This window comes from Pseudoliparis swirei, chromosome 7 (genome assembly GCF_029220125.1).
Source record: "Pseudoliparis swirei isolate HS2019 ecotype Mariana Trench chromosome 7, NWPU_hadal_v1, whole genome shotgun sequence".
Classification (NCBI taxonomy): domain Eukaryota; kingdom Metazoa; phylum Chordata; class Actinopteri; order Perciformes; family Liparidae; genus Pseudoliparis; species Pseudoliparis swirei.
The window spans coordinates 4,820,507-4,883,239 of NC_079394.1; the positions used below are offsets into that span (position 1 = coordinate 4,820,507).

Sequence of the window (62,733 nt, forward strand, 5' to 3'; positions counted from 1 at the left end):
TGAAGCATGGCTGTGGCGTGTTGACCACCACAGGGGCCAGAACAAGTGCTCAAATGGATACATGTGCACATGCCTCTAATGTTTAACCCTTGTGTTGCCTTCGGGTCATTTTGACCCGAATCAATATTACACCCTCCTGCCGCCTTCGGGTTAATTTGACCCCATTCAATGTTTAATGTCGGTGTTCTTTCGGTAGTCAACAAACAAACATAAAGTGCCTCACACTTAAACTTGGAAAACAATATTAATTCTAATAATTTTCTGGAGGTTTTAATTGCTGGCGTCAAATTGAACCCAAAGGGTAAAATATGTTAGTAAATATAAAGGTAACAGGAGGGTGAAACATTGAATCGGGTCAAAATGACCCAAAGGCGGGGGGAGGGTTAAATATTTAATCGGGTCAAAATGACCCGAAGGCAACACAAGGGTTAAGTGAGATTTCACCCGACACAAACCTCATGACCAATATCTTTCTTATTTCTCACCTTCTTTTCTGTTTTTCTTCTTCCCTCCACTCACATTTACAGTGACTTGTAAAATATACAATATAGTCCATTTGATGCTTTTGAACCATTTGTGTCACAGCGTTCCTTCACCTTACATTCGGTTGAAGAGCGAAGGCTGCGATACTTTTTACTCTGTGTCTGTGAGGAAAATATGATTTCAATTACCATGGAAATGTATTGTATTATCAATGGGAGGATAAGAACAGATGAAGGAAGCTCTGGGATGCTCCTACAGATGACAATGGTCAGGTTTCTATTCAAGCAGCGGTATTGGAGAAAGTGATCGATTTCCCCCGCTTGACAAAAGCTCCAAAGGAAAGGAGGTTCAACGTGTAACGCCGACAGACCCTGACATGGGAACGCTTCACGTATCGATAGATAGGTCAACTTCACTTATTAAGCAAACGAACAAAGAACATATGCAAACGTCCATGTCCGCATGTTGAAATGGGGCCACACATTTCCACCATGACAATTATGAAAATGAATTAATTAGACCTCAATTAAATCGAGGAAGCTTCAGCACAGAGGCAAAAACAAAGACAGACTTTAATAAAAATACCGCGTGAACCTGTGCCTCCTGATTATTATTCAATATTCACACAGACATTCTTTCCCGTCAGTTCATATACATTGACGGCAAGATTGTTCAAACAGAGATTCATAATCTGCATGGGAAGTGCATCGGCGGCTGTGGATACTTAGACAAACATACAAGATTAAAATTCTATTTATAAGAGCCACAGAAACCTAACATGTATTGGGGAATCGTTGAAAGCTCTGGAGAAGACTCTGTGGCGCTTTGGCACAGTACGAAACTTGTAAAATTACCTTCGCATTGAAAACGCGTAAGGTAATGTTTTGATCGCCGTGTATTTATTTATTTATTTGTATGCGTGTTATTCGCATAAGTAAAAAAGTATTAAACCGAATCGCATGAAATTTGGTGGGATGATTGGTTATTATCCGGGGACCATTTGATTAGATTTTGGGATCGATCGGGTCAAAGGTCAAGGTCATGAAAAAGGTCAACATCTTTTTGAATCGCATGAAATTTGGTGGGATGATTGGTTATTATCCAGGGACCATTTGATTAGATTTTGGGATCGATCGGGTCAAAGGTCATGGTCAAGGTCATGAAAAGGTCAACATCTTCTTTTTACCATAGCGCGGTCAATTTTTATCCAATTGGCATGCAACTAATGCCAAAATGTTCATAATTCAATGCCCGATCTTGTGATATGCGAAGGTATGCGCTCTACCGAGTGCCCGTTCTAGTTTAATAATGTGATCTGTCCAGCAGGGACAAGCTCAAACGTATCACCTTTAAATAATACTGAGCTGTTGTGTGGCATTTCCTTCTTCTTGCCTTGAACAATGTGAGACGTTTAAGTTGTTTTTTCTTCTTTTTAAAGCTTCTTCCTCTGTGAGGAAGATCAGGAAAGACAACGACATTTTCTAATAGATTCTATAATTTATCTTTTAATAAAGATTATTACTGCAGATCCTCTTCAGGACTTTACGGACAGGATTACTGCCCTGCTTATGCTTAAATCAGCGGTAATTTATTCTCTTTTTTTCTTCATTGACACCCTCTTTTCTCTTAGAGCAAAGTAATCTCAAAGTTAAAAGTGATGATTTGAAGTTTATTTAAGACCCAGATGCTGAGCTTAGTGGCATTTTGCCCAAAATGTTTTGTGCTTCTCATTTGTGGTCCGGCGCAGGGTTTAGTTACAGTTGTGTCCCAATCCTCTGATTCACCTTCTTTGGGAACAGCTTCAGGGCTGCTCACCATGCTCAACTCTCCATAATGCCATCCCCTTCATCTCCCCAGTGCTCTTATTGTCTTATCCCTGGATGGAGAAAAAAAAACAGGTTAATACACGTTTGGCAGAGTGAAAGTAAAGTATCTTTTTGAGATGCACACTATTCAAGTTTTTCTTTGGCGAATGCATTTCATCAGATGCCTGTGTCTCCCAACTTGTTTAGTTACCTCGTGGGTCTGTTTTTACAGCTTTTTAAAAGATATATTTCCAGCGCTTCAGTTTGCTTTTGACATAAAAGCTTGTCGCTCGCTAATGGTAGCAGCAATCAGGTCCATTGATGCTTGATTGATCTGAGAACAGGGGATAATAAAACTGCCTTCCTTGTCATTTTCCTGATCCTGTAGTTTGGAAGCAGAGAAAATCAGAGAAAATGTTATGCAAATGATTTGTTAATCCCTTTACATTATTTGTTCCATTTCTCCCTTTCGCTTTCACACTCAATTTCCAGCACAGCAAGCTGACAGGCGGACACCCTCAGATTGCTAATTCTTAAGATAGAGAGAGAGAGAAAAAGTCAGCCATCCATTTTGTATTTAGAGTCTACTTCTAGAATTAATTAATTTGTCTTGTATGATTTACCTGAAACATGCACACAGAGATCCTGAAAACCCTTCAAGTATTTCACTCTAGAGACCTTCAACTTTAACCTCTTTCTCTTCTTCTTTGTGTTGGAGTCTTAAGCCCAGAGAGCAGTGGCACATGAAACTGTGACCAGTGTTTTTTTCTTTCGATAGTTTTGTTGTCCCAAAAGGTTGGTGTTAAAAATATTTCGAAAGAGGTGGGATGGTCTTAGATTCAAGAAGCTTAAAATGCAAAATCTCAAATAAGCCCAATTTCCCCGAGCCAATGGCGTTGCATTTCGGTGGGCTTGTGTTGATCGTCTCAACTGACTCACGCGCCGCCCCTCCCCAAATAAAAACACTGCAGATTTACGTGGCTTTTCAAAAAAATGTATCTCGACATTTATCCAGCTTAATCTTCTTAACATATTAAAGTGATTTGCTTACCCTGAAGTGGCTGAAGCTGCGAGGCTCACCGCCCTTCATGGCATTAAGACCCGAGAGGCATTGTGGACATCTTTCGCTCCTGAATAAGAGAAAGGTGGGCAGAAGTCAACCTGCTTCTCAGCTGTGGAGCTGTGGCTGTCCCCGCTGTGTGTCCATTTACATTCTTATTGTTGTGTTATTAGGCCAACTGTTGCACTCAGTCAGTGTTCTTCGGCACATGCCTGTGCCAGAGCTGCCCACACTGTGGTGTGGAGGTTTGGAGCTCTCAGCTTCTGAGCTGAACTGAAAGAGCTCTCTCACAGAGTAGGTGTTGGCAGGGTGCTTTGTTTCTTTCTGTGAATGTCATAAGAGGTATGGATAATTAGAAAGCTGAAGCACAGCGATGGCATGATTTATCTGGATGCCAACTTTATGCCTGACTGCATTTTCAGATAGAGGATGTGCTTAACCTTTTCTTTCAGACGGGACACGAATCTGAGAATCAGTAGTGACGGTTACAATGTGTTTTCCCTGAAGACAGCACTTCACAGGCTGGACAGCGAAAAGGTCTCGTTCAAACTCAAGCACTGCTAATGTCTTCATTTGGCATAATGCTCTATGGATGTGCTGCAGGGTATTATCTTTGCCAGATTTCATTAGTGGAACTGTAAGGGTAAACTTGGAGATATTCATTGTAGCTGAAGCCTGAAGTCCATTTAATGCCTTCGTGTTATTTGGCTTAATGTCTTACAAACTTAACTCTCACATGACGGGGTCAAATTAAGCGTTGATTAATTTTATTTGGATAAGTGCCTGAAATATCAAGGCATTTACTTAGTTTTAGTTTAGGTTCATGTTATGGATAAATCCGTTTGGTTTAAATTTTGATTTTTGGTCAACTGTTAACCAAATTAAGACAGTGACAAAGTTTATATTCAACAGTAACATTCAATGTTCAGCAGCTTACTCACCACCTACTGCAGCTGTTCATAGCAGGTGTTCTCACTTTTTTCACAAGGTTTTGCTCAATAGTGAGATATGAGTCCACTGTGGCTATATAGTGGCTTTCAAAAGCTGCAGGGTCAACCAGAAGAAGATCAAAAGATAACATGACAGAGCAAAATATTTCAATCATAAAGCTGTGAATTCCGCCAACTCCTCACAATTAAAACACGTACAATGTGTTTACTCTGCATCGCTAAGTTTGCATAACATACAAATCTAGACCAAAAATTAGACCACTCTTAGAGAGAGAGCGTTCAGGTAGATTTTACTCAACTATATAATAATAATAATACATTTCATTTGGAGGCGCCTTTCAAGTCACCCAAGGTCACCTTACAATAAAATAATACAGAATAAAAGATCAAATACATAGTGAATAGTTAATTGCTGCTATATTATTGTTCAGAATTCAAATTAATTAGTAAATGTGTCCACATATTAGCATACCTCATGAAATGAAATGTCGTGTTTTGCACTAACCCTGTTCAAACTGACTGGTACTTGACCTCTTGTGCTTGGACTGAAGGTGTTAAAATCATACACTGAGGCCGTCCGTACAACATATTGTTGAACGCGGCACAGCTCCACACAGACGAGCACTTCAAACAAACTATGAGTGGTTGCTTCTTTTCATATCGCAGAGAATAGGAGAAATTGATTGGAACTGGGAGGCTTAGGACAGGATTTTCCTCAACCATAATATTTTTTCTTTAACAACTGCAGCTTAAATTTAGATATTTTTTTTCTGGCTTTGTTTTTTTATTTCTTTGTCCAAATCCTACCGAGTGGTGCTTCAGGTTTTTCCTTGAGTAAAAAGTTGATATTGTTGTGGGGAGGGAGAAAGGACTTTTTTTTTCATGTGTGCAGGAATGTAGATTTCTTCCCCCCGTGAAATCCTAATTGTGCCTTGGAGGGCTGGTAGGGCATCTCTGCTCGGCTCAGCTCTACAGGATTTGTGTCTGTGTATGTTGGAGTATGTCTCTTAGCTTGAATGCGGATATAACCCTTTCATTGCACAAGCTGCCGATTTTTCAAATTTGCCGATAGGCTGATCCTGTGCATCCCTAGAAAAAATGTAAAGTTTTTGTTTTCCAAAGCTTCCATATTTCATTTTCTTTCCATGAAATATTTGATATCTGTTAAGAATGAATGCAGATAACAAGTGGACCTCTTTTTCGGTGGATCGACTGTATATGAAAATTAAGCTCCTGAGAGCAGGTGTCAATAGTGTATGGTCAGATTAAGAATAAATCTTAGGTCAAACCTACGTCTGTCCCGTGTGCTTCTTGAATTATTGCTGTGGATTTATCTATGCAAATCCAGGATAAGATCCTATCTGCCTGCAGCGACATATCCCCCTGGATTTGGTCTATGTGAGCTCGGCAGGTTCATGGTTGACAGTCAAAAAGGAATTGCAACAACATATATGCGGAGATTATTGCTGTAGTCATTAATTGTTGCTTGAAAAGGGATTAGGATTACCAGTCCTATAGAACACTCTAACACCTGTCCTTCCCCATATCGAACAATGTGACTTAATTTTTCCTTATTTCAGTATCAGTTCAAGTTGGCAAAATAAAAAAGGCTGATTTATTCAAATGAATCATCAACGCTGGAAATGATTCAATATGTGCCACATTCAGATGGGTGATATATTATTCCCTTGGGGAGAGGCAAAGATGGAGCCGTGGAGCTGTTTTATTTGTGCTGTCTTTATCAGTGTGTCAGGCAGAGAGGCTGAGCTTGTTCTCTATGAATGGACGAGCCCTTGAACCATAAACCTGTACCTCCTCTGATAACAGTTTTTGCATTGTGATATAAGTGCCATTCTCTGTGATGTCCTCTCTGACAGCGCTAAATATATCAACATACACAAAATGATCTGTCAGACAAATTATTTTAATCCAACCACTTCTCCAACACTAAGGATTTTCTGCGCCGCGCGCACACTGTGCGTTTTCGAGGACATATTGTGGATTTTGTTATGGATTCAAATCAAAGCTCACGATTGTGGTTGCGTTTCTCCGAGCGTTGCTATTCACACTCTTCATGTTTCGCCTGTAGGTGAACAAAACATTGGTTCTGGCGTACCGTGCTCTGAACGGATCGGGCCCCGTCTACATCCGGGATGTGGTCACACCGTACACCCCGGCACCTTCGCTCCGCTCGGCAACAGCCAACTGACTTGTGACTCCTGCACCTCGAGCTAACCACTCTACATCCAGACTGTTTGCTGTCCTGGCTCCTCAGTGGTGGAATGAGCTCCCCACTGACATCAGGACAGCAGGAAGTCTCTACATCTTCCGCCGGAGACTGAAAACACACCTTTTCCGACTACACTACCGTTCTAAAGTTTGGGGTCATCCAGACAATTTCGTGTCTTCCATGAAAACTCACTTTTATTTATCAAATGAATTGAAAATTGAATAGAAAATATAGTCAAGACATTGACAAGGTTAGAAATAATGATTAATATTTGAAGTATTCATTTTGTTCTTCAAACTTCAAGCTCAAAGGAAGGCCAGTTGTATAGCTTATATCACCAGCATAACTGTTTTCAGCTGTGCTAACATAATTGCACGGGTTTTCTAATCAGACATTAGTCTTCTAAGGCGATTAGCAAACACAATGTACCATGAGAACACTGGAGTGATCGTTGATGGAAATGGGCCTCTATACACCAATGGAGATATTTCATTAGAAACCAGACGTTTCCACCTAGAATAGTCATTTACCACATTAACAATGTATAGTGTGTATTTTTGATTAATGTTCTCTTTATTGAAAAAACAGGGCTTTTCTTTGAAAAATAAAGACATTTCTAAGTGACCCCAAACTTTTGAACGGTAGTGTATATCTGGATTAAAACACAGATTTGCACTTCACTGGCACTTAAATAGCTCTTACTTATGGTACTTTTGTAGTTTGACTATGTTGAGGAAATGTTACTTCCTGTATTCTTGTTGTTCTTAGTTTATACTCTAGGTTGAAATGCACTTATTGTAAGTCGCTTTGGATAAAAGCGTCTGCTAAATGACATGTAATGTCACATCTTAACGGTTCTTTTTCGTCCTCCACGCGGTGTATCGCGTGTTGCCGTTTCCGCTGCTGGGGCCTCAGACTGCTCTGACGTCTGAGATCGCCACATCCTCTAAGGTGATAAGAGTGCTCCCTGAATGACTCAGTGCCCGTGTGATGACATGGCCCTGATTGTCAGACGGGTGGGCTGGTGACACTGGAACACAGACGGTGCTTGTCTGTTTGAAATATTCAGTTTCAAGCTTCCAAGCCCTGGGCTGTCCTCTCTCCCAGTCTCCCAACACCCAGCTTCGCCCACTGAAACGAGACTCTTCCATACTGGAAAATCTGGCCCTGTCAACTGGCAGTCTTGACTAGGTTCAGCCCACATGCCAAGCACCCCCCCACCACCACCACAAAATCCACCCCTGAATAGGCACTAGAGTTTGCCACCCCATGTAGATGCCTTTTGGTCGCCATCCATGAATGGCGTCAATAGCATCTTCCTACACAACAGTGCCTGAACGGAGGGCACATGAAAATGTGGGAATAATTTACACTTTCTCACTGTACTACCATCAGAAACCATAATTAATCATGATAGAAAAAATGTGGAAGCCATCTTGGCTGGTGAGACACACAGTGCCTGTGAACAGGCCTGACACCTTTAACAGCTCTGATGGCCAGATAGGAAGAAGTGTCAAGAGTGCTTACAACTCAGCTCCCCTCATGGCAGCATGTATCCCGTCGTCTTCACAATCGTGTCTGCTACACGATGGTTCCTCGTGAAGTGTAACCGTCGTGAGCCTTTCTATATTATATGATATTGTTTCATATTATAGACGGTCGTTAAAACGATGCCGCGAAGTGTGAAAATAGATCCAACAATAACAATTATCCTCCTATTATAATAAATATGTCTTTCACTCTTATCACTCCAAGTAAAAAAAATGGAGAGTTAAATGGCTGCCAAAATAACACATAAAGACCCCAAAAAACAGTTAATTTGGAGAGCACATGTTAAATGTGAGCTTTAGGTGTGTACAGCTTTCATAATTCATGTCAATTTGCTGTTTTCAGTTTCTGTCTCCTGACCAAAAAATCCACTAATCCCAAAAGAACATTATTTTTGGTACAGCATTATTGTTTTCCTCTTTAACTTATTACTTTTAGACTCAAAATAGTGGATTTGAATTCCCAAATGCGGGTGAAGTAATTAGAATGCGCTCACCATTAACTTTTAGAGGCTGCACTTGGTGGTAAAATAGCAGATCCATGACACTCAGTCTTTGACATGCTTGACGGACTAATTATGGATATGAGTCCAGTGCTGCAATTTGCCCTGTTTGACTGTGTTGTGTTCTGAGCAGCCAAACTACATGACAAAAATGTGTCCCTCTTGCCTCATTTCGCCTGGCTGCATGCGACTTCAGAGCACCTGTTCGTGGTAGTTACTGTGTTTGAGCATGTGCATTTGCAGAAATGCTTTCCTGGCAGTGAGTAGGTGTATGTGTGTAAAGCCACCACTAGAAAGTGTTGAAAGCCTCAGCTCGCAAGATCGCATCCAGGGTGACTAATAAGCTTAACATGAGCACGGCTGTGTTCGCGAGCACGGCGCGGTGAAAGAGGTCTTCGATGTTGAGAGAAATGCAGAAATGCTTCCCTAGGCTGCTACTAATTCCTTCACCCCCCTCAAGCTCCAATCAGACTGTGAACCATCTTACTGTTCGCTATGGCTCCACGAAAGAACAAGGCTTTGCGAAGATGGCGCGGCTGTGTCCAGACGCCGTCGTGGTAGCTCCGCGGAGATTGTGCGCTCTTTTAGTTTTTGTGTTTATTTTTAATATTTTCTTTGCCACAAACACATCGGCACTAACAGCATACGAACGCAGCACACTTTTGGACATAAACTTTTGCGCAAAACAAGGGTTTTTGTCCACTTTTTCCATCGATCCAGCGTGGCCGGCAGAGATCGTACGAGCGAACCACAACAACAACAGTGGAGCCGCTACTACGGGGAGACGACGAAAACATCGAGGGAAACGGAGCGGAATTCGGAACAGACTGAGAGTTCAAGCCCACCGTCCACCTCTGCCCAGCATCCTTCTTGCTAACGTCCAGTCTCTGGAAAATAAGCTGGATGATGTTAGGGCAAGGATCAGATTCCAACGGGACATGAGGGACTGTAACATCTTTGTCTGGCGGAAACATGGCTGACCCGCTGGTGCGGATCGAGTCATATGCCCAACCGAGTCCTTCTCTGTTTTCCGTGCAGACAGAACGGAAGAGTCTGGTAAATCTAAGGGTGGAGGGTTTGCTTCATGACTAACAACAAGTGGTGCAACCCCAAGGACATTAAGACTCTTTCTCGTTCCTGCTCGCCGAACCTGGAACATCTGACGATCTCATGCCGTCCATTCTACCTTCCCCGGGAGTTCAGCTCGGTCATCACCACAGCCGTCTACATACCACCACAAGCGGACACCGACGTAGCACTATCGGACCTACATGATGTGTTATGTCGGCATCAGAACAAGTATCCCGACTCGGCTGTGGTGGTGGCTGGGGACTTTAATAGGGCAAACCTAAAAAAAGCCATGCCGAACTTTCACCAGCACATTACGTGTGCTACCAGAGGGGAAAGAACGTTGGACCACTGCTATACGCCATTCAAGAGAGGCTACAAGGCTGTCTCTCTCCCTCCGTTAGGGAAATCGGACCATGCCGCCATTTTCCTGCTACCGGAGTACCAACAAAGGATAGCACGGGAAGCGGTAGTGACGAGGGACGTAAAGCGGTGGTCTGACCAATCAGAGGCTGAGCTACAGGACGCTCTGCGTGTCGTCGACTGGGACATGATCCAATCCAGTTCCAGTGACGTCAGCGAGTTTGCGGACGTAGCAATGAGCCTCATAGCAACGCTAGCGGACACCATCGTCCCCACGGTAAAAGTTAGGGTCTTTCCTAACCAAAAGCCGTGGGTTGATAGATCCATCCGTGAAGCTGTGAACGCCCGTACTGCTGCCTATAACTCCGGTCTTGTATCCGGCAACATGGACGAGTACAAGGCAGCGGTCTATGGACTGAGGAGGGCGGTGAAGGAGGCCAAGAGGAGGTACCGAGACAGAGTGGAATCACAGATGGAGCAGCGCGACACCAGGCGCCTATGGCAGGGGCTACGGACTATCACAGACTACCAGAGCAGACCACGCGCAATGGTGAGTGCCGACGCATCCCTAGCGGACGACCTGAACTCATTTTATGCACGGTTTGAGGCTAGCAACAACAGCGCTAGCTCGCCGGCTAACAACAACACCGTTAGCGTAGCCGAGGTGAGTTCTACCGCTGGGGATGAACACACACTCTCTGTGACCGAGCACAGTGTGAGGAGGGCTCTGTTGAGGGTGAACACCAGGAAAGCTGCAGGTCCAGATGGCATATCTGGGCGAGTACTGAAGACCTGTGCTAACCAGCTAGCTCCAGTGTTCACCACAATATTCAACCTCTCAACTGGCAGAGTCCGTGGATCCCGCCTGCTTCAAGAGATCCACTATTGTCCCTGTGCCCAAGAATGCTTCTCCAGCATGTATGAATGACTACCGACCGGTGGCCCTCACCTCGGTGGTCATGAAATGCTTTGAGAGGCTGATAAAGGACTACATCTGCGCCTTCCTCCCTTCCTCCATGGACCCGCTGCAGTTTGCTTATCGCCCAAACAGATCCACGGATGATGCTGTCTCCCAGGTACTGCACACCACACTCTCTCATCTGGACAGCCAGAGGGGGCTATGTGAGACTGCTGTTCATTGATTATAGTTCAGCTTTCAACACCATAGTCCCTCCAGACTGGCCGGCAAGCTGATTGAGCTGGGACTGAACACCCCTGTGTGCTTGGATCCTGGACTTCCTGACCGCCAGGCCACAGGTGGTCAGGGTGGGCAGACACACCTCCAACCCCTCACCCTGAACACAGGATCCCCAGGGTTGCGTCCTCAGCCCCTACTGTACTCCCTGTACACACATGACTGTGTGGCCAGGTTCAGCTCAACACCATCATCAAGTTTGCGGATGACACAGTGGTGGTGGGCCTGATCTCCGACAACGACGAGAAGGCCTACCTGGAGGAAGTTGCTGATCTGTCACTCTGGTGCCAGGACAACAGCCTCCTCATGAATGTCACCAAAACTAAGGAGCTGATTGTGGACTTTAGGAGGGTACAACAACAGAGGACGTACTCACCACTGGGGATTAACGGGACTACTGTGGAGAGGGTGAGCGGGTATAAATACCTGGGAGTCCACATCACCGAGGATCTGACATGGTCAACGAACACAGACACTCTGGTGAGAAAGGCAAGGCAGCGCCTCTACCACCTCAGGCAGCTGAGGAAATTTAAAGTTTCCCAGAGGATCCTTCAGTCCTTCTACTCTGGAGCTGTAGAGAGCGTCCTGACAGGAAGCATCACAGCCTGGTTTGGCAACTGCTCCGCTCAGGACAGGAAGGCTCTGCAGAGAGTAGTGCGTTTGGCTGAACGCACTATTGGAACTACACTCCACACCCTGCAGGACTTGTACACCAGGAGGTGCAGAACCAGAGCCGGCAGGATCATGAAGGATCCTCACCACCCCAACAACAGACTGTTTCAGCTGCTGCGGTCAGGCAGGCGCCTCCGTAGTCATGCTGCAAGAACAGAGAGACTGAGACGGAGTTTCTTTCCTCAGGCCATCAGGATTGTGAACTCCGACCTCACCAGGACCCCACATAGACCCACACAACTGCCCTCTTAGGCACACACACACACACACACATCGGATGATGGCGCGGCTGTGTCCAGACGCCGGCGAGGTAGCTCCTCGGAGATTGTGCGCTCTTTTAGTTTATGTGTTTATTTTTAATATTTTCTTTGCCACAAACACATCGGCAATAACAGCATACGACCGCAGCACACTTTTGGACATAAACTTTTGCGCAAAACAAGGGTTTTTGTCCACTTTGTCCATCGATCCAGCGTGGCCGGCAGAGATCGTACGAGCGAACCACAACAACAACAGTGGAGCCGCTACTACGGGGGGACGACGAAAACATCGAGGGAAACGGAGCGGGATTCGGAACAGACTGAGAGTTCAAGCCCACCGTCCACCTCTGCCCAGCATCCTTCTTGCTAACGTCCAGTCTCTGGAAAATAAGATGGATGATGTTAGGGCAAGGATCAGATTCCAACGGGACATGAGGGACTGTAACATCTTTTGTCTGACGGAAACATGGCTGACCCCGCTGGTGCGGATCGAGTCATATGCCCAACCGAGTCCTTCTCTGTTTTCCGTGCAGACAGAACGGAAGAGTCTGGTAAATCTAAGGGTGGAGGGGTTTGCTTCATGACTAACAACAAGTGGTGCAACCCCAAGGACATTAAGACTCTTTCTCGTTCCTGCTCGTCGCACCTGGCACATCTGACGATCTCATGCCGTCCATTCTACCTTCCCGGGAGTTCAGCTCGGTCATCACCACAGCCGTCTACATACCACCACAAGCGGACACCGACGTAGCACTATCGGACCTACATGATGTGTTATGTCGGCATCAGAACAAGTATCCCGACGCGGCTGTGGTGGTGGCTGGGGACTTTAATAGGGCAAACCTAAAAAAAGTCATGCCGAACTTTCACCAGCACATTACGTGTGCTACCAGAGGGGAAAGAACGTTGGACCACTGCTATACGCCATTCAAGAGAGGCTACAAGGCTGTCTCTCTCCCTCCGTTCGGCAAATCAGACCATGCCGCCATTTTCCTGCTACCGGAGTACCGGCAAAAGATCGCGGGAAGCGGTAGTGACAAGGGACGTAAAGCGGTGGTCTGACCAATCAGAGGCTGTGCTACAGGACGCTCTGCGTATCGTCGACTGGGACATGATCCAATCCAGTTCCAGTGACGTCAGCGAGTTTTGAAGTAGCAATGAGCCTCATAGCAACGCTAGCGGACACCATCGTCCCCACGGTAAAAGTTAGGGTCTTTCCTAACCAAAAGCCGTGGGTTGATAGATCCATCCGTGAAGCTGTGAACGCCCGTGCTGCTGCCTATAACTCCGGTCTTGTATCCGGCAACATGGACGAGTACAAGGCAGCGGTCTATGGACTGAGGAGGGCGGTGAAGGAGGCCAAGAGGAGGTACCGAGACAGAGTGGAATCACAGATGGAGCAGCGCGACACCAGGCGCCTATGGCAGGGGCTACGGACTATCACAGACTACCAGAGCAGACCCGCGCAATGGTGAGTGCCGGCGCATCCCTAGCGGACCACCTGATCTCATTTTATGCACCGTTTGAGGCTACCACCAACCGCGCTAGCTCGCCCTAACAACAACACCGTTAAGCGTAGCCGAGGTGAGTTCTACCGCTGGGGATGAACACACACTCTCTGTGACCGAGCACAGTGTGAGGAGGGCTCTGTTGAGGGTGAACACCAGGAAAGCTGCAGGTCCAGATGGCATATCTGGGCGAGTACTGAAGACCTGTGCTAACCAGCTAGCTCCAGTGTTCACCACAATATTCAACCTCTCCTGGCTGAGTCCGTGGTCCCCGCCTGCTTCAAGAGATCCACTATTGTCCCTGTGCCCAAGAATGCTTCTCCAGCATGTATGAATGACTACCGACCGGTGGCCCTCACCTCGGTGGTCATGAAATGCTTTGAGAGGCTGATAAAGGACTACATCTGCGCCTTCCTCCCTTCCTCCATGGACCCGCTGCAGTTTGCTTATCGCCCAAACAGATCCACGGATGATGCTGTCTCCCAGGTACTGCACACCACACTCTCTCATCTGGACAGCCAGAGGGGGCTATGTGAGACTGCTGTTCATTGATTATAGTTCAGCTTTCAACACCATAGTCCCTCCAGACTGGCCGGCAAGCTGATTGAGCTGGGACTGAACACCCCTGTGTGCTTGGATCCTGGACTTCCTGACCGCCAGGCCACAGGTGGTCAGGGTGGGCAGACACACCTCAACCCCTCACCCTGAACACAGGATCCCCCAGGGTTGCGTCCTCAGCCCCTACTGTACTCCCTGTACACACATGACTGTGTGGCCAGGTTCAGCTCAACACCATCATCAAGTTTGCGGATGACACAGTGGTGGTGGGCCTGATCTCCGACAACGACGAGAAGGCCTACCTGGAGGAAGTTGCTGATCTGTCACTCTGGTGCCAGGACAACAGCCTCCTCATGAATGTCACCAAAACTAAGGAGCTGATTGTGGACTTTAGGAGGGTACAACAACAGAGGACGTACTCACCACTGGGGATTAACGGGACTACTGTGGAGAGGGTGAGCGGGTATAAATACCTGGGAGTCCACATCACCGAGGATCTGACATGGTCAACGAACACAGACACTCTGGTGAGAAAGGCAAGGCAGCGCCTCTACCACCTCAGGCAGCTGAGGAAATTTAAAGTTTCCCAGAGGATCCTTCAGTCCTTCTACTCTGGAGCTGTAGAGAGCGTCCTGACAGGAAGCATCACAGCCTGGTTTGGCAACTGCTCCGCTCAGGACAGGAAGGCTCTGCAGAGAGTAGTGCGTTTGGCTGAACGCACTATTGGAACTACACTCCCCACCCTGCAGGACTTGTACACCAGGAGGTGCAGAACCAGAGCCGGCAGGATCATGAAGGATCCTCACCACCCCAACAACAGACTGTTTCAGCTGCTGCGGTCAGGCAGGCGCCTCCGTAGTCATGCTGCAAGAACAGAGAGACTGAGACGGAGTTTCTTTCCTCAGGCCATCAGGATTGTGAACTCCGACCTCACCAGGACCCCCACATAGACCCACACAACTGCCCCTCTTAGGCACACACACACACACACACACATCGGATGATGGCGCGGCTGTGTCCAGACGCCGTCGAGGTAGCTCCGCGGAGATTGTGCGCTCTTTTAGTTTTTGTGTTTATTTTTAATATTTTCTTTGCCACAAACACATCGGCAATAACAGCATACGACCGCAGCACACTTTTGGACATAAACTTTTGCGCAAAACAAGGGTTTTTGTCCACTTTGTCCATCGATCCAGCGTGGCCGGCAGAGATCGTACGAGCGAACCACAACAACAACAGTGGAGCCGCTACTACGGGGGGACGACGAAAACATCGAGGGAAACGGAGCGGGATTCGGAACAGACTGAGAGTTCAAGCCCACCGTCCACCTCTGCCCAGCATCCTTCTTGCTAACGTCCAGTCTCTGGAAAATAAGATGGATGATGTTAGGGCAAGGATCAGATTCCAACGGGACATGAGGGACTGTAACATCTTTTGTGTGACGGAAACATGGCTGACCCCGCTGGTGCCGGATCGAGTCATATGCCCAACCGAGTCCTTCTCTGTTTTCCGTGCAGACAGAACGGAAGAGTCTGGTAAATCTAAGGGTGGAGGGGTTTGCTTCATGACTAACAACAAGTGGTGCAACCCCAAGGACATTAAGACTCTTTCTCGTTCCTGCTCGCCGAACCTGGAACATCTGACGATCTCATGCCGTCCATTCTACCTTCCCCGGGAGTTCAGCTCGGTCATCACCACAGCCGTCTACATACCACCACAAGCGGACACCGACGTAGCACTATCGGACCTACATGATGTGTTATGTCGGCATCAGAACAAGTATCCCGACGCGGCTGTGGTGGTGGCTGGGGACTTTAATAGGGCAAACCTAAAAAAAGTCATGCCGAACTTTCACCAGCACATTACGTGTGCTACCAGAGGGGAAAGAACGTTGGACCACTGCTATACGCCATTCAAGAGAGGCTACAAGGCTGTCTCTCTCCCTCCGTTCGGCAAATCAGACCATGCCGCCATTTTCCTGCTACCGGAGTACCGGCAAAAGATCGCGCGGGAAGCGGTAGTGACGAGGGACGTAAAGCGGTGGTCTGACCAATCAGAGGCTGTGCTACAGGACGCTCTGCGTATCGTCGACTGGGACATGATCCAATCCAGTTCCAGTGACGTCAGCGAGTTTGCGGAAGTAGCAATGAGCCTCATAGCAACGCTAGCGGACACCATCGTCCCCACGGTAAAAGTTAGGGTCTTTCCTAACCAAAAGCCGTGGGTTGATAGATCCATCCGTGAAGCTGTGAACGCCCGTGCTGCTGCCTATAACTCCGGTCTTGTATCCGGCAACATGGACGAGTACAAGGCAGCGGTCTATGGACTGAGGAGGGCGGTGAAGGAGGCCAAGAGGAGGTACCGAGACAGAGTGGAATCACAGATGGAGCAGCGCGACACCAGGCGCCTATGGCAGGGGCTACGGACTATCACAGACTACCAGAGCAGACCCCGCGCAATGGTGAGTGCCGACGCATCCCTAGCGGACGACCTGAACTCATTTTATGCACGGTTTGAGGCTAGCAACAACAGCGCTAGCTCGCCGCTAACAACAACACCGTTAAGCGTAGCCGAGGTGAGTTCTACCGCTGGGGATGAACACACACTCTCTGTGACCGAGCACAGTGTGAGGAGGGCTCTGTTGAGGGTGAACACCAGGAAATCTGCAGGTCCAGATGGCATATCTGGGCGAGTACTGAAGACCTGTGCTAACCAGCTAGCTCCAGTGTTCACCACAATATTCAACCTCTCCCTGGCTGAGTCCGTGGTCCCCACCTGCTTCAAGAGATCCACTATTGTCCCTGTGCCCAAGAATGCTTCTCCAGCATGTATGAATGACTACCGACCGGTGGCCCTCACCTCGGTGGTCATGAAATGCTTTGAGAGGCTGATAAAGGACTACATCTGCGCCTTCCTCCCTTCCTCCATGGACCCGCTGCAGTTTGCTTATCGCCCAAACAGATCCACGGATGATGCTGTCTCCCAGGTACTGCACACCACACTCTCTCATCTGGATAGCCAGAGGGGGGGCTATGTGAGACTGCTGTTCATTGATTATAGTTCAGCTTTCAACACCATAGTCCCCTCCAGACTGGCCGGCAAGCTGATTGAGCTGGGACTGAACACCACCTGTGTGCTTGGATCCTGGACTTCCTGACCGCCAGGCCACAGGTGGTCAGGGTGGGCAGACACACCTCCAACCCCCTCACCCTGAACACAGGATCCCCCCAGGGTTGCGTCCTCAGCCCCCTACTGTACTCCCTGTACACACATGACTGTGTGGCCAGGTTCAGCTCCAACACCATCATCAAGTTTGCGGATGACACAGTGGTGGTGGGCCTGATCTCCGACAACGACGAGAAGGCCTACCTGGAGGAAGTTGCTGATCTGTCACTCTGGTGCCAGGACAACAGCCTCATCATGAATGTCACCAAAACTAAGGAGCTGATTGTGGACTTTAGGAGGGTACAACAACAGAGGACGTACTCACCACTGGGGATTAACGGGACTACTGTGGAGAGGGTGAGCGGGTATAAATACCTGGGAGTCCACATCTCCGAGGATCTGACATGGTCAACGAACACAGACACTCTGGTGAGAAAGGCAAGGCAGCGCCTCTACCACCTCAGGCAGCTGAGGAAATTTAAAGTTTCCCAGAGGATCCTTCAGTCCTTCTACTCTGGAGCTGTAGAGGCGTCCTGACAGGAAGCATCACAGCCTGGTTTGGCAACTGCTCCGCTCAGGACAGGAAGGCTCTGCAGAGAGTAGTGCTCGGCTGAACGCACTATTGGAACTACACTCCCACCCTGCAGGACTTGTACACCAGGAGGTGCAGAACCAGAGCCGGCAGGATCATGAAGGATCCTCACCACCCCAACAACAGACTGTTTCAGCTGCTGCGGTCAGGCAGGCGCCTCCGTAGTCACGCTGCAAGAACAGAGAGACTGAGACGGAGTTTCTTTCCTCAGGCCATCAGGACTGTGAACTCCGACCTCACCAGGACCCCCACATAGACCCACACAACTGCCCCTCTTAGGCACACACACACACACACACACACACTTACTGTAAATATTGTGTTGTTTTTTATTGTAAATAGTGTGTACTTGTTGCCCTTGCACATTCCTGCTGAGCATTGCCACTTTCATTTCACTGCACACCCTGTGTGTGTATGTGACAAATAAAACATCTTGAATCTTGAATCTTGAAACACACACACACTTAGGGTAAATATTGTACTGTAAATATTGTGTTGTTTTTTATTGTAAATAGTGTGTACTTGTTGCCCTTGCACATTCCTGCTGAGCATTGCCACTTTCATTTCACTGCACACCCTGTGTGTGTATGTGACAAATAAAACATCTTGAATCTTGAATTTCTTGAATCTTGAACAGCGTTCGGGGCCGACTGCATTCAAACAAGTTTTTCCAGAGAGCTATGTGCATTTGTGGTTCTATCGGACAAAAAGTAACGTCTGCTTCAAGAATGTGCAGGTGACACACAGATATCGAATGTGCAGAAATAGCATATGTTGGGTTGTAATAGTTTATTTTGATATTGCACATGTACAGTGGGAGTCTTATGCTTTAAATAATACATATAGAACTAGAACGGGCACTCGGTAGAGCGCATACCTTCGCATATCACAAGATTGAGCATTGAATTATGAACATTTTGGCATTAGTTGCATGCCAATTGGATAAAAAATTGGCCGTGCTATGGTAAAAAGAAGATTTTGACCTTTTCATGACCTTGACCTTTGACCCGATCGATCTCAAAATCTAATCAAATGGTCCCCGGATAATAACCAATCATCCCACCAAATTTCCTGCGATTCGGTTTAATACTTTTTGAGTTATGCGAGTAACACGCATACAAATAAATAAATAAATACACAGCGATCAAAACATAACCTTCCGCATTTTCAATGCGAAGGTAAAGATATTGTAATAGGAAATATTTGGGAAAATATTGATATTGTGGTTAATGTGTTATGAAGCATAGGGGTAATGTTTACTCTATGTATATGTCAATGGCAAGAAGTAATGTTATGTATGTGCATGGAGTGAATGTCAGTTTAGTATTTCAGAATTGTCAGAGCCGGTTGGAACCCATGAAGTGACTTTAACGCGGACAATAACAAGACGGGACTTTTATTGTGAAAATACTTGTTTAGTGACTTGACCGGAAGTGACGTTTTGACCCAGGGTTCAGTGACATTCGACCCCTCATTGTTCTAGCGGGACTTTGAACCAACGAGAAGGTGTTACGGGTTTGACTAACCTTTGAGAATAGGTGATTGGCTGATATGCAACGAACACACGACGTACTGGGGAAATCGTTCTTTTTCGTCTTGAGGCCGGTTAGGCAGCAACACCTGTTTCCTGCGGAGCCTGCATCACCACGGAACCCACCATCGTGAGCTTTTGGTTATTTGTTAAACTTTCGTTTATACTCCTTGCCATTAAATACTGTTAAACTTGATTCATCGCATCCTAGTCCTGAGTTCCATCGAGCGCGAGAGGCCCCCATCACAACTCACTCTTTACATAGCATTATGTGTACGTTTGATCCATTCAAGCATTGTAATCCTTTTTGTTTTTGTTTTTGTGATTATGTAATGAGGTAAATTTGTGTTTCGTACTCCGCTGCGATTCCACTTCCGCCGCTACGTCAGAGCTCACGCTCGTGTTTGTCTAGCTAGTGGGGAACTAGTAGCCGTGTTGCCTTTGGGCCTAGAATATGCGTCTGTATCAACATGTGACTTTCCTTTGACCACGAGGCTCCTCCAAGTGTGGATTCATAAGCCACTTCACACTCCACTCCTGTGTGGGAGGGAGGCTGAGTTAAAAATAGGCAGGTTTGGAGGTAGTGAGCAGCCCGCACTGTGTGAGGCGCTTAAGAACACACGGAAGAGTATTGGCATCCTCTTTGCATATCATTTATATGTGTCAATAATCAATCTGAGTGTTAAACCAGTAACTGGCTCTTGTGAAATATCCCAAATCCTCTTGTGTAATGGTCTCAGAAGCATTAATAGCACTCACGTTGCATCGAATGGGCAAGAAGCGCTCTTATTATGTGTTGTGGACTTTTATATAACAAGCTGCGTATGCTGATATACACATTTAATGGCTTCACTCAAATCTCCATCTTTAGCTTGTTGACCTTATGTGTTTGTGTGTCAATGCACAGTATGTGTCCATGTGTCTACGGTTCTATCGTTTCCCATCTTAAAGCCATTTAGTATTGCGCTTTTCATGAAGTCGGGGGAGAGTCTAATTTGTGTGTGCGTCAAAATCAAATCGGATAAGGCTGAGATTTGAAGTCAACTCCGTCTTCTTTCAATTCCATTTATACACGACTAACTTGTTTTGCCAAATATATTTTGAGGGAAATGTAACTGGAGCCTGGATTATGTTCAGTGTTATCATTTGTTACCAATAAAGCAGATGCGACATTGGCTAAAGTTAGCTCAGGGAAAGTTTCAGGTATACAGTATGTTGAGGAAGTAAAAAAGCAACTGTTTTTTTGGAATATTTAACCAAGACCGTGACATTTCCCTGAACCTAACCAAGTGCCTAAACCAGGTGGGGTGCAGGTGACTTTTTCTTTGCTCCGCCCCGATGCACGCGCACAAGCCGGCATCGGAGCTCGAGAAGTGTTAACGCGACACGTAGAGACAGAGTGACATGCTGTTGGTTAGATACGATCAATAACAGACGTTTAGTTTCATCAAAGAACAAAGACGTCTTTAAGAAAAGGACCTGACATTACTTCTGCTGTAATCTGGCGCGATAGAGAAAATTACAGGGGGGCGGGCGGAGATTTTTTTTTTCTTTCAATTCCAAATTGTCTGGGAGCCATATGCCGTCACCGGAAGAGCCACATGTGGCTCGCGAGCCATAGGTTCCCGACCGCTGGCCTAAACATAACCGTAAACGTTCCCCGATTTCATAACCACTAGGGGCGCTGTGGAGCGAAGTTTTTACGAGTGAATCTCTGTTTTGTTTGTATCGTGCGCGCCCACACGGATGCTACCTGCCATTGGTTTCACACGTGTCCAATGATTGACAGTTTCTGGTGACAGTGGTACAATAGCAAAGGCCCTCTTGAAGAACTGTTACCAAGGAACCATGGATGTCAACAGTGCGCAATCTGAAATGTGAAAACATTGGCGTTGCAAAAGTTAAGAAGACACAACGCGTTCAAAGTGTTTTGGTGTCACAAGAAAACTCCTCAGTGCACTTTTAAAAAACATTAACTATGCATTAGTTGGTACAAGCATATGTCGTATTGCAAGAGCAGATACTCTAGGGTACACAAATGAAACATGTTTTCTGTATATAAAAACATTGGATACCACACACCCCATCATGCAACTCAACCTAAAAAAAAAATAAACAAAATAAACTCAAACCAAGATTACTAGTCAAGTCATGTAACTTTTGTCCTTTTCTACTGTTTCTACTATAATTATTATGTTATCGCCTGTTTCACGGGCTGAGTAGTACCCCCAATAAGTATAGTTTTGATATTTGAAGTGGTAGAGCATCATCGCCCATCACATGTTTCGTTTATTGGTACCTGAGGACTAGAGGCATAAACAGCCTTCTTGCGAACTACATTTCATACCTGCAGACCATTTAACACTTTTAGGTATCTAAGCATTTGTATCTATGGCTATGGAGTCATAACGGGACCATTTATACAATATTGTTTGACAAAATTCCCCACATTTTTTTAAATCTTCTTCACCCAGTTCCTCTGTGGCAGATTACCGACCAGCCGTTTATGATTCACCAAGCAGAAGGTTTCATAATGCTGCTTGCAGTGAGGAACAATGAGGTTTCAACGCTTCTGCAGATGAGAGGTGTGGGGGGGGGGGGGGGGGCGACTATTATTAATGGCCAACAAGGGCCTCCTCACCTGTAAGGATGGTGACCTCTTGGTGAGTGCCCCAGTGTCTCCATCTCATTTGTGGGCCAAGGCCCCCCACTCTCTGGTCAGGATTCAATTACTGCTGACTGGCTGACCTTTGACCTCCCCTCCAACGGGATGAACCTCCTCTTCTTGCCCTGACACTGTTACGCTTCACATCACTTGCTCCTCTGCCCCTCTCACTCCTATCTGCCTCCGAAATGAGACCTTATTACTTTGTCCTGAGTATAAAAGTCCACATCTTTTTGTGTGGACCTTAATATTCACTTGATACAAGATTATGGATTGACTTTCATTTTGAATCTTTAAAAAAAATACTATTCAGCTGCAAAAACTGAGATTTATCATTTTAAAAAATGTACTTGTACAGTTGTGTTTTAGAGTCTCTATTTTTCTGTATTTACAGATCGATCTTTACCTTCGCATTGAAAATGCGGAAGATTATGTTTTGATCGCCGTGTATTCATTTATTTCTTTATTTCTTTATTTGTATGCGTGTTACTCGCATAACACAAAAAGTATTAAACCGAATCGCATGAAATTTGGTGGGATGATTGGTTATTATCCGGGGACCATTTGATTAGATTTTGGAATCGATTGGGTCAAAGGTCAAGGTCAAGGTCATGAAAAGGTCAAAAACTTCTTTTTACCAAAGCACGGTCAATTTTTATCCAATTGGCATGCAACTAATGCCAACATTTTCATAATTCAATGCCCAATCTTGTGATATTGCCCATTCTAGTTCAACCTTGTTCTAAGCTGCAGTCGATGGTTTTTAAGCCATCGCCGTGTCTTAATCACAACTGTTAATTACCAAGCGAGTTCAAGTATTTTTGCTACTTAAACAGGGATTTAGGATCGATGCGCTGCTCCGCGCCGGGTCGAGCGTTGAGCACAGTTGACCATTTAATGAAACGCTGTGGGTTCTTTGCGCAGAGGCTGAAAGAGATGAAGAACGGGGAGGATGAAGAAATGGGTATATTCATAGGCAGCTGTACGGATGACACTGTTTGGTCTTGGGTCAGGGATAAAGCATGAACTTGTAAACTCACAGTGGGGCCTCTCCTCCCTCCCTCTCGCTAACTCACTCTCTCTCGCCCTTCGTGGTGTCATCGGTTAGCGGAGCTGGGCTCGATAGCCCAGGCAGCTCTACGAGAGCAGCGATTAGACGTCTCTCTGATTCTCATCCCCACCAGAGTTCACTCAAAGGTAAGCCGGTAGTGCACATCCTCAGAGACACTGGTATTCCTCTGCCTTTGTTCTTTGCCGTCTTCTGCTTTTGCAAATAGTGTATCTGCTCGATGCTATTGGCATGTAGTGGGAGTTTCATGCCATCTCTGGAAAATGCACAATATACAACGTTTTTATTTATTTTTTCAACTGCAACCTGCATTTCTATCATATTTAATCATGAAGAGATTTTGATTGACTCCTCCATCAAATCCCCCCCCCCACACACACACACAGACACACACAAACACACACTGTCACCCAGTCAGCTGCAGGGTTTATTCCAGCCGCCTGGCGTCTGAGGTCTGGTCCCATTGGGCCGTTTTGCTGTGATCTCGGCGGGCTGTGAGATGTTAATCCCAAGAGAATGCAGGCTCAAGCCCCCCACCCCCACCCCACCTCCTGCCTACACCCAGGTGCCTCCTGTATGATGGAGCTATAGAGCTCGGTGGTCTGTGACCGACACCTACCCAGATTTCACTTCTGCTCTGAGCTCTCTGACTGTTCTGACATTTTTTAAGTCCTTTAAATACCATTACAGAGTGCAACAGAGTGGGCAACTGCCCTCTCGTCTCTTTTACAATAATGTTCATCAACTAGATTATAAAACGTTAAACACAGGAACGTTAAGACAATTCCTTATTATTAGATTTGTGTTTCCTCCGAAATATAGAAAATAAACTGTCCTCAGCGAGAGATCTGATGAGCTGTCGCGTTGAAGCAAATCTACATTTCAAATGATCATCAAGGCTCAAATGTTATGTTTCCCCATTTGTATTAGTAGTTAATACTGATAACATAATTTTTTTATTTTTTTATGTGTTCCTTCCATTATCCAGCCATGAGAATTCGCCACGTTTAAACATTTTTTAATATACATTTAGTTGGTTCGAGCCACGATAAATTATTTCAGATGGCACAATACGCATCTGTTTTTCCCTGGAGTCTTTCACACATATCTGTGCGTAATTAATGTGGATTTTGACAGATGGAGAAAAAAGTGTTCTTGTAAGAGGGAAGGGTACATGCCACAATGTGTGAAGTGCAAAGCATGTAGGGAGCTTCTTGTATTATTTGCTGCCCGTGCCAGCTGGACCAGCCAGATTCTTACAGGTAGAAATTCAAGCACACATTATGTGCAGACATCATTGAAATTCAGTGCCGGCCATAAATAGGCTGTGTGTTTGTTGTTACAGTTAGAAATTAATGTGAAATGCTCTTAATGTTGTTCTAAATTTGGCTTTAGGAAAAGTAAGCCTGTCCTATATATACACAGTACATCTCCGTCCACGGTAACTTTCGTGAAATATCCAATAAAGTGCTATTTCTTTCAATGATAATTGTGACTGGAGGTAATGTTTAATTTATTTGCCTGTGTGCGTGTATGTGTGTGTGTACGTGTTTGTGTGTGTTTGTGTCTGTGCTGTTATTTAAACCATGCTATTTCTGAATGCATCAGGGTCTGACTTAAATATTAGTGTAACTACATTATCACAGTGTTTTTGCCTGGTAGCAAACATGTACAAATGAGGATTACAACTCTTGAGAAGGCAACAGGTCATGGTTGGTAAGCTGCCCGGGGGGGGTCACTGATATAGAGTCATTTTTGACAGGCTGTGGAGGAGGCTCTATTGTTCCTGGTGTGTCTGGATGTTACCTGCAGGCACTATCGCTGAGACGACAGTATTATCCTATTATTAGGCTTAGTTGTTTACGCTTATTACTGCTTGTCAGGTAGGCAGAGAATCCTTCTGAAAATGTGCATCTGCAGAAAAATACATGACTACTTCTTTATCTCATTCAAGTACATCGGCTTACGATAATTTTCAGAGTCTCGATAGGACACAACAAACAGAAATTTAAGGTTTATGTTTACACGCGAGCGTTTGATTCTGTGAAATGTGTCACTGCAGACAGTGTTGTTTGGCAGTCAGTGTCAGAATGTAAGAAACGCTGCATCTGTTTCACATGTATTACAGCTGATATCATTATGGTCTTGCTTCAGTTGAAAGTACATACACAGTAAGAGGACATCATGGATTGAAACGGCCTCGATTCATGTCTCTGTTTGAGAGGAAGTGAACAAAATAAAAAAAAGCCCATCATATGGTCTGGCAGATTTTGGGCACAAGACCAGGGTTGACAAATGTGCTCTTGCAATAATTCAATCTGCTCTCATAATTCTCTAACTTTTAGAGACAGACCGAATGAAAAATCTCCGGCAGTTTAGCCGCCAAGTCAACGTCCAATAACTGTGATCAAGTGTTAGTTAAGATGCTTTTTCTCTCACTTTATCTATTGACAGATTGAGGGGTACAAAGATACTGGATAAGTGGCCGAAAGTTACTGTGAATATGTTAACGAGAGGATTTGGTATACCAGATCCAAAATGTTGTCATTTCATTGATGTCACAGTAATAATATTACATTTAGGGAACAACAGAGCTGTACTTGAGCTACCAAAGTGTCCCGCAGTAGGTGATTAGCACGGCTACAGAACATATTCTCATGGAAATTGCTACCTTTGTTAAACTGTCTTAATTCATGCTTTTTACAACAATATTGTCATGTGAAATATTTATTTTTCTCAGGAACATTTGAGCCTTGACAGCTGAAGTAGAACTGTGTTCATATGTTGTGCCAAGCCAACAAAAAGGCAAACCCAACTTTCTGGTATGAACTGTGTTTTTTCATCTTTGTGTACGCAGTCAAAAAGTTACGCACTTTTTTATGAATGTAAAACAATTATGAATATAATGAAATTCCTTTTTTTTTAAAGGTACAGTGAGTTAAGTAAGACATTAAAATGAAACATCTGTATGGAAGTCAGTGTTGTTGGCTGCAGAGTCATTGGGCAATGTGAAGCACAAACGGCACGTGGCTGGTCAGGTCACGGCCTCCGGGCCAGTCTCAATATGTTCGGTACATTATCTGTATTCAAAATCTTAATATATAAATCCCCTTTTTGTTTGCAGAATAAGATCTATGTTCTATTGATGGTTGATCCTGATGCTCCAAGCCAATGTCTGCTTACTGGAGGCACTGGCTGGTCGTGGACATCCAGGTAGAGTAAGTCTACAATAACCTCTGCTCTCACTTTAAAAAAGCGTCCTGTGTGTTTTAGAGACGGGGACACGGACAGCATGTGTTATTGGATTAGAAGCTCCTATGGTACCAATTTATGAAGGAGCGTTTGGATTTTTTTCTTTTTCTTGAAAATTGTGCATTTTCATAATCTCGGGGTCTCACTTGGCACGTCTTGTGTTTACATCTGCACTGGGGCCCATCGCAAGGCTGGAAAATTATGAATGGTTTTAAAGCCTAACTTGGTGGAAAAGGGATGCCAAGTTCAAAAAATGTGAATTTTTCACATCATGTATCTTGTGCAATAAATGCCTGTGACAAAAGTGTGGGAGTAAGTCTTTCTAAATGGCTGTGAAAGTTTGCAAGGCCCTGTCAGCGGCAATTTCCCTCCGCTGCAGAGAGCCCCGCGACGTGTCGATGCAGGCGTGTGAGACTGAGATTGAGGAGAGCAGCATGCGAGGCGCACACTCTTTCTCCCATAGAGCTCCGGTCCCTCAGCTCCCCCTCCAGTGGAGAGATCTTGGCAGAGTGTCCTCCCTTCATCTGTTCCCCCAGGCAGAGCAGCTCCCCCAATGATCCACACTTCTCCATATTTTACACCCCCGAAATGGGCACCGCTCCGATCCCCTTATTCCTCTTCATATTTCACTCCTTTTTATCCATTCGTTTTGTGTGTTTTCACATTCTTGCATTCGAACGCCAAATGCGTGTTGAGTTGTTGATTGCCTCAAATATTTGGTGGTTTGCGAAAATGTTAAAATCCCGCGGGAACCGGGAGATCAACCCAGTAGATTAAGACTAGCGGTCTGAAAAACAACCACGCAAAGACGCTTCGGCGACGTAGCGCTGCTTCCGTTTCATTTCATAACATGTCGCTGTACACTGAAGTAAATGCCACGTTGATTCGAAGATCCAAATGTGATGTCTCTGGGATAAATGTTTTCGAAAAAAATGTCAACGGTATTGAGAATTGAGAATTTCGTGATTCAGCTCATCGACGCTGCGCTTAACAGATAATGTATACAGCCACACTTCTACTTGCCTGTAAGGATGTTTACCTCATATCACTCCCATATGTAAATGATATACGGAAAAAAAAGTCCACTTTATATAATTAGGCATCACCTTTGCTTCTTATTTTTCAGCCCATAAAGTCCGTCTGGCCATGAGACCGGCTGTGAATAAACAAATGTCTTTCAAGTGCTCAGACGGACCACATTCTCTCTCGCAATTCAATTTCCTGTCACTCGTGTGGGTGTTGACCTGCGCTGTCCACGCAGGGATTGGCCACTGTGATGGGATGTTTTTTCTGATTGTGACTGGTGGTTGGTCAGAAGGGTTAATGAGCCTTTTGAGTGATGCCAACCTGTAGTGGGAGGTGTTTAATTGACCGGGGTGACTAGGTCACATCACACAACTTCAGTTTAGTCTTTTCAAGTGTCGATGTGAATGTGTTGGATTTTGTTTCAGGGCAGTTGTGGTTTTGACGGCAATGTAGTTGAATTTCATGAATGTGTGTGTGTGTATTTTTAAAGAGAGAGAGAGTCTTTTGTATGTGAGGAGAGTGATGCACCTTACAATAACAGTAGTACCGCATGGTAGATTATTTGTCAAGCAAAGTAGTTTATTTAGCGGAAGTTGGGTCATGCCTTCAAATGTCAAATGGATCAGTACTTTTGATCCTCACTGCTGCAGCAGCATTATTATTGCTCTCTCTCTCTCTCTATATATATATATTCATATATATAAATATATATATTCACATATATATATACATATATATATATAAATATATATATTCACATATATATATATTCATATATATATATATTCATATACAGTATGTATATATATATATATTCATATATTTAAATATATATACATATATATATATATAAATATATATATTCACATATATATATTCATATAAATATATTCATATATATATATATATATTTTCATATATATATATATATATTCATTAGCCCAAGGTCATGCAGTCTTGTCGATGACTCAATAATTAGTGTGTATTCTTTATCCGTAGCCACAGCTCAGAAGGTAAAAGATTTCCTTAATTCGACTGAGAGTGAAGCGAGGTCAGGCCGGACTGGGCAACACGGCATCATAGATTTGCACTGATTCTCCAGCCGAGGCCTCATTAGAGCGGCGATTGCAACAGAACAAAGACACACCAGCTACCTGATTTATGATAGACTCATCATTCACCTTGCTTTGAGCTGAATTATTTCACCAGCTCTTCACTGATCACAACATGTGCTGAGGATCTGCTCACAATGAGTCAGCCATGCCGAAGCCCTCTTAACCAAAGAGAGAGGTGTTTGAGAGCCTGGTATTTGTAGCCACACACTGTACAGTGCCACATACTTGTAGTATCCATCCTTAACTAGTGTGTAGCCTTATGTGAAGCCCAATATAGCGTTGGCTATAAAAGCAGGCCGGTTTATTGGTCTTCCTGAAGTGAAAAGGCTTGAATTGTTAAAATGTTAACGCTTCTCAAAAAAAGATGTCCTTTTAACTTCTGTAGTTTTTTTCCCCCGTATTGATATTTCTGAACACATAAATTGTGTTTCAGGAAGAGAACATGTTTATGTTATATGCACAAATATAAAGAAGCACAGATACCACTTTTTTCAGACCAATTACTGTACAAGTACTTACATTGGAGCAGTTGCCAATATCGAGGACCAATATGAGTACTTAATAATACAGTAATAATACAGTTCTTACAATTACTTTTAAAACAACATTTATTTTCATCCGATGTTCCTCACTTTTTTTCACATTCAACATTGTGTTTTCCTCATACAAACAGATGATTGATGGTTGAAATTAATGGGACAAGGCCCCCAACGCCGTATTCACTTCTCTGTTCACCGACTTCCCTTTCATCATCAGCCGGCTGAGAAGTGAAACACGGACTCTGAGCATGTGTCGCCTCGTGGGTCTCGAGGAGTTGGAGCATTTATTCACAAAACTAACTGTACACACACTGCAGTGCCACACTCGCATCGATAAGATAACGGATAACTTCATACTCTCTCGCTGTCTCGAGCCGTCACGTGATGATGTCACGCCTGTAACACCCTGTTCTGTTTCTCCTGTGTTCCGTGTCTCCTATGTTCCGTGTCTCCTATGTCTCCTATGTCTCCTCTGTGTCTCCTCTGTCTTAATTGTTTAATTCCCTGCACCTGCCCTCAGCCACTCTTGTCTCGTTACTGTCTGATGTCGTACACCTGTGTTTCACCCCCTATATATTGTGTCAGTCTTTCCCTTGTCTGCTGTCGGATTGTCGTCTCTAGTTCCGTGTCTTTTTCCCGTCGTCCAGTCTGTCGTATCTGATCCTGCCTGCTTCGACCCTGACCGACGATCCTCTGCCTGCCCCTTTTGGACCTTGTTTTTTTGTAAACTGTTTTGCCTCATTAATGAGTGCTTTTTTTGTTATTTATATTGCATCCAGCCTGTGTCTCTGCGCCTGAGCCTCACCCCGTCACAAAGACCTGACACGCCGGGCTTTCGATACCCTGGCGGAAACGCTGACAGACACGATGCTTGGCAGGCACACAGATTTCAGGCTAACTGAATAGAGTATTTATCGTAAGTCATTTGAGACTGATTGCTTAGCAACAATAAATAATTGGCAAAGATACAACCTATTTAGTTGTTATGTCATTTGCGTGAGCACAGGAGCAGATACAACTGCTCTAAGGGTGGATATGAAGTAAATGTCGCTCTAGCTGTATTTTTATACTGGAAACTTTCACTAGATATGGCTTCTTTGCTTTGGTTTGTTTTTTAGAAAACAGTTTTAGACAACAGTGTGGCTGGGTGTCTCGTCTTCTCCCACCAGCTGTCATCATTAGATGCTCTTTGTGCATATTCATCGAAACTGCCTGCATTTTACTAACAGAAACTTCATTTAGAATCTCCTCCAACACACTCTGTGTTTTAGTTTTTTTTTCAATTATGGACAATTACCAAAGTAACCATCAACAGATTGTTGTCTCGCTCTCAAAGTCAAATTCCAGATTGCGAGCCTCTCCCTCCCTCACTCTGATCTCCCAGAGTCTAAACCAATGCAGATGTTCTGCTCTGGTCTCGCAGCGATAATTACTGCAAATCATTAGTATCTGAATAGAGGCAGCTTATATAATGACAGCAGTGGGTCTTACTTTAGCTTGTTAATACGTATTCGCTCATTATAATGTTGGTGGTTTTTAAGTCGATATGATGCAACATGAACTTACAAAAGAGTGCCCCAGCTATATAAATACATTGTCAGCTCTAATGTTGTTTGATTTGTCTCTTCCCTGCTCTGAGAGATGCCCCAGTGTTCACTATCTCTATAAAATCCCCTTTTAAATAGCGATGTATCGCCTGAGGTTTTCATGGATTTCTGCTTACTTTTCATGATGATGTATGAGGTTCCTATGATGAGGGTTTATCGCAATTACATTTTCTGTGCCCCAAATGATTTCTTAATTCCAAAAAGATTCTTTGAAAAGTAAATGTGCACAATATGTAGATATCGACCGGACGCAAACACACGTTAGCCTGTCGGCTCGTTATTGTTTCATTTAAACAAAAAAGCAGTTTTCTTATTTACAAGCAACATGAGGTTCATTCACAATAAGCCCAGAGAGTCGTGATCCATCATGAGCAGTTCAGGCTGGAGTCGATCTTCATTTCCCAGATTCACTTCAACAAGGTCTTTGGATTCGCCACATCGTGTGTTTGTTAACTTCCTCTCCCCGGCTAATTGAAGGCCAGTTGGACAGTTTAGCACACAGTGTGCTGTGCTCATTATGATGGCGCATGAGGGATTTGCATGCTTTAACATCCATCTCTGTTGTAGCAGCTCCCAAAGGGGAACAGAGCCTGTGTTCTGCTGCTGGTCAGGGAAATACAAACAGTGAAGTATTGTGACTGTATCAGACCAGCTGGCTTTGTGTTTGTGAATTATGCAGCCTGCAGAGATCGTCTGCTCCACACCTCAACACGTCCTTTAACTGCAAACTCTTAGGATTGTAACCCCTTATTGCGTTTTATTTAAAAAAAGGTGTTATTTTGTCATCGTTATTATCAACCACACACCTTAGACAGACCCCTTGACCCCCCCTATTAGTTGTTTCTTCCTGTCATCAGTATTATTGTTGTTTGATCATAATGAAGAAATGCCATGTGCCAATCATTGTGATGCAATAGCTCATTTATTATTATCATTTCATAGATTTGGGAACAACAATAGTTCACGTCACAGATGAACAAGCTCTATCAGGTTGATGTCAAGTTTTGCAAAAGCTCTCACACAAGCCATTAGTGTTTGAGCTGAAGCACATGATAGTAATGAGGGCTGACATTAAATGTATAATCTCTGCAAAAAGCCAATATTCAATATTGCAAATAAACATCCACAATTGCGTTGTTCTTTATCCCGTAATTATCTCTACTGTGGCATGTTGTGATTTAAGCGTTTCTTTTTTGACAGACAGCTGCCCCCATATGGAAGTCAAAAACAATTTCCCAAAGGCCAGGCGAACCATAGCTAGCTTCAGAGTGAGAACAAAGAACCATTGGTATTATTCATAATTAAACTCTTATTGTGTACTCTGCTGAATATTTCCATTCTTCTGCCTCTCTCCTGCTCACTCTGGTTCCCCCTCTCCGTACTTTGCACCTCGTGCTGGGAACATCTGTCTGGCGTCAGAGTGGAGCCTGGCTGTGCAGATTGGAGCAGGTAGAGGAGCACATTGTCGCCCAGCTAATGATGAGAGTGTCTGCCCTCTCTCTCTTGGAGGAGACGCAAGCTGCTGCTTCACGCTCGCTCACTCCACTCGTACGCCCAGGGAAACAGATTTCCAAACATATGCAGTATGTTTTTAATCCAGTTGAGCACTTCATTTCCCAGCAAACACAAATAACCTTACGGGACATCCATATCTTATGACAAGGGGGTGGGCGCAAAGGAATACAAAAAAATTTTAAAGCCTTTTTAATGTGATTCTTTTTCCACTCAACAGTTGCTACACATGCTCATAACCCAGGTTAACAGTTTGCTTGTTTATGGTTTCACAAACTTTTACATAGACGTGCCTCCTGTTTCCAAGTCATAGGAAGCAACTTTATCCAATCCAAACTCGACTCGGTGCACCTGTTGTCATCCTTTGTTTAAACTTAAACTGACATGTTCTTTGTGAGTCGTGCCTGAACGAATTGGAACAGATTGTTGTCAAAGATAAACATGTTAGCAGTAAGTAAAATAAGTATCCGATTAAGAGTTATGCCTGAACTTAAATAATTGTTTTGGTAAATTACGCAGAAGTCCGAAAAACGACTTGTATTTTGTATTATTCGTTTCCTATTGCTGCTTGAATTAGTTTGACCCTGATAAAGTTTCCAATGCGGGTCGTTTATCTTTTTTTACTAAATCCTCCCTCAGTACAAGTCAACAATAGCTCTTAACATGGAGGCTCAGCTGGAGGTGCTTAACATTTAGAGAGGCGCTCGTCCTGCTGTCAGCTACAGCCAGACAAATGTCAGAGGTGCGACTACATGGAGTTCAGCTTGTGGAAGTCATTCCCTCACGAAACCTCATCAGACTCTCAACCTCTCAGCCACATTAGGACGCTGCTGTTTGTTAGTTTGGCTTTTTTACATTTAGCGTGGCATTATTTCTTATTTTGTTCACCGTTTTTTTTTTACCTTTTCTAAGGTTTTCCACTTTCATGTGTGTGTGTGTGTGTGTGTGTGTGTGTGTGTGTGTGTGTGTGTGTGTGTGTGTGTGTGTGTGTGTGTGTGTGTGTGTGTGTGTGTGTGTGTGTGTGTGTGTGTGTGTGTGTGTGTGCGGTCTGCACGCACAGATTGGTGTGCAATTTGTGAAAGGGGTACCGTGCGCTGATTAATGGGGGCCACTTCATACCTGAACTTGCTGTCACTGTGGTGGCCCTGCTGCATCCGGAACCACCTTCTTCTTCTTCTTCTTCTTCTTCTTCTTCTTCTTCTTCTTCTTCAGTGTGGGCTGCTGCTCTCACTGTTCTCCGCCACCTAAAGGGAGAATTACATAAGAATCCTCCACTCAATTGTCAGCTCCATCCCCCGTCCAAATATAACACACACACACACACACACACACACACATGCATACATACACGATACTGTAGCTGATGAACCGACCAAGCCTCGCCGTCTCTGTAACACCTGACCTCCCTGCTGTGCTTGAGATGATTGAGGAGGTTTCATGAAGAACGTGAGCTGCTGTATGGTTTCCTATCAGAAGCTGTGAATGCAGTCGGGGCAGCGAGGGAATTATCATCCATAAATTATCGTTTTCACATGTTGCTTATTATTTTTTTTCTCGAAGAAAATTTCATTCCTATTGATTTGACCAAGTGCATTCAGTCTCCTTCATGGGGAGAAAGAAATGAACTCGCTGACATATGTTGGTGCCAGTGTGCTCCATTAATGTACACCTGCACGCCGTCCTGGGTAAATCATGATTAGTCTCCGAGAAAACAAGGACAACCTGGAAAGCCCCCCTTTTGATCCGGTCGGTCACACTATAGCCTAGCGGGGAGAGAAAAAAGAACAGATTGGACCTTCTCCATGCAAATGCAGTTTAAAACCAGTAGCGCTGCACACAGAAAGGCGCTTCTTTTAATACGTGCCCCCTTTCTTCACACCCACCACCATTGTGTATAAAATCCTGTTTTTCCTGAAAAGATTTCTCGTTGCAGCCGCAGACAATGTTCCCCCACACAAGCTGTCGTCTTTGTCATACCCCCCCCTTACACACACACACACACACACACTCCACTTCAGTCAGTAAAGCAGGTTCTCTGGCAGTCGGCCCCGCGCGCAAATTCATGTGTTTCAGGGTACAGGTGGGGGGGTCTGCTGAGTCTGCCTACCTGTTCCCCCTGTAGACTGGTCAGGTTTGACAGACATGGAGCAGGGAGGGGGGGAGGGGCGGGTAAATGAACAAATGTCAGGGTTAGTGGGGGGTTGCCGGGCCGCGGCTGTGGAAAACGCTTCCTCTTAGGGGTGTCTCCTGATAGGGTGCGGCGAAGGGGAGTGAGGCATGCTGATAAAAACAACTCACTAACAATTATGTTCACCTAAAATAGCCCGTACTTAAGTATATAGCATGCTTGCCAGTTAATTGTACACAAAAACAAAGACTTCACAAAAGACCTCCCGCGGCCAATGTATTTTCTTTTATTTTGGCATGATAATTAAGTGTGACAGCTATGAATGCAAAGTTGGCAGATATTATCGTGGCCTGTCTAACTCTACGTGCTGATTAGGATTGTTTGTATTCCAAAAGTTAGACCGAACTAAAGAATTAGAAAACTGTAGCGGTATACCGCGAAGAACTATTCTGTGTAATGAACAAATAATTAGATCTGGTATAGCGTTTCAGTTTCTGCATCATAAAATAAAGTGCACTCGCATTCCAGAAACATTGCAGGTGAAATCTACCATGATTTCATAAAAAATACTCAAATGTCTAGACATCATTGTTACCAAAGCATAATGATGGAGGATTGGCAATTATATGTCGATGTGAATGAAACCAATTAAATAATAATTTCTCCGTGTATTTTTCAGAATTTGACTATTACAAAAAAATTGCACACTTCCTGCAGATTACAGCCCTTAACTGTTCCTAACCAAGCAGCTGACTGAATGGGATTTAATGGCAGTGTTCCTCATATTTCCTGGAGATAATGCTTTTCTTAATGGCAATTGAAAAGCCACCATCAATACGATGCTTTAAGTAGAAGCCAACATTTGTATCCGTGTTACACTTGAATAATATGTGTACCATTTCTGAATTGTTCTCTGCAATTGTTCAACTTGTGCTTATTGATATGCTGTAGGACTAACAACCATACAATCTACCAAGACCTCTGATCTGTACTATTGACCATTATCATAGCCAAGAGGTTTGTTACAATGTGGTATTTTTATGCTACACTTGCTGAGAAACCTGTTTACATTCCAGGGTTCCGTATAGTTCACTTCTCTCCGCAGCTCAGTCTGATTCCAAAGCACTGTATAGATTTCTTTCAGCTGATGAAATTAAAAAGACAGCAGTGTGTGTGTGTGTGTGTGGTGTGCCTTCCAGCAACGCGATTTGTCTGCGAGTTCACGATACGGGTTGAGAGGGGAGTTCCTTTGGGGGGGATTAAATAGCTCCCTCTCTTCCTTCCCTCCTCCCCTGCCCTCCATACTTGGAGAACACAAACAGCTCGCAGGGCTGTACAGTATACTTGTACAACATGTTTGCCACAGCGCTGCTCACAGGTAACAATAAGCCAAGGTCAAAGGTTAAGAGGGATTGTGGAGCTCAGATTCGAGTGTGTTCCTCTGGCAAACATTGTGCGCACAGGAACGGGAATGAGTGCCCATAGTAACGCTGGGAGAAAGAAAGAGTGAGAGACGGAGAGAGCGAGTTGGCTCAGAAGACAGGGGGTACCAACAAGAACGAGACCAAGGCCGGTCTGAGACTAGTCTAGGTTAGGACAGTTGTAGTTGTGCTCTTTGACTCGTCTGACTACAGCTTCCCAAGATGAAAGATTTAAACCAGAGAGCCGTCTTTCTATTGAAACACTCACACCCGACTGAAGTTTTCTAATCAGTTAGTATGAATTACCTAAAAGAAGCAATAGCAATACCACAATGTGGAAATACTCCCATCATAGGCCCTGTGTTTAACCCTCCTGTTACCTTTATATTTACTGACATATTTTACCCTCTGGGTCAAATTGACCCCAGCAATTAAAACCTCCAGAAAATTATTAGAATTAATATTGTTTTCCAAGTTTAAGTGTGAGGTACTTTATGTTTGTTTGTTGACTACCTAAATAGCCCTTTAAACATATAAAAAAGTTGATATTTCTTATGTGTTTGACACAGTGAAAAACAGCCTGGGGTCAAATTGACCCGAAAGAACAGCGACATTAAACATTGAATGGGGTCAAATTGACCCTAAGGCAGGGGTGTCAAACTCATTTCCCCCCGTGGGCCACATCTGCATCATGGCCGCCTCTTAAAGGGCCGGTTGTAACAGAAGTATATAAACGTATAAACTACTCCCCAACATATTGTTAAATCTCTCTCTCGTCATTTAATTATTGTTTATTTGAGTGTAGAAATATTGTCCATGAAAAAAGACTAATATTAAAACATAAATCCATTTCATCTGAAACCTTCAAAATAAAAGCACGGGATTTTCTGTCATAAATGTCTTTAAGAAAAGGTGATCATGTGTCTTTCAAGCCGTCGGGGGCCACATGAAATGACGTGACGGGCCACACTCGGCCCGCGGGCCTTGTGTTTGACACCTGTGCCCGAAGGTAACAGGAGGTTTAAATTGTACTTTTTCAGTGGAGTAGTAGAATAGCAGAACATGAAAATACACATGTAAACTACGAGTGCCTCCAAATGATGTTACACTCCAGTACTTGAGGACATGTAGTTACAGTCGACCACGAGAGCTGTTGAGAGGCAATAGAAATGCCCCCAATCTCACAGTATGCACCTTTTAAGTAGTCCATCTCCTTCCCATCGGGCAGTAGTTCAGAACACTTCAGGTCATCTCTTTACCCAATTGCAAATTTGAGTTTGTCAAAAAAAAGATTGTGCTGTAATATAACCATCAATGTCACCTGCTGACGAGAAAAAGTGTTGTTGAGGATGCGTGGGTTCAGTAATTCTTCCGGAAAGACGTCCATGTTTGTAATTGAGAAGAGTGATAATGGAGGTTTTACCGATGCACAGTGAATGTGTGTTTCCTGAGATCGTTGGAAACGACACCGCTCTTCGGCAACTGATGAACTTGGACGTCGATCTGAACTGTTGGTTAGATTTAAGCCACGGTGAAAGTCTATCTCTGAAACCAGATCCCTGCCTTTGTCAGGCTATTGAATGAGAAGGAGATTATCCATTTAATCTCTTAATCATGCACACTGTATACAAAGTTGGTGCTGTGCCTAAAACCTGTGTCCTGATGTATCACAGCCACCTTTTGCATTGAATCCCTCGAACCCACAGACCCAATCACTGTTGCACATGATCCTCTCCAGCTGTCAGGATATTATATATATATACAGGACTGTCTCAGAAAATTAGAATATTGTGATAAAGTTCTTTATTTTCTGTAATGCAATTAAAAAAACAAAAATGTCATGCATTCTGGATTCATTACAAATCAACTGAAATATTGCAAGCCTTTTATTCTTTTAATATTGCTGATTATGGCTTACAGCTTAAGAAAACTCTAAAATCCTATCTCATAAAATTTTAATATTTCCTCAGACCAAGTAAAAAAAAAGATTTATAACAGCTGAGTGTTTGTCAAGGCTCAGGAAAACCTTGCAGGTTTTTCGAGTTAATTAGACAATTCAAGTGATTTGTTTAATACCCTACTAGTATACTTTTTCATGATATTCTAATATTTAGAGATAGGATATTTGAGTTTTCTTAAGCTGTAAGCCATAATCAGCAATAAATCAGAATAAAAGGCTTCCAATATTTCAGTTGATTTGTAATGAATCCAGAATGCATGACATTTTTGTTTTTTTAATTGCATTACAGAAAATAAAGAACTTCATCACAATATTCTAATTTTCTGAGACAGTCCTGTATATTATACCCTTGATTCCTGTTAAAACGCGATCCAGACCAACGGTGCACAAAACGGATTGTGGAAATAAATGTAGATTTTAAAATACAGCTTTTTATAAATCCCTCATTGCTACCAATGTATTCATAATGAAGGCAGATGTTTCGTAACATGAATTAGGTTACTATACATTTTGCGCCGTATATGTTCCCCAAAAGTATGAATTCATAATGAAGATGTTTTTTAGCCCGAAATTGCTATTCCAACAATTATGTACTTAGTTTCTTCCAACAAATGCATTCCACATTATTGTTTTGCTTCATAGCAAAGCACCCAAAAGACTAAAACCTTTCATTTCAGCAAAGGCCGCTATTGGTCACCGTCAATAAAAGCATAAAAGCATTTATTTCCCACGTTTGTCAAATTAACAGCATACTCCATCTCCCATAGGACTTGTAAGGTTCATTAACCTTTCTGTGAAGTGGGACAGGTTTCCAGCAGTTACCATAACCTTTGTCTCGCTCCTACCTCAATTATAATAGAAGAATTAAACATCCAGCGATTCACAGCAGTAATGCTGCCTCTTAAATCCTTTTGTACCAGCTCTCAGTTGTTAATGACTAAAGACACTGAATGAACTGTAGAGTTATCAACACAGAGAATAGCGGACAGAAACAAATGAAATGGCTGCTCTTAACAGCAAGGATTATTAACTACATGTTCAGTTTTGGTTTGATAGTCAGATTTGACTGTTTCTAGAATTAGTATTTGGTTTTTCTTCTCATGGTATGTTGCCTTTGTTCTCTATGAATAACACAATATTGCATTGATGGTACATAACAGTTATTATATATTTGGAAAGCTATGCCACGTCTGTGTGGAAACACTTGTGGCTGTTTATTAGTTTATAAATCATTGCATTTGTGTGATATTTCAGCCAACTGTTGGCTGTGTTGTTGCATCAGTGCCCACAGTCCTTCCAAAGTCAAAAGAATAGACTGACCTTGAACTAATTAATGGTCAATTACATGCCTGTTGATCTCTTTTAATTTCTTAATAATTAGATTAATTGTGTGGGCAAAGAGTTCGTTGTCTTGTCCACCTACTCCTCCTTCATCCTCCACCTCTTCCTCTCACTTCTCTTTCTCCTCCTCCAGGCCCACAAGGTTTCAACACTCATTTATTTTGTGTCACCGTTCACGCTTGGAAAAGAAAAGAAAAAAGGAGAAAAAAGAAGGTTTTAATTCTGTGCCATTGACAATTTTAATAAGCTTAATCTTCCTCCACCCCCTTACATCTCCCCCATCCTCTCGCGTATTAATCAAAATTCAGAACGTGCCTGGATATATTTACTGTTGTAACCTATTAATTTACTATCTCCGCAGATTTCGGTTCTTACCGCCGAAAACCGGCGCAGCAAGGCCTCGTGTTCGCCTGCGCGTGTCTTCTGATGCTCCTTGTAGGAACGCTCAGGCTAGGATTTTCCAGCGCCAACCCCGTCAGTGGGAAGCCCGACATGGGGACATGTCAGAGCCTCGTTTGCTTGTTGTGCTGATGAAGCTGGGGGTGGGGCGAGTGGGCAGCCGTGTTCAGGTTCCAGGATTCCCTTCAAATGAGTCAGCCGGCCCCCACTCAAACCCACTGTTACCTTGGGAACTCACGCTTGGGCTTCCCTCAACAGTACTAAAGTACAGACTCATCAGCAGTGTGATAATGGGTTTGGGTGGCTCGTTTCTTAAGTCAGTGATTTGAGTCGTAGCATGCTTCCATACTAATGAGCCGGTCCAGCGTCGTGTAGGTTTGGTGTCGGGTGATGCCGGTGATGGCTGGAGTTCACTTAATAACTGGACTGTTTATGTTTCCAACTCAGTTCATTACCAAAGCCAAATGAGTTTCTTGACTAAAGCCATTAGTCGAGCAAGCTATTGTTAAGTGGGTTAATTTGTTGAAGCGCTGAAGCAGATCATGGGTGACTCCCCCACTGGCTTTCACCCGGTCCTGCTGAAGCCGATCCATCCCGCTCAGCTGATCACCATTCATTCAATTCAATTCAGTTTATTTGTATAGCCCATTTTCACAAATCACAAATTTGCCTCAGAGTGCTTTACAATCTGTACACATAGACATCCCTGACCTTTGACCTCACATCGGATCAGGAACAACTCCCAAATAACCCTTCACGGGGAAAAAAAGAGGAGAAACCTTCAGGAGAGAACAGAGGAGGATCCCTCTCCAGGATGGACAGAACAATAGTCATGTGACCAGAAGGACAGATTTAGAGTTAAAATACATTCAATGGATATGACAGTGTATGAATAGTTCATAGTAGGCGTATTCCACGATCCAGACCTCGATGATCCATCAGGCAGATGGAGGTAGAGAAGAGGAGTGGCGGAGTCTCAACAGTGGGCGGAGTCTCAGCAGGGCCATGGTATAATTGGTAGGAGGAATATTCCACGATCCAGACCTCGATGATCCATCCATAAGTTGGATCAACTCTTATTCAAGTCCATTGGACTTTTTCACAACACAGGGTCATTTACTGTAGTTGGAGACTCCCGAAAAATATTTAGTATGGTTGTGTTGGGGTTTGTTTTCTAATGACAATGTTTTCTAATGAAAATGTGCTAATCTTTGTGAAAACTGGAATTAGCAGTAGCATGTAACTGTTAATTGTGAACATTAATTACGTTTGATTCATTGATGTTATTTCCCCTATTTTGATGGGAGGTTGGAGTGGAGGGAGCAACTACATCAATACAGTACTTTACTACTTTACATACTTTACAAAACATTAAAAAACATACCTTGTACATGCACATGAGCAGCTGGTCACATGAGCACTTTGTCATCGACCAGGTTCTCAACCAAGAAGTGATGTCTGCATGCTATAGAGTAATGCAGTTCATGCAGCTCTGGGCTTTGCCGTGGTCTCAGCTCACCGTCACCGGCATAAGCTCCAGATCCGCTTTTGAAGAACACCAGGAGAGCAGTATGATGCTGCTTAAGTTGGCAGTGCATATTCAATTACATTTATTTTAAATAGCCCAAAATAACAAATTACACATTTCCCTCATAGGAATTTACAATTTGTACACATACGACATCCTCTGACCTTTGACCCTCACATGGGATCAGGAAAAACTCCCCCAAAAAAACTTGAACGAGGTTTAACCCTCCTGTTGCCTTAGGGTCAATTTGACCCCATTCAATGTTTAACCCTCCTGTTACCTTTATATTTACTGACATATTTTACCCTCGGGGTCAATTTGACCCCAGCAATTAAAACCTCCAGAAAATTATTAGAATTAATATTGTTTCCCAAGTTTAAGTGTGAGGTACTTTATGTTTGTTTGTTGACTACCTAAATAGCCCTTTAAATATATAAAAAAGTTGATATTTCTTATATGTTTGACACAGTGAAAAACAGCCTGGGGTCAAATTGACCCGAAAGAACACCGACATTAAACATTGAATGGGGTCAAATTGACCCTAAGGTAACAGGAGGGTTAAAGGGGGAGAAACCTTAAAGGAAACGAAGGAGGATCCCTCTATCAGGATGGACAGAAGTACAATAGATGTCATGTGTACAGAATGAACCCCATAACAGAGTTACAACTCATTCAATGCATATGACAGAAATTAGCCTCTTCTGAAGGTCACGAGAGACTTTGTCCTGTCGTTGTAGGAAGGGTGGCACACAGGTGCGGTGCATGGGTACCTACCTGCATACCAAGGTGAGAACATGGAGTACTCGAGGAAGGATGGCGAGGGCCGTTTAGGGCTGCTGGCGACAGATGGGACTACAGTGTAGTCTCAACTGTGGACTCTTATTCTACCGATAACAACTGCTTTTATAGCGAAATATTTTGTCAGCAAACTCCGGTATTCTAAGATCATGTTGCACACCATGTGAACTCAAATCAGGTGATCTCAGGTGGTCTCTTTTCACCCCTCACACCAGAGAATCTTGACACCCGCTCGTTTATTAAATTCACAAGCGGTAGATTTACACCGCAAAACTTATTCGACGTCTCGTCTTCCTCAAAGTAATCGCGTTCGACTTGTAAAACGGCTCGGGTTCCTTGTGAGACACAGACTTTTTAATTCACAATAACCCTGCAAATGAATGGGCTGATTACTGAGGCGAAGATAAGGAGGCAGTCATAAGCACTTGGCTTGAGTGGAATAGGCGAGGGGGGGGGGGAGGGGGGGGAGGCTGTGGCGGTACAAGTCCAGCCTCAGAAATAGAGCTGTGAACACCATCTGTCATGCTCTCTCTCCCCGTCTGTTAGCCTGACTGCAAGTGAAAGGGAGAACGATGCTCTCAGAGCCGCATGAGAAGGACGTGGGTGCTGATTGTCGTAGGTGTGGGTTTACAGGGTGTGCAAGGGAGGAGGAGGGAAGTGGTGTATATACAAGGAGGTGCATGAGTAAGTGACAAAGGGAAGCACTCTTCCACACAGAGGAGGAGAAGGGTTGTTGGACAAGTGGGCATTCCTGCACTGCCCCTTCTTCCCACCTCCTCGCTGACTCCTACCTTTTGTCAGAGGATTCCCAGTTATGGAGACATATTATACAAACATACAAAGTGGCAGATTTATGCCGATTATCCTAAAATAAATGAGGTTGTTGCAAACATATTCAATGTCTTTTTCTTCCTCAGAATAATCGTGTTCAACCTGCATACAGTGAGGTTCCTTGTGAGACACTTTTAACTCACAACAACAATGCAAATAAATGGGCTGATCCTCCTCTAAGATCGAGAGGGGTTAACAATTAATCTATATTGTTGAGCTGGATTTCAAATGTTGAGCTAGTAGTACCTGGCTATTGTGATGGTAATAATGCTGCTGTAAACTCTCAACACATTCCTTCACGGGGTAAATTCTGATAAATTAGTTGGTCTGGATAAGCCTCGGTTGTGTTTGATTTGGAACAGAGAGCGAGAATTATTTTCCATGAATACTGGTGCTCGGAGTGTCCGGCTATTACGTGACCCAAAAAGCTCTGGTGCATTGCTTTTTTCCAGATTTTTTTGAATTATTCATTGCTCATAACGTGTAGGTTGTTCGGGATCTTATCTGCTTTTGTCTGAGTCAGAGTGTGAAACAGAGTCAGTGAAACATGAAGGCAAGCTGGGCCACGGTGAACAACAGGGAGAGGCTCGATGAAATGTTCGTAACACCGGACTAACATTCGTTAAATCTGGAGTCTAAAGTGGTGGATGGCTCCTACATTTGAACAGAGCCGAGACTAATGAAGAAACCTCCAGTGAATATAGTTTTGTGAACATTTAGAGCCAATCGTAGTGTCTGGAGTTACATTTTCATTTGATAAGTATGGGTGAATTAACAACTGGAACAAAGTCCAGTCCTGCCCCTACTTCAGGTGCCATAAGCTCACAAGTAAGCTCTGCTCTTTAAATAATGACACACCTGTATGCTTCAGAGTATGTTGTTCTTTTCTGTTAAGTATGTGAAATACTTAACATCCATTTTGATGCTTTCAGTTTATTTCGCTGTCAGTTTCTGCCTCTCCCACACAGCTTGGTGTGTGATTCATTATCACAGCCACAGGAACGGGTATTCCCCTTGTAAGAGCTTTAAAAGAGAACTCTCTTTTATCAACTCTCACATCAACTCAAACTAAATACTTGGTTTCATGTTGTTTGTTCAACTAAACAGCTTTAAAATACTTCATGGTAACAATCGATGACATGATTGGCACCAAGCATCCGTGCTGTTATCACGATGGATGATTGTTGGGGTTTAAGGTTTGGTGTCATCGAGTCGCAGTGATGTGTGGGGATTTATTTATTAATTCAGACAACTGCTTTGCACACAATGTTAGTATCTGTCATTGCACAATGGCTTTAAACTACTGACCATCTCTCTGTCTTCTTATCTTCAGAATGTGATGTGACCGTGGTATATGATACACTGTCAAACATACCTATCAAACAATAATAGTTCAAAGAACAAACATTGCTCGTAAATATGTGGATTTGGTCCAAAAAAATATTAAATCGATATGAAAATTTTTAAAATAAAAGTGCAGAATATTCCAAAATATACATATGACCGCACCATTAGGTGGTGTTGTAAGTGTTGAGCTCTATGATTGAACCTCAAAGACATGATGTGACTCATGAACATATGAATTGAAATAGGTGTGGTTGTCGTGGGTTCCTTGGTGACTGCGTAGATAATGAATCAATTCCTCGACTTATTTGACTTTCAGCTGTGAAACGGCGTAACTGAGTGACACAGAAGCCGTGAGGAATCTATCGGGCTCTCGTCGTAAAGACACAGATTTTAAGTGTGCTTCAGATTTAACGAATTGCTTACAGAGACTATCAGTGACTGGATATATATATCTATACATGCTGTGCTTTGCATTTCTACGATGACGAAACAATCCGATTATAATCATCCAATCTACTGGTTTCTCTGACATCTGCCTTATATGATGTAACTTTGATCCTCAGCTTTAGGCCAGCGTCATCCAAAAATATAGCTGTTTATTGTTGGTCGGTATTAGAAATGTTTGGATTATGTGTGATATTTTGTGAAACGGGTGTAAAATGTTTGAGCACAGAGTATTATATACTGGAGAATATTCTCATTATATCCTCTAGTATTCGTGTATATAAGAAATAACAACAAACCAACACGCTTGCTTCATTATATAATTATGTATTACATATTAATTGAACCATGATGTAATACAAATAATGTATACTTTTCTAATGGCATGCATCAGATAAACATGTTTGGCTATGTCTATTGTCACTCGACATGGTATCCATATTAAGATAGTTATCCTCAGTGTCTAAATCATCGATGCAGCAAAACCATTGTGACAAAAACTGAAATGAGAGACCAAAGTAAGTACTTGTGTACAAGATCATTGTGGTTTACAACCGACAATGTGTACGCCTTGTAATCACGTTATATCCCTTATCTATGACATCATCATTCCCAGATTTTGCACGGGTGGGGTTAATAAGAAAATCATTTACCATGGTGAGCTGAAATTACATAAATGTAATGAAATTAATCGCCGATGAATTCAAACCGCTCAAACAACACGAGAATCATCAATATTGTAATGGTTACAGGTACTGGAACCCAAAAGCACGACAAACGCAGGAATGCAGGAGGAGGCTGTTCACTTAATCTTTCAGGCAGGGTCAAAACCGGGTGGTCAGTCAAACAGGGCAACAAATCCAAAAGGGGCAGGCAAAAATCTCAAGTCGGGTGAACAGGCAAACAGGGTTGTAACAGGCAGATCAGAACTAGTACAAGGAATTCGCTGGAGAGTTTGGCGGTGACACACAAGACAATCTGGCAGAGGACAAGTGGAAGTGAGGGAGCTAAATAGTGAGGGACTAATGAGGGGATGGGCTGCAGGTGAGAAGGGCGTGAGGACCAGGTGAAGGGAATGAGGGACTAACGAGGTGACCAGAGGCAGGTGAGAAGGGCGTGAGGACCAGGTGAAGGGAATGAGGGACTAACGAGGTGACCAGAGGCAGGTGAGAAGGGCGTGAGGACCAGGTGAAGGGAATGAGGGACTAACGAGGTGACCAGAGGCAGGTGAGAAGGGCGTGAGGACCAGGTGAAGGGAAGGAGGGACTAACGAGGTGACCAGAGGCAGGTGAGAAGGGCGTGAGGACCAGGTGAAGGTAAGGAGGGACTAACGAGGTGACCAGAGGCAGGTGAGAAGGGCGTGAGGACCAGGTGAAGGGAATGAGGGACTAACGAGGTGACCAGAGGCAGGTGAGAAGGGCGTGAGGACCAGGTGAAGGTAAGGAGGGACTAACGAGGTGACCAGAGGCAGGTGAGAAGGGCGTGAGGACCAGGTGAAGGGAATGAGGGACTAACGAGGTGACCAGAGGCAGGTGAGAAGGGCGTGAGGACCAGGTGAAGGGAAGGAGGGACTAACGAGGTGACCAGAGGCAGGTGAGAAGGGCGTGAGGACCAGGTGAAGGGAATGAGGGACTAACGAGGTGACCAGAGGCAGGTGAGAAGGGCGTGAGGACCAGGTGAAGGGAATGAGGGACTAACGAGGTGATCAGAGGCAGGTGAGAAGGGCGTGAGGACCAGGTGAAGGGAATGAGGGACTAACGAGGTGACCAGAGGCAGGTGAGAAGGGCGTGAGGACCAGGTGAAGGGAATGAGGGACTAACGAGGTGACCAGAGGCAGGTGAGAAGGGCGTGAGGACCAGGTGAAGGGAATGAGGGACAGTCAGGTGAGGATGACAGGATCTGGAATGACAGGAGAGTTAATTAAACGTGTAAGCAGGATAAATTTAACTAGGAAGGTGGGGAATTCGTGACAAATACCATCGTCTCAGCACCTCTACGTGCTGTTGTTGTGTCGTGATCCTCGGATGTTTTTTTGAAACTTCACTTTTCAACTTTGTATTTGTGATTATAAAGAAATACTGCAAGAATAGAATTAAACACATATTAAAACCCACACTTAAAGTTGAACCTTTCTTAATAAAAAAACACAATTAACACAGCGAGTGGCTGTCAATCATTTAGTGGTCCGAACTTTTCGCGCTCTGTGTCCCGCCCCCACAGCAGGGTCCCTGAGGGAGGCCGCCCACCATGTGAGAATGTCCTTTAAATTAGTGTGAGCAAGTCCGTCATTCCCCAGTAAACACCCAGAGTCGGCGACCTCACACTGCCCTGCCCCGCCACAACTCCTGTGAAACCAGCTCCGCTCGGGAGCAGTGGCACCGCCGCAACCACAAAACTGAGAACTTTTAAGATGCTTATATCATGTCAGTATTAATATATGTGATTCTACGCGAGTTATGCATATGAATAATTTGCCTTTTAATGTTTGGCTGAATTTATCTTTTGCATTAATTTGCTCTTGTTGCTAATCTATGTATTGTAATAAAATGTATAACGCAGAAGGTGCCATGGAGAGCGAGCGAGAGTCGAGCATTGAGATGTGGGAAAATGTTGCACGCTCAAATGTTGACTACCTGTTGCTATGGCGATGGTTTTGGATCCTGCAGGCTGCAGGACTCTTGCTATTTCTAAATAAAGCATTTCTTCTCACTGATCAGTGGATGAAGAAGATACTCACAGTTGAAACTCATCTTCTGAATGTTGCCAGGCTGTGTAAACACTGGTGCTGTGCACTCTCATACTTACTGCTAAACAGCAGTTACAGAATTATAGATAAGATGATGTACAATAGAGGACACATGCTTTGCTGTTGCGACAGTTCTCTACTGAAAAAGTCAATTTATACATGAAACTGTGTGATTTACTAATTGTGTCTCAGTCATTCTGGTGTGGATTTTTGGAGACACTATGTACTTTTGACAATAGATTTGTAACAATGTAATTGGCAATATGTATCATGATCAACTCCAAACTGAATTTGTGATCTGTCCAATATCCTAAATCTCCTCTTATGACTTGAAAGCCAAATCTTCCCATTCCCTTGTCAAAAATATAAACTAAAGACTAATACTGAAGTTATTTAGTGAATTACTGAGAGGAGAATAGAGTTGTAGGATAATATTTACCTTCCCTATTTTTTTCAAAGATTGTAATTGCTGAGTGAAAAATGTGCTTGCACCATTCCCAAGATGGAAATCAACAAGGACAAACTACAACGTGCCATCGTACGTTTCTGAGTCAGTTAAGTCCACATCCCCCAAAGAGAATCTGACGTGAGTTTCTATATCACTATTAGCCATATTTGATCCATTTCTGCTTTAGGATCACCATAAATGAGAGATAGAAAACTATCCTGCTTGTCTTTTGTCCTTGCAAGCTGCATAGTAACGCAGTACCTTCGTCCCCCTGTAGGGGGAGCCTGTGCGTGGAGAAAAAGAGGACAGAAATAGGTGCTGAGACCAGATATTTGATGCTTTCGATGGGGACTTCCACGCTTACCTCAAGTGGGTTTTGGGCCATTTCACAGACAACATATTTAGTCCTTTTTCCTCCCACTCAAGGATGCAGCCGTCTTGCAATAAGCAGCCAAGTCTATTAAACAAACATTCCTGTGTGCATGACTGTGTGCTTCCTGGGTATGAGGGAGTTTAACCTGACAAATATACAGTAGAAAATGCTTATGAAAAATATCTGCGCTTCGCGTGACATTATGTCTGTTTCTAGGCAACAGGAAGTTGATGTACAATTAATAATATGGGGAATTGCTACCTGGAAATTCACTCAGGGGTTTAATTTGCTTGGGAACTGTCGCTTTCTCTTTTTTTTTCGACACTAGCGACAAATTATTGTCTTTTTCCAATCATCACCGAAGTCTCAATGTTTAATGGTTCTATGCTTGCTAAAAATATACTGATATGACAGCATATGTCTATTAAATGAAAGAATTGTCTTGGAAATTAAATGTCCGCTCCCGCTTTTCTCAAGTTGTAAGTGGGTGCTATACGGGAGTCTACAATATGTGTCAAAGAAAAGGTGGCATCATCTTGTGGCGTAGGAAGCAGTCCCTCTGCATGTACCATTCTTGTTAAATTTAGTTTTATTTGTAGTTCCTTTTTCTTTTTTTACCTTTACTGTGCATCAATAATGTGAGGTCCTGGGACAGGGATGTCTATGTGTACAGATTGTAAAGCCCTCTGAGGAAAATTTGTAATTTGTGATAATGGGCTACACAAAATAAACTGAATTTAATCGTAAATGTCCCAAATGCTTTGCCTGACCAACTCTATGTCTGACTTTGCAGTGCAATGCGCTCAAGAAAGGGCAGATACACGGGAAGACCCTCACTGGGAAGCTGCTTTTCAGTTGACCCTTCGTTATATCATGGCTTACTTTAATTACATATGCTTGTCTTAGTCATTTGTGTTGTTGGAGCTTGTTCCTTTTTTTAGTTAACATTAGTCTTGATTTCATTATCACTTTCAGCAAACTACCTTAAAGTTACTGTGAGCAGCTTTTACCTGGTTATGTAACAGTCTCGATTCATTCCTGATGCCTCTTTATGACCGACATAGTTAAACAAGACTATCAGCGAGAAGATTTTCTCCATCCTTACAGTTATTTGTAATGCCCGTCGTTGGTGCCGTCGGGTTTTGAAGAAAATCAGATGAAATTATGCAGGTTCACAAGAAACTCCGTCAGCTCCGGCTCCAGGGGGCCTCCGGCACAGACACCACGCTGCTGGAGGCCCCGGCCGTGTTGCCGGACCCACGAGAGGGAAGGGAGGCGCGGATGAAGCCGAACCAGGAGTGAGCAGGGCAGACTGTCAGACCCTGCTGCAGGAAAATGAGAGGTTTACTAGACATAATCTGGTGCTCATAAACACGATTTAGTGAATGCCGAATTGAACACAAATTGAAACATGCTCGTAGGAGCTTCAAGTTAGGGTTGGTAATCTTCAGAAACATGTCATATTTGTTGAAATTCGCATTACATCCCGACAGCAGTCGATGAATCAAATGGAACAAAATCTGGTGTCTGTTGTTGGGACTGTAATAATCCCTTCCAATCACTTCATTCTGCCAGAATTAGCATGTTTGAGCGAGTGTAACGGCAACAATAGAGTTGAGAGTCGGATGTGAACCATGGGAGAGTGATGTGTTTACTGTCCTTCAGTGTCGGTGTTGTTTAAAGAGGATTTAGACAAAGGAGAACTAGCCTGCTTACAGGACTGTCTCAGAAAATTAGAATATTGTGATAAAGTTCTTTATTTTCTGTAATGCAATTAAAAAAACAAAAATGTCATGCATTCTGGATTCATTACAAATCAACTGAAATATTGCAAGCCTTTTATTCTTTTAATATTGCTGATTATGGTTTACAGCTTAAGAAAACTCTAAAATCCTATCTCATAAAATTTTAATATTTCCTCAGACCAAGTAAAAAGATTTATAACAGCTGAGTGTTTGTCAAGGCTCAGGAAACCCTTGCAGGTGTTTGTTAATTAGACGATTCAAGTGATTTGTTTAATACCCTACTAGTATACTTTTTCATGATATTCTAATATTTAGAAATAGGATATTTGAGTTTTCTTAAGCTGTAAGCCATAATCAGCAATATTAAAAGAATAAAAGGCTTGCAATATTTCAGTTGATTTGTAATGAATCCAGAATGCATGACATTTTTGTTTTTGTGCACAGAAAATAAAGAACTTCATCACAATATTCTAATTTTCTGAGACAGTCCTGTATATCCCACAGAGTGACTGAAGAACGCAAGGAATTAAGGTCGACCATTTTATGAAACTACAGCTACTGTTTTTAGAAATAAGTAAAAAATAATCCAGATTCATAAAGAGGATAAAGAATTACGATTTAAAAGATTAAGATCACTGTTTTAAGTTGCATCATTGAGATAATTGTATACAGCTTATTACTATGTAATATCACCAATCTCAGTTCTCCTGATACTGATTCTTTGTTTTTTCCTACAGAATATCATCCTCCAACCCCTCCTCAGAAATCTGGTTTTCATCGCTACCGGTTCATGTTGTTCGAGCAGCTTCCAGACGCTCCGGTGCCGCTCACTGAGCAGGAGGAGTCCTCCGCTCAGCAGCACCTTGAGTCCACGGCCCTGTTGGCCCCTGCAGGATCATCGGCCACGCACCAACACTGATCCGCTCCACTGGCAGCAGTTAGTTGTTGAATCAACAATAGAAAGGTTGCACCAAGGAATTAAAGCTCAAGACCCAAACACTAACTCTCAAAATAACCACATAGTAGTTTTTTTTGTGTTTTAGCGACTTATATAGGCTACTGCAGATATTTTGCGAGGCTTAAGCAAGTAGATGATTCTATTTCCTGACATAGTCGGAAGTTTTGACGTTTTACATCATTAGATTGATAGGTAGGGATGCGTAATTTGTTTGAGTGGGCTTAATCCTTTATTTAGGATGTAATATTTCCATATTAGGAGACTGAATCTGCTTGATTTTTTTGTATTACCTTCGCATTGAAAATGCGGAAGGTTATGTTTTGATCGCCGTGTATTTATTTATTTATTTATTTGTATGCGTGTTATTCGCATAACAAAAAAAGTTTTAAACCGAATCGCATGAAATTTGGTGGGATGATTGGTTATTATCCGGGGACCATTTGATTCGATTTTGGGACCGATCGGGTCAAAGGTCAAGGTCATGAAAAGGTCAAAATCTTCTTTTTACCATAGCGCGGTCAATTTCTATCCAATTGGCATGCAACTAATGCCAAAATGTTCATAATTCAATGCCCAATCTTGTGATATGCGAAGGTATGCGCTCTACCGAGTGCCCGTTCTAGTTACATAATGTTTTAAGACACTCCAGCCAGACACCATCTAACCACCTTCAAGCCCGGAATTTGGTCTGTGGCTGTTTTCTCAGGACGAGACATTATGCATAATTAAAAAAAAACTATGGGCATTGCATCAAAGCATTTGGAGTTGCTTTGGAAAGATCATTTTCTCCAAGTACTTAACAAAGGAAATGCTAATGAGGTAGCAGTTGTAATGCCTGAGGGGTCAAGAAGACGAGGACAGCTGGCTCCAACCTGCACGAGTCTGCCTGGCCACGTCTTGTTCGCCGAGTCAGCGCTCATCAACTGTGCACATCGACTTCTAACCTTGATTACTGTTGATATTATTACCAGATCTTGTTGTTGTTGTTGTTGTGTCTATCAAAAGACGGTCAGGGCTCGTCTGGCAGAAAGCAGAGCTATTGTTCTGTTTACACTCCGGGTTTTTCTGAATTTTCCTCCCCCTGACGTGAAGTCTCTCGGAGGTGAGCAATTGCACTTGGATACAGAGTGCGGCACCTCGCGGGGAGGCGTGCTCGTCTGTCGGCTCGACTCGGGTCCCAGCCGGTGATTTGAGGGGAGATCAGGGCGGTGTGAGACTTCAAGCGACGTGGCCGCGAATGAGCGGAGCTGCCAGTCTGTGCCGTTTGAAGTTTTGACAGCCATGTCGGCAAACAATCACCGCATATTAGGCTGAGGTCTGTTTGACGTTGAAACCTCTGGAAAAGGAAATGTCAAAGATGTATTTTGGAGTATTCTACATATCCAAACTCACATTTGGGAAGGTATTGTTAGAGTATACACTGTGTCGGAACTAGTTAAGATGAAGAAATGGTAGCATGAATAACAGCCTGCTATTTCGAATATTTTAATACATCCCTTTGTGCAAAATAAACTCTTTTTCTGCAACTAGCTCCAATACAGAAGGTGTCCCCACATCAAGAAATGATTGCACTGAGGGGATCCACCCATCCTTAATTCACTGGATGAGTTTAACTCCCGCTGTTGCACATCCTCTCTCTTGCAAACTGTATTAAATTAAGAAATTCACTCTTGGATAATCAAATGTCTCACGTGATGGCTCAATTCTGGAGAGGATAACTGCCCTTGATAAGAGCGTTGTAATGGATATAGACGCTGTATGACACATTAAGAATGAAAGCCAGGGTTTATGAAAAGAAAAATCTTCAATTTCACAGTTATCATCTGTTTGCCTGCATGCGACGGTGTACCTGCTGTATTGACGGCCTTCACTTGGCCATGAGCGCGGTATTCCCGCACAGACAAGAGGAACGGAGGGAATCCCATGTCTCCCCACCTCCTCCGTTAAGTATGTTCACTTATTAGCGTCTGTCCTCCCTCCATGTGGTCTGACACAGAGAGCATTTTTCATAGCCCATGACATTAATTGATGTGATTTGCAAAGGGAGAGCATTTAGACGTGGGTGGGAGACTCCTAATGATCGTTTTCCACTTCCACTAGCGCAGTCATTGACTCGATTTGATCGCAAATTTGACGTCTTTTTTTTCTTTTCATCTCTGACCAATCGCTTTGAATAGCAAAGGGGTCGAAACAATGAGAGGTGGAGCAGGGCTCTTGTGCCGAATGGTGGGAGTCTGCTGTGCCTCCTGTGATAAGGTTATGAATGTGGGTCAGTGAACTGATGGAGACAGCTGGTTTGTTACACAAGGAACGACAGGGGGGCCTGTGCTCTTGGCACCAGGCGCAGGGGCGTGATCGTGGGGAATCCCCTCCACTCTGGCTCAGGAAGGCTGTCCCTGGAGGCTGCCCCTGTGCCAGGGCGGGGGCAGGCGTGGGCACGCAGGCCCTTGTGATACTTGTCAGCCACTTGGCAAGCCCTCAATATGTCCCGCTACTGTTCGGTGCCGCCGAGTCAGTTTGTCAAGGGAAACAGTGTTAGCGTTTTTCCCCGGGCACGGAAACCGAGGCTTCGAGAGAGGCCATCGAGTGTTGTTTCAGCCTACACGGTAGTTTTGCACTGTTCACACATCCGGGCTCCTGTCTTCTGCAGGGGGACCCTCAACTGTGTTGATCAGGAAAAAGACCAGCGTCCAAATTATTGGCTAAGAATATCAAATCGATCATCGTAAATCACAAAGCAGAGGATGTCCACGATGATCATGTTGTGTGAACGAATGGATCACAGGATAGTTCGCTGCTGGATGGTGCACGTTGCTCATCTTGCCTCCCAGAGCCCCGACTGCCAGCTCAGCACACTCCGCAGTAATTGAAGCCATTTGCAATGTTGCAGTGTGGTAATGGGCAGATCCATGTCTACCACCCACCCACTGCCTCTACCATTAATCAGAGCTGCGTGGAGTCAAGAGAGCCAGGATTTGGTTGCTACAGCAGGCCTGAGTTTCAGCCAGGAGTCGGCTGCCTTAAAGGAACACTTTCACGTTTCTAATTTTGGCTGGTTGTGTTTTTTATTTATGTTATCTTTTTTTATTTTTTTATTTTTTTAACAGATGCTTGTTCGTTTCAGGTAAACGTTTCTTAATTTTTCCTCAACTCCTACCATCCATAAATAACCAAATGATTATTCACTGCTGAAATGACTAATCAAAGAGCTGAAACAAAATATCAGATTAATTAATTTACTAAAGTGTCCAATATTTTGTAGTTACAGTCAGTTACTTGCTGCTTTTTTTTTCTTCTCATATGTGATGGTAAACAGAATATAATTTAGATTTGGACTGTTAGACAGATAAAACATGGAATTCGTAGACGTCAAACTGTAGGAAATTGTCATGGGTAACTTCACAATTTTCTCAATTTTCTCAAGTTACTATCAGTAATGAAAATAACCAATGAGCAGCAGCAGGAGCTGAAACGGTCAGTTGATTAATCAATAAGCTGATGAACAGAAAAAAATTGTTCAGCAAATATTCCGACAATGTATTAATTGCTTGGGTCATTTAAGAACGTATTGATTCATTCCCTTTAATGGGACAGCTGATGAACATTAACCAAATATAAATCAACATGTGGCACATCTGTTTGAGTCCGCAGTCCCCGGTATACGGTGTGTTGGAGCTATTTAATTTGACATTTGTATTAAGGTTTTATTATAAAGTAATATTGATAATTTATTGCTTATTTAGGTTATATTTTGATATGTTAGTTGTTTCTTATGATAGTTGTAGTTTAGTTTCATATATTTAGTTGTAGGTTCACTGATTGGGTAACACTGGGCACCTGTGGTTATATGTAGAGGTGGGAGGCACAGGACCAGCATGCACCAGGGTGGTGTGTTTTTTTTTTACAGCAGCAGAGAGAGGAGAAACAACATTTTGTTTGTTCTTTTTCGTTGGTTTAAGAAATAAATGATCAGAATAATAACAGGCGGAAATGGACATTACTTTCTTTTGCATGCGTCAACACCGAAACCCACGGTGCATCAGTGGCGGTTTGATTTATAGTTTTGATTGAAGTTGAAGGACACATGGCCACTACAGGGTGTATTGGCAACGATGTAGGCTGTTATATTGACAGCTCGCCGTGAGCTGGGAGCGGCGACATTGTGACACCGCTCCTCAACCCCGGGTCCCTCCTCAGCGCTCATCTGCCCCGCTGAAGCGACACCCCATTTTGCTCCAGGGGCACTGCTCTCTCGCTGACCCCTGACCCCCACAAATAATGTCCCCCTCATGCCATTAGGATAGCATTATTATGAATCTGAATGTTCAGCAAAGCCTCTCCCCTGATATGGCTCCTCTTCCTCTCCTGCGATGAACAGGATCACTTGGTTTTGAGTACTTTCGAGACACTATAAGAGGTTTAACAGGGACACCGCCCACACCACTAAATGTAGCAGTTCTGTGTCACCTCACAGCAGTCCTGATCTTCCTGCCATACCCAGACGGAGAGGCAAGGTGGAAACAAAAGGGGAGGCGGGAAGACTTTAACATCGCCCTCAGGTCCGACACTATCTGTCCTTTCCATGAGCAGATGGGAGAGGCAGAAATGCGTCTGCACTACAAACAGACACACACCATCCTATTTTAAGGTCATTTGTTAGTCTAGGCATTCGCAGGGTACCAGCCAGTGTGATAGCACCAGATATTGTGAATTCACCTCACTTTGGATGGCGCCCAATGACTGCACAGCTTTAGACAGGATTATGTGCGTAAAGCCTTACAAGCAGCGCCTGGTTTTGACTCTCCGTCGGATCGTTACTCTACAATAAAGTGATCTTCAGTGTGACATTCCCCCGTTGGAGGAAATGTTTCCTAAAACTACGACACGGTTGGTTCTTCCTCTAAAAAAAGGGAAAAAGAAAGTTTAAAGGGGACATATTATGAAAATGCCACTTTTTTAGTGCTTCTATATGTTAATTTGGGTATCTGGCATGTCTCCCAACACAAAAACGCTGGAAAAAAACAACTCACGCGGCTTGTTGTGGTTCCTCTATGTCAGAAACGATATGCTTGAGTGCGTCCAAAGGGATCACCACCAACGTCGACGTAGATGTTGAAGCACGCCCATGTAGGGAGTCTGGCGACATGGCCTTGGACCGCCCCCCACCACCACTCGACCCACCCAGTTTAAAGACGGTTCGGTGACCTGAGCCAATGTACAAACAAACAAAAAATGTAGAAGTGACAAAGTTAACTTACCATTCAGAAACGTCCTGTTGAGCCCTAACTTCTCGAACTTGTTCAGGAGCCTCTTCTTGTTCAGGGTCTGACTGGTTCAAAACGATATGGTTGCACGACGCTATCTTCATCTGCAGTAGCCATATTTCTACAAAGGTCATGGCTAGCTGGGCAGGCAGCAGCTAGGCGAGCGCATCTCGTGGAGGGGGGGGGGGGAGCTGGCTCATTAGCATTTAAAGGAACAGGCACTCAAAACAGGTTAATCTGTGGGGAGGTGTTTTTGACAGGGTAAAAAGGGTGCTGTTTGAAATGATTCTTGTGGTATTTTGACCAAAATATGTGACAAACATTTCATTAAGACCCCAAGGAACCATATCAACTTGTGGAAAAATGGGCATACGATGGGTCCTTGAAAGATTAGTGCACTATTAGTGTCATGCAAGTCAAATCTGCCACGTGACTCGTTGACCGTACCTCTATATTCAGTATGTTTGTTGCCTCGCCCCTCAGTTTTCCTTGAAGGTGCTGCCTCTATTGGGCGAGGGACCTTGTTGCAGGGGGAGTTTGGGGATCTGCAGAGGCGGTGCATTATCTCCCACTGAGGCACAGGCCAGAGGGGTCACTGGGGCCATGCCCTATCATACAGGCAGGTCACCTGACTCCATTGCCCTCACTTGATTATCGGAGCCCTTTCTGCAGGCAATCCTCATTCACAGAGGGGACCTGCAAGATCCAGGTACTCATCTGCTCATATCCTGGTTATTATTCATCATCTTCTCCAGCTGAGCTCAGACCCTGACCCGACCTCATTGCAAACCTGGACACACCGGGGTGTCAGTCTCATAAGCTAAACATGGAGAGAGGATCAGGAAGGATGCATGAGCCCTAAAATACTTGAGGAATGATTCAGTAAATCTGTCATTGTATGTTTAAAACGCTTCAATTATTTGACGCTCAAATAGAAACTCGAGTTTCCGATTGGTGAGGACTGAAATACAATAGTGTGTTCTGAAAACAGCTGAAAAGATTATGTCCTTAAAAAGGACTTTTTGTCTGAAGTGTAAATGAATCTTTCTGAATTGTTTCTGCATTGATGGGAGGTGAGTGCATTTGAGCCGAGTGGCGGCGGCAAAATGCATTTCTCCTCCCCGATCTCCTGCAGGATACAGAATGTGGCTTTCTAATGGTGAAAACAGCTCCAGCAAAGTGAAGCAGCTGCAACGAGAGGTGAAAAGCAATAACGTGTCGGTCCAGGCAGAGTCCGACTCGACGCCTAAGTGAAACCATTCTCTCTACACATTTGGATGATTTCAATAGTTGGCTTTCTTTTCAAAAGATTAACTTTCCTAAGCTATTCCTGAGCAGCTGTTCATGTAATTACTCCACATATACGGAAATGCCATAATATCAGCGATTCCCTGGATTTTGGAGCAGAGCGTTGTCGTATGTACACTCAAACATGTGAAGACACAGACAGACACTCGCTCTCTCGAGAATCTGTTGAAGTTTGCAAGTTTTAAGCACACAGGGTTTTGTTGCCTTGGAATCATAATTGTGAATTTGTCTTTTTTTTCTTTTCTTTTCTTTTTTTTAAAGGGAGGGGAAGCTGCAGGGAATCAGCGGTTGTCCAAATCTTAGAAGTGATACTGTCATACCAGCCGGAAGGCCGTCTGGTGTTTGTTTAAAAGGGGAGGGAAGAAGAAAAAACAGTCCAGGCGATTGAATCATATCTTCTTGCCAATACGTCCTTGCGTTCCCACCTCCATCATTACAGCAACATGTTTTATTTTCAGCAGTGCTGTTCTCAGTGACTCACATCCCGGAGCCATGTGCTGCTCAGCTAGGCCTCAGATCCCTTAAACATGGGCCGAGCGGTCACGAGAAACACTCTGGTGATGCATCAGAGATTGCTAGCAGACTGTACTCCATTTATGTATGAGAAAAATAACATGTCTAATAAACTTGTGAGGTTTACCTGCGTACTTATTTCGATGTATCTGAAAAACACTTTTGTATCAGACTGAAAGCAAACCGAGGATTTATGTACACTACCGTTCAAAAGTTTGGGGTCACTTAGAAATGTCTTTATTTTTCAAAGAAAAGCACTGTTTTTTTCAATAAAGATAACATTAATCAAAAATACACACTATACATTGTTAATGTGGTAAATGACTATTCTAGGTGGAAACGTCTGGTTTCTAATGAAATATCTCCAGAGGTGTATAGAGGCCCATTTCCATCAACTATCACTCCAGTGTTCTAATGGTACATTGTGTTTGCTAATCGCCTTAGAAGACTAATGTCTGATTAGAAAACCCTTGTGCAATTATGTTAGCACAGCTGAAAACAGTTATGCTGGTGATATAAGCTATACAACTGGCCTTCCTTTGAGCTTGAAGTTTGAAGAACAAAATTAATACTTCAAATATTAATCATTATTTCTAACCTTGTCAATGTCTTGACTATATTTTCTATTAAATGTTCAATTCATTTGATAAATAAAAGTGAGTTTTCATGGAAGACACAAAATTGTCTGGATGACCCCAACCTTTTGAACGGTAGTGTACATTCCCCCCCCCCCAAATATGTGTAAATACTAATGCCTTTCTCTGTTGGTGTGTCATGCTGCTCCCACAGGTAAATGGGATCTTCAGGCCTTCATCACAAGGTTTCATCTGGGAGAGCCGGCGTCCTCTCTGCAGTTCCTCACCCAAAACTACAACGACTGAAGGATTCCCTGATGCCTACATTAAGAATCTGTTAGTGCAATTCCATAAAATAAGATGTTTCCACACTTTCCCTGAATTGAACCGCATTGTTTCTTCAAAGCTCGCAACAGGTCTTCTCAATCTTATCGTTGAGTTAGAGAGAGATTTCCTCTTCGTGTTCCACCGGCTGTTGTGTTTTGATGTTGCCCTGTATCTCTCTCACGTGATGGATTTGGGGGATAGATTTTGACCTCACCGGGGATTTCGTATTAGTTTCCAAACACTGTCGGCATTAGGAGGAAGACGGCCCGATATCACAACTCTTTGTGGAAAGAGTGTATTCTAATTCGGGAACGGAAACACGTCAGGGCCACAAAAAAAAAGGAAGTGGGAGGTGAAACCGAGACCGCAACACAGCCGGATGCTGCAGTGGAACGTGAACCAAAATACTCTATAGACACAGGGCGGGGGGGGGGGGGGGGAGGGGCTGCCGGGCCCGTGGTGTGTTGGGTGCAGGGAACTTGATGTTTGTGTCATTGTTTATCACATTTCCATTGACCACTTACCCCAATGGGAAACATTGAGGTGCTTTCAGGTCTTTTCCTTTCAAAGTAAAAGCTGCTCTAACCCATGTTGAAGTGTCCTTGAATGTAACTTTGGGACGATGAACCCGTTTTGAACTTTTTACAGTTGCATAAGAGGCCTACCTGGCAGTCTGCAGGGGATGGTGTGGATACAACCCGTTCACGAGGAGGAGATACTTTTCAGACTTTACGGGTCTTTGTAGAGGGTGGGTCAGAGAACCCCCCCATGAGGTATATTGGTTTCTAACCAGCAACTCTCCTCTGGGAGGGGTTTGTAAGTTTGTATCAATGCCCCAGATGCCTGGAAAAGGCTGGATTTACATGAGGGACTTTGAAGTTCTGATGATCAATCTTTAGTTGGTGGTTTCATTGACCCTCATTTGGTGTCTCATCAGTGGGCTAGGCAGGAGTAGGTAATGGAGGTTTGTGTTCCTTTGGTGGTTAAGCCAGCCTTGGTAAACCCCGATGTGCCCTCCCGATGAACTCTGGGAGATCATTGATCAAATTGTCCTGCATCTGCTTTGTTTGCTTCCCCGACTTAGCAGTCAAAGCAGCCACAAGCAGAACAACCAAAACAATGCACACAGGCCCACAGTTAGTCAGACAGTCCATTGCTTTTGAAAACATGTTAAGTATCCGTCAGTTGGAATATCGCTCTTGACCTTGATTTACTCATCTTATTTGACTTATGAAATCACATTTTGAACAATTGGCAAGTGTAGCATAATTCCTCACTCATTGTAAGGCATGCCAAGTGGGAGAGCAATCTTCCAAAAAACCACCGACTTGAATCCATCAGCACACCATTGAAATGCCAAGATGTGTACTTCCAAATACACTGTGCATTTTTTTTTCCTCCCTTTATATCTCAGAAAAATATCCTGCCAAAACAGCTGGGTTTTGCCACTCGGCTTCCTTGAATGTGTTTATTTTTACTCCAAATGTCAGGAGAGTTGAAATATTATGATTAAGAAAAACTGACAGCTGTAGTTCAACGGTGCACAGTATATTAGCTTCTCTGGGGGAAAAAAGCAACTGTTCACATCCCCTGATAATATGAGAAAGGCATTTAATATTGTCTTAATTTATTCAAACTTACATTAATTAAAAGGAATTTGTATAATCAATTACATTGCCTAACCGCCACGACGTGATCTAAAAGGCATGGGGACCCGAGTCTTCATTCTTCTTCTCTCGCTGCTGCTGAAGAAGTGCAGAATATCGATGTCACCGGAGACTTCCTCCTGCTCATCACTTGCACTGGGCAGCGGCAGCATGGAGTGCGACATCTGTCCAATGCATTTCAACCATGTGCTCGGTTGACCACATTGCACCTGTTTGCACTATTAGCAGAGATGCAATATCACATTAATATGTCTGTGTAAAATCATCTGAAAAATACAAATAGGGTTTTGTTAGCTAAGAATGAGCCGTTTATTTCTACCAGGTTACATTCTGTGCCCTCACTGCTGGATGTCTCTTGAACGCAGCATTTTAAAGTGCAGCTTTTCGCGGTGGTCGGCGTTGGCCTCGTGTCAAAGCGGATACCTTCGCAAAAAGATGCACTTAGTCCTTTTAGCGATGGGAAATAAAACTGCACATAACCAGACGGATAGAAATGATTGGTTACAAGCTTAATGATGTTCAATTTGAACCATAAAATGCCAGAATTGATAGGAAACTGAGGAAACATACCTTTACCGATGATGTGATGAGGATATGCACCAGAAAGTTTCAGCACATTTTCATTATCTGCTCCTCAGAAATGTATAAACACGATACTTTGTACACATGTTGTCATGTGAAAAGCATGTTAGTCCTATTTTAACTTCATTTAGATCAGAGATTGTCCATTTTATGTCTTTAAAATGTGATACTGGTCACCTGAAATTAAAAAAGCTGATGTTGGGGGTTATTTACTTCATCATCATTGCCTGATTAAAACTTATTAGTAAACCTAATAAATAGAACATATTGTCATATAAGTCGTGCGGTCAATTTGACAGTAAACTCGATCATACGAATAAAGGAAGGAAAAGGAAAGGAATGAACAGCAGTTGTAGTCTTCCCCATGAAGGCTATAAAAAAAAGTAACTAATTTGACTACACATCCAGTGTGCCAGGGCCGTTTTCCACTGTGCTTCAGAATGATGTGCTGCCTTCCATGGAACATGGTGAAGCAGCATTCAGTTATTATGCCACACACAGTTGGAACAAACTTCCGGAAGAGCTTAGATCTGCACCAACTCTTACTACTTTCAAAAACAGGCTAAAAACGTTTATGTTCTCCATTGCCTTAAATTGAATCTTGTATTAATCCTGAAATAATAAGACAACGACAGAAGGAATGATTCTTTGCACTTAGATTTTTATCTTTATTTTTTCTTTTATTAATCTTCTTTTATGCTTTTATGCCTTTTTAAATTGTTTCTTTGATGCACTTTGTATTCCTCTTTTTTTATTTCTTATTCTTGATCTATTTTTTGTAAAGCACTTTGAATTGCATTCATGTATGAAATGTGCTATATAAATAAACTTGCCTTGCCTTGCCTTGGACGCTGCGGTCAAAGATCTAGGACATTATCCTGCAAACAGGCCGCTGTTTCCAGCAGGACGGGCCAACTTCCATAGGACAGAGCCACGCTCACGCTTCCCCGAGGAGACGCACAACAGTACCGTGAGCCCCCAGAGGGACCTGAGGGGATTCTTTCATTTGTTTGTGTTCATAAACACGACAGGTGACGCAGCCTTTCCCACGGTTCTTCCACTACATTGATCAAGCTGTGCGACTTCATGGGCCGGACAAAATAACAGGAACAACTAGAATGGGCACTCGGTAGAGTGCATATCTTCGCATATCACAAGATTGGGCATTGAATTATGAACATTTTGGCATGAGTTGCATGCCAATTGGATAAAAACTGACCGCGCTATGGTAAAAAGAAGATGTTCTGTCCATTTTAACATTGTTCTCCCTTATTTTATTTGCTTTATCTGTAGATTGTATTTGTAATCTTATGTTTTTAGGTTTGTTCTTAACATCAGCAACATTGGGACTACAGATGAAAAATAGCCTCTTGGCTAACTCTGGCACATTTACTGCAAAGTTTTTATCAATGTGCACTGTCCCTTATTAAATAAACCATTATAATGTTGACCTTTTCATGACCTTGACCTTTGACCCGATCGATCCCAAAATCTAATCAAATGGTCCCCGGATAATAACCAATCATCCCACCAAATTTCATGCGATTCAGTTTCATACTTTTTTACTTATGCGAATAACACACATACAAATAAATAAATAAATAAATACACGGCGATCAAAACATAACCTTCCGCATTTTCAATGCGAAGGTAGCTAAGAATATAACTCGATATGAAGCAATAACCCTGCTTTAAACATGGCCTTTCATCAGCTTATAATACACTTTAAGTGGAAGCTGTGTCATGTATGAGGTC

The 62,733-nt window shown here is 43.5% G+C and overlaps 1 protein-coding gene across 1 annotated transcript; it reads left to right on the forward strand.

The window, feature by feature from the left end:
- The first annotated feature begins 22,108 nt into the window (after positions 1-22,108).
- LOC130197396 (phosphatidylethanolamine-binding protein 4) lies at positions 22,109-58,708 on the forward strand. Its single transcript, XM_056420058.1, is given in 7 exon segments — positions 22,109-22,153; positions 26,349-26,388; positions 26,391-26,437; positions 48,833-48,893; positions 50,522-50,634; positions 51,256-51,259; positions 58,617-58,708. Coding segments are annotated over 7 exon segments (402 nt in total).
- Positions 58,709-62,733: the final 4,025 nt, after the last annotated feature.